This window comes from Poromitra crassiceps (genome assembly GCF_964638095.1).
Source record: "Poromitra crassiceps genome assembly, chromosome: 1".
Taxonomy (NCBI): domain Eukaryota; kingdom Metazoa; phylum Chordata; class Actinopteri; order Beryciformes; family Melamphaidae; genus Poromitra; species Poromitra crassiceps.
Genome location: NC_139623.1, coordinates 74,277,945 through 74,350,033, shown reverse-complemented (window position 1 = coordinate 74,350,033; position 72,089 = coordinate 74,277,945). Strand labels below are relative to the sequence as shown.

Genomic DNA, 72,089 nt, shown 5'->3' with positions numbered 1-72,089 from the left:
TCTCTAAACAAAGTTTAAAATATGGCACACGTGGGGGCCCAATTCATTACCTGCGGCTGCTGGGGGAAGGGGGCTGTGCCTTCGAACCTCCTCGAACCCACAGCCAAACTCCTGCGTTGAGAGGCTCGCGTGTCGGCCAGGCTGAACAGCTCGTCCATGCTCCGGAAGTCCAGCACCAGGTCCTTCTGCAGCCGCTGAGCCGTCCAGACGTTGCGCTTCCCCAGGACGCACTGGCTGGGGATGGCGTCCCAGTTCACCTTTTTCATGGAGCGCCGCTGGACCACGTTGCGAGGAAAGGAAAAAGGAGGCGGCGGCGGCGGGGGAGGCAGGGGAGCAGGAGGGGGTGGAGGCGGTGGAGGAGCGGGGAGGTTAGGAGGTGCAGTGATGGGAAGAGGGCCAGGAGAAGAAGCTGGGTGCTCTGAAACCTCAGCCTGGGCATTTGGAGGAGGAGGAGGAGAGGCGTCCCGAGATGGAGGTGGAGGTGGTGTTAAAACCAACGTTCCCTCCATTTGGGATCTCCGTAATCCAAAGTCTATAGGAGGAATTAGCCTGCTGCTATCCACTCAGATCTGAAGAGACATCAGAAACAAAAGGTTATTAAAGTCCCTGGAAACCAAAATCCACAAAAACGTTCTAACTATGTTATTTAGGGTCTTATGTTAGTAATTGTGTGCCTCCGAAATTATTATACATTACTTTCAACCCAAAGCCTTAAAATCGACACTTTTCTACAAGATTCTACAAGGTACTTCCTCATTGAAGAGAGCAGTGCGCGAGGTGCTAAAATGCAGGAGCTTATGACGTCATAAGCTCTATATAACCTTTGTCCACGCGCGCAACTCGCCCTTCTCCTTTTGTCCAACACAAAGTGGGAGGGAGACAGACACTGAGCGAGCGCTGTGGGGGCAAAGAACGGACAGATCTCTTCCTCTCAGCAACACGCGAACACACACACACACACACACACACTCTCTCTTTCCCTCTCTCTCCGAGAGAGAGAGAGACATTTCCCTGCTGCAGATGGGACACGCCCACACAGTCCGCGGGAGAAAATACACTCTAAAAAATAATTGATTCTCATGACTTTTGCCACGACTGTCAAACCTAAATTTATATACTTTGCGACGTTCATCATTGTTCAAATTTGGCTGGTGGCTTATTAACATAGGGTCCTGTGATGTGATGAACTCAAAATGCTAAATAATAATAAAATATTTCTGGTTTCCAGGGACTTTAAGTTATATCTAGGGCTGCCCTCTATTAGTCGATTCATTAATTAGTTGTTGAGAAGAGTCTTAGTCGACCAAGTTTCATTAGTCGGTTAGTCGCAGTAAGAAGAAAAAACACTCAAACTCCATTGGGGAGCGGAGTTTTGTGGTTAAAAAGATAAGACCAGGATTGCCAACTTTGGATACCTGGCTGGAGTGAGATTTTGACGCCATCAATCTACAAAGCAAGGAATGTGTGTGTGCGTGCATGCGTGTCCCTTCTCCTCGTGTGTGTGAGCATATCTTTCCGTTCATCCGATCTACTTCACACTTGGCAGGTGTATTGATTGGCAGGTGTATTGCTGGGGAATCAATACTAATCAACTAATCGCTATTAGTCGACTAAGAAAATCTTTGGTCGAGGGCAGCCCTACTTAAATCATCTGTCAATAAAACAGTTATCATCCAAACCAATGTTCCTGCTCTTAATACATTTATATGTTTTATTTTACATCAAGCAAAAAGGTTGCAACCTCTATCAGAAAACTGTATTTTGCATGCACAATGTTCACAATGTCCTTCAAATGTGAGAATGGCAATTACACGTTATGGGCAGGCCTGTATGTAAAGTGGTCTTAAACTATAATAGTGTTGCTTGAAACACACCTATTAATAAGGTTAAAAAAAAGTACCCTACAAATGGCGTATAGAAAATAAAAATAAATATACCTAAAAAAATATATACATATACACATCTCGGAGAGACGGCATCCGGTACGGGATGGGTTTAGCACCCCAGCCTGGCTCTCCTTAGTCTCCAAGTATTTGGCAATACCACTGCCTCTGCGGCCCACTACACGGTGCTCTGGGGCCCACCAGTGGGCCACGGCCCAGTGGTTGAGAATAGCTGATCTAGCCTACTTGCCAGCCTCCCCTCCCTTCCGTGAGAGGATCTGGCAGCACTGAGGGGTGTACCACGAAGCAAGATTAGTGGCTTGGCGAGGTAACTTCATGTTTAACCCTAGGTTTGCCGTACCACGAAGCTAGTTAACTTCTTACTGAGATAGATCACCATAGCAACGTATGCTCTACCAGCTAACCTGCTTTGTAGCAGGTTAAGTTCAGAGGATAAGATCAAAACCCATGAAAGACCCACCTGCTTACCAATCAGCTCTCTGGAAACAGCGAATTGCCATTTATATGGTCCCCATATGAAAAACACATTGCATTCAAAGAACAAAAAAATGAAAGGGCTCCTGTTGAATTAATCGAGGACTGAAGCCTTGCACTTGATGCAGGCTACTTTTAAATTAAGCCCTTTACCACTTTGGAATATGTTTTTATAATTTGTGTGCTCTCAAGTAGGCTAGATACGTTGTTTGACCCCGCCGATTGATTGCAGGTGAATGGTGAGTAGAGAAACATCACTAAACCTGCATAAAAAGGTTACATAAACATCTCCAAAGCGCACGGTGCCGTGTGCGCAACGGAGCTGAGGCTGACGTTGGGTTGGACATGGTCATACATGCCAGAATAGCCTACTACTATCTAAGCAATTTAATATGGGATCGCCTGCACACAGATGATTCATATCTAGGCTACTCCTGCATTTTGCAGCTGCAACTGTGTTGCTTTTGGCCTGTATGATGTGATTGAACTTATTTTTTCCAGCATAGTCCTTGTATGAAATATGGAGATATGCGACTCTGCTGCCAATAGCCTATATGTGACCACAAAATAGGCTATTTTTTATAAATGAAAACTATGCCCGCACGTACTGCGTCGATTCAGTTCAGCAGCCTTTTTTAATTTTATTATCATTATTTTTTTATTGATATTTTTTGATTTGATATTTTTTATTCCTATAGGCCTATTAGCCTATAGGAATTATTCCATCAGTGCGACCAAACACATCATGAGATCATTATAATTCATTGAGCCTAAATGGTCTAAAAACGTGGATTTTGGAAATAGACATGCAGGTTATATTGAGTTTATTGAGAGGGTGAATTGAGCTGCTGTAGATAGCCTACGTGGAGGCAGTTACATTGGTGCCGTGACCCGGATGCCCAGTGGGTGTGGAGTGAGTTTAACTCATTCCTGGCCATATACGTCTTATCAGGAGTTTGCCTCCCAGCCAAATACGTGTTTGACGTGTTTGTTTTTATTCGTGCTTAGAGTAGTTCAAAGACTTCCCCAGCCTGTGACATGGTATCAGGTCCCTGGCCTCAAAGACAAGCCGACAACACGTGATCAAACAACTACCGCAGCTGTTGTTTTGAAATGGAGGAGGAGGAAAGAACAGAAAACGGAGAAACGCTTCCTTGTTGCAGAGTAGGAGAAACGCCATTGAAACGCCCCTCGGCGCGCTGCACGAGCTGGTCGCCTTGCTGCAGGGCAGCGAACCTGGATGAGTTGTTCGCGGTAGTCAAACCCGTGACCAACATGATCGATCCGGTTCCAGCGCCTGGTCCCAAACCCAAGCCGGACCCCGTTCCTGTGTCCCAGCCCGAACGAGACGAGACGGAGTCACAACTTTGTGATGAGGAGGAAAACGAGGACAACACAGCAACAGACATGATTTCCCAGGAGGAGCCATTTTCCAGACCGCATTGGCCCGTGCAAAGACCCGCCGGGATTACATTGAAAGTGACTATAGGCTCTTTCAAACACAGATCACGCAAAATTGTAGTTCGGGAAGCCCGTAAAGCTTGGCAGCCTCGCCACAGAAATTGCTTTCACACAGAGCCAAGCAGCACGGCCACTTTACCGTGCTGTGGTATACTTTGACTCTCAGCCATCACAAAGCTCCCAGTCGTCTGAAGAGGAGATGGTCACACCGTCGCCAATTGTCCATGTCGAGGGCGAGGAAGACTGGACTCCAATGCGACAGGACCCTGATGATCTCGCGGTAAGGAGTAATTTTGTTGTTGATATATATGCATTGCCAACGATGCAGAGGCAGAGGAGGCTAGACGCTGATCTCAGACCAGTTTGGTGTTCTCCTCCTATGCTAATTTGCGGGGAGATCAATAGTGTTCCCTGGGAAGGAGGTGCGATCCAGCAGCAGCTGTGGACAGAACTCTCTCTCTCTGTGTGTGTGTGTGTGTGTGTGAGACTACACTGTCTCTCTGCATTCTATGATCGTATAGTTTACTGAGACACTAGTACACTACACTGTCTCTGTACTAAATGTGATTATATAGTTTACTGAGGATATGTTGCTTTTATTTCAGATGAGGAGCCGATTGTTGCACAACCCAGTGAGCCCACATCTCAGAATGAGGTCAGGACAGCCGAATCCCTACCCATCTTTCGCCGAAGATTGAAAACTCCTTTTCTTTTTTCTACTTTTTATTTTAGTTTTCAGTGAGTCCACCTTTGGAAAAAAAACTCACCTTTTCAAGCTCCACTTGAGTCCCTCCTGAACTAACCCTTTTGATGTAGCAAACCCCCCCCCCCCAAAAAAAAAAAAAAAAACACCATTGATGTTACTCTACTGCTGCAAGGGTGTATCTGTGTAGATGATGTTCCACAGTTGATTCCACTAATGTTGACAGAATGTGACATTGTAAGTCGCTTTGGATAAAAGTGTCTGCTAAATGACGAAATGTAATGTAAAGAGACACACATGGGCCCCGCGCACACACATTCACACTCACACTGAGTAAACTGTATTGTTGAATGTAAAAAAAGCACTTCATGTATATATATATTTTTTTTTGTCATTTGTGTCATAACGAATAATATTTACATGTCTGATGTCAATACAGTTCAAAATAAAATAATTGCGAGCGAGTTCTGCCTGAGATTGTGTCCTTTACAAAAATGCCTTTTTCTCCAATTTCTCTTCTCAGAGAGACCTTTTTGGTGAAAACAGGGTGTATATAAATGGCTATAAGTAGAGTACAGAACATGCTAAAAGCTCACTTTTTTTTCTGGTGAACCCAGAGACGTACATCTTCATTTTGAGGTATTGCAAATCACTTTGGTGCTAATAGATAATTTACTGTGGGTCTTGAAAGATGACCAACAATTATGAAAATCTTTGGCCTGAGCTAAATATTGGCAGTCCTAAACTGGCCATGAATGAGTTAAGGGGGTGAGTGTAACCGAGGTGAATCAGCGCGGATTCCTCATGAGTCCAGTATGGTAGCGAGTGGATTGGTTAAACTCACTCCCCAGTATAAAGGCATGTTAATCAGCTCCACCAAGGGAGCGGTTAAGTGTCTTTGACTCCCAAGCCGAAGGTTGGCGGTTCGTACCCACCCCTGGACCACCTACACAACGCCGTTACAACTACATGATGTGATCAGTGATGGTCACTCGAGTAATTGTGATGTCATCAGTGAATAAGTGGGTACTGTGTGTTTGTCTGCGATTTTTGTCCCACATTGGATGATGTCATCAGTGATGGTCACTGATGATGTCACAATGCCTACGACATGCGAAGTTGCGCAATTGTGCGCTGCGCATGCCAATGTGTTACGTTCACACACCAAACCTTAGTGCTCGAATCAGATTTTTTGATCAGATCAGATTTTTTGTGTTGCTGTTCACACAGACTTTTTAAAAGTGGCCCATGTCAGACTCCAGTGTGAACAGACCTGAAGTGCAGAAGAACAACAATAACATCACACGCAGCACACTGCTGTTCTACGTAAACCCAGAAGAAGACAGCAGTAAACATGGTGGTAGCTGATGATGTTGTTTCATCTGTTGTTTACAGTTTAATTTACAAGTTATTATGCAGTGGAAGCCAGCGAATACAGGAGCAGATGATAGCGAGGAGGAGAAAGAGTGTCAATTTTAATGATGGCTTTCTGTGGAGCAATAGTTACTACTTCTGAACACACTACACTGAAAGAGAGTTCATCAACAAAATTAGGATGTCAAGGGCTACCTTCAAGTACATCCGTCAACGCCTCTCCACAAGACTCTCACGGCAAGACACTCACTACAGGCGACCCATCTCCGTGAGAAAGCGAGTAGGAGTCGGCTTGTATTGGCTAGCAACAGGGGAGGGTTACCGCGCACCTTGGCTAACCTGTTTGGCATTGCAAAGTCCTCTCTTTGTCCCTGTTTTCATACACCGACCAGTTACAATACGACCCCTCAAGTTTTGCTTGCACAGAAGTGTCACCCCAAATACTTATAAGGTCTAAAAACCTCACTGTCCCTCCACAGACCTCCCTCGCAGCTGCTCGCTTGTTGGTCCTCCCTCCTCCCTCCAGTGCAGAATAGTGACGAATGTCGCTCTGGAATGACGTAAAAGTCACATTGAAGCATTAAGTCAGATATGGGCCAGATGTCTGTTCACACCGAAGTCACATTCCAAAACATCAGATTCAAATCTGATGTTTTTCCACATTTGAAAGTAGCCCAGGTCGTCTTTAAAAAAGTCATTTTCAATGTGACTTGTAGCCTACTGTTCACACAGTCATGACAAAGACTGACCTGAGTCACTTAGGGGGGGGGGAGATGAGATTCGAGCACTAAGGTTTGCTGTGTGAACATAGCCTTGTCCTGTCTGTGCAATGTTATGAAAAATCTAAAATAAAGTATTGGATTTTTTTGTTAATGCAGCCAACAAATTATTTCTAAAGGCAAAAATCCCATGAGATAGGCCTACTTGGATTAAAGTTATAATCTCAAAGATTTTCATGTAAATAAATGTCTGTTAAGTCACTATCTATCTGATAGTGACTTAACACAATGGGGATTGAGCAGGACCATTGATGGAAGCCTTTCATTTTCAGTATTGCAGCATTATGAACTTGGGATCTGTGGTGACACAGGACTCACTCTGTAGGTTACTGTAGGTTGCGGACAACTCTTGTGTGAAGTAGGATAACATCTACTTATTTCCAGTCTCTGCTAGCATTGCGGGTGGTGGTTACTATGGCTGAACAAACTGAGTAATGTCACATAATGCAACACTGTTTGGATCTCACCTGCAATTACCACTCATCAAACAAAACTGAAACCTTAAAGAGTATCACTTTAACTCAAATGGGCTACATGCACAACTCCACTACTTCCTGAAATTAGTCGAGCTTCTTTATTTCCTGTCATCACTATTGGATGAACTGATGAATGTCAGGTGTGCTGCAGTCACAACAATGATCAGGCACACCTGATTCATCAGTTCATCCAATAGTGTAGGACAGGAAAAATAAAGAAGCTGGACTAATTTCAGGAAGTAAAGGAGTTGTGCATGTACGTAGTCTATTAACTCTGATTAAACCCAACTTATTTGTTGTAATTTTGCCAGAGCCATATTGTATGTCCAACATCCTGTTGAAGTGGGGCCAATGTTTTAAATGCTTTCTCTTATATCTCCAGATTAAAGTAGCCTAAATCGAATTAAGCATTATGCCATCAAAGGAAAAACAGACTAATCCATTTATAAATGCCAACATCCCATGCAAATACCAGCACGCACACACACCAGGAACAGCATGGTATCATCCAAATGGCACATTTACATGAGGGCTATCTGCCTCGGTGCACAGGCTTGATGCTGTAGGGCAGGTAAGAGCAGCCTGCAGGGAGCTGTAGCCTATTGCCTGCCTTCAAATCTAACTGAATAGCCTACAAATAGTGATATTATTATGAGGATTTGAGCAAAGCAGCAACTCTAGAGTTAATTACAAAAAAGCAACTGGCCTAACGTTATGTTATCCATTTTACACAGAGAAAAGCTCTCTTAAGGTTCCAATTCAGCATCTTTAAAATATATGAACTTCTCCCTTTCCTGAAACATAACCTGCCACACAAATAACACAAAACTCCGTTCAATTCTGCCGATGTAATACGTTCTTGTGTATCAGCAAAGCGTAAAACCGCAAACAACATGACTAACATAACATGACTTGTTCCCACTACTCTGCCGCCGTCCAATGCGAATTTTCGTGGGAGATCTGAATTATTTCATGATACTGAAACAAGTGGTTCTTATTGCACCTGCACGCCGAATTAAAGGGTGGACCTTGGCAATAAGGGATATATTCAATCATCTTCCAGTAGGTAAATTCGCTTACCGATAAGCAAGGTAGTAGCCTACTAGTATTAACATTGACAGATTTCTCAATAGGCTTCGGCAAACAAACAAGAACAGCGCAGACCGGGGGACTAAAGATGCTTTAAATGAAGGGAACCACTCAACATGCACAGTCATCAAAGTTGACAGCTTAGCTTGAATTTACACCGACCAAAGTTCTGCGAGACATTCATTTCACTCACCTTGAGCTTTAGTTCACTTGTCAAATTATCAAATTAACTCAATTAACCGGTCAAGCCTCGTGTTCAGTGCTGGTTCAGTGTCGCTGTCAGAGAGCGAGAGAGCAGTCACCTGTGCAGGCCACGCCCCCTCCAATCATACAAGTACATTTCCAGGTACGGGAACGCCCTCTGACGCCCCCCCCCCCCCCCATAATAATAATAAATGTTAATCTATTATATATCATATACACATACATGTAGGCTATGTATTGTGTGTGTTATATATATGTCTGTATATATGTGTATATATATATATACACACATATATATTGTAGCGAATCAGCAGTACACACATAGTGGTGAGCAATGGTAGTGTCTCCACTACAGATAGGAACTGTGTGGGGGAGTGTTATGTGGGGGAGCACTATGCTGTGGGACCACTTCCGGACGGAGACTGAGCATGTGCAGTCAGTCTCCGCGCACTGCCTAGGGGGAAGCTGCTATCTATGAGCATGACAACAGCGGAGAGTTGTGAATATGAATAACTGTGAATAAAGAACCTGTACCAGCAAGAAGCCTCTGCCTCATGAAATATCAGGAACGCTACATTGGCGTCAGAAGTTTAAAACGGTGAATTACCTCCAGAATCGGCAAAAAATGGTTAACAAGTTCCTGAAGAGAGAGAAGCAAAGACTCAAGCGGGAGGCGGGAAGAGAAAGAGCCGGGGCGGACTACCAAGCACCCGAGGAGAAAGAAGACGAGGCCGCTACCACAGAGATCCAGGCGGGGATAGCAGCAGCAAGCCTGGGGTTTGTGATGATAAAATCCGAACTAAACGGCGATATCCCCGTAGCCACGGAAGCTACCCCGCGGCTCAAAGAGGCTAGCAGGCGGGCTAACGAGGCGGCGGAGAGAGCGGAAGAGCCGAGGCCGGTGAGAGTGAAGATCGAGCGGGTTGACAACACCGCTGTAGCAATGGAGGCTGTGCCACGGCCCGGTGAAGCTAGCCGGAGAACCGGAGACAAAGACGAGACACGGGTCGAGGAGACGAAGGACGGCGGGCGGCGAGGAAGAAAGGAAATCACCCCGCCAAAATTCAACGGTAAAGGCGAATGGGAGCCATATTGCACAATGTTCAACGTAGCAGCGGAAATGAATGGCTGGTCGAGGGGAGAGAGAGCCAGTCATCTGGTAATGTCACTCGAGGGTGAAGCTATAACATGTGTAGCAGCAATGGCAGACACCAAAGACTTAGACGTGGTAATGGCGGCCCTGAGGAGGCGTTTCGGACGATGCAAAGAAGAAGGCATTATGGTCGCAGAACTGTGTAACAGGCGTAGACGACCAGGGGAGTCGCTGCGGGCGCTAGCCACAGACATTGAGATCCTCAGCCGGCGTGTATACAGCCGGCTGCCGCCAGAAACACTGGACGAGCTAGCCCGAAACTACTTCGTCCAGGCTATCGCGCCGCGAGGGCTACGAGAGCAAGTAATGCTGCAACGGCCAAAGACATTAGAAATAGCGCTAGAGCTGGCGTTTGAAAGAGAGACAGTAGAGGGCTGGACCATGAACAGCGAAGAGGGGAGAGCTGTCCCCGTAGTGAGAATGGCAGCGGAAAGCCCGATACAAGAAGAGCCAGCGTGGAAGACGGCTTTGGCAGAACAAGGCAACATGGTGAAAGAACTGTCCGAGTCAGTACAACAACTCAAAGAACAACTGCTCCGCAGAGCGACCCTGCAGCCCAACCCCGCTCGACAGCCCACCCAGCGGAACAACAGCTGGGCTAGAGGGAGCATGATCTGCTGGGGATGTGGGCGTCCCGGTCATCGGGAAGCAGACTGCCGCCGGAGAACGTGGAACCAGGGAAACGGTACGGGGCCCGTCCAGATGGGGCGAGACGGGTCTACGATGCCACAGTCCCCGTAGCCACAGCGTCGCAAGAGGGAGCCCACCGACAGCAACAGAGAGGTGGGGCTCCGCCGTGCCCCGAAGTAGACGACATCGCCGGAGCTGTCAACATGCAGAGCGGGCCGCGCGCGATGAACCGATGCCATGTTCCAGCCTACCTACAAGGGAGATACTGCGCCGCCCTGGTGGACACGGGGTGTACGGCGACGCTGGTGAACGTCAACATGATGCCCGAGGGGATGCGCCTGGAGCAGCCAGCAGCACAGCTGCTAAGAACAGTGTCCGGTGAGTTAATGCCAATGAGGGGGAGGGGACACGTAATGATAACAGTGGGGAGACAGACAGTGGACTTTCCGGTGTGGGTGGTAGAAATGGCGGGGCCTTGCATCCTGGGGGAAGACTACTTAACGATGAACAAATGCACAGTAGACCTAGGAAGAAGCACATTGACATTTGCAGAAGGAACGGTAGTCCAAATGAGCCAACCGCCCACCGTTCCAAGGGAACGGCCTAACGTTAACAACATCACCGTGTACCGCGTCACCGTAGAGCATGAACCCCACCTAGCAGACCCAGCCCCCCCCCAAAACCACGCCCCTAGCCCACCTCCAAACACTTGCCCTCAGCCAATGCAACAGGCAGAGGGAGAGACAGAGAGGTTAGAAATGCTCAGGACAATACACCAACGTCAGAGCGAGGGGTTAGAACCACAACAGAGCGACGAACTGTGGAGAGTACTAGAAGAGTACAAAGACATTTTCGCGATGACGGACGATGAACTAGGCTGCACTCACCTGGTAGAACACCAAATAGACACTGAAGGGGCGCAGCCCATCAGATCATATCCCCGTCGAATTCCAGCAGCAAGAAGAGATATAGCGAACGAAGCTGTAGAAAACATGCTGAGGGCAGGGATCATCGAGCCGTCAGAGAGCCCATGGGCATCGGGAGTAGTGTTGGTAAAAAAGAAAAATAGCGCAAAGATGCGATTTTGCGTAGACTATAGAGGGCTGAACAAAGTGACAAAAAAAGACGCGTACCCGATGCCCGTCATCGAGGAGCTACTAGACATAGTGGGGGAGTCAGCCTGGTTCTCCTCCCTAGACCTCCGCAGTGGGTACTGGCAGGTGCCCCTCTGCGACGATGCCAAGCCAAAGACCGCCTTCCGCACCGAGAGAGGACTGTGGCAGTTTCGAGTACTCAGTTTCGGGCTGTGTAACGCACCCGCAACGTTCGAGCGGTTAATGGAGAAACTGCTGGGGGACATTCCCCAAACAGAATGCGTCGTATACTTAGATGACATCTTGACGCACGGGGGCTCGTTTCAGGCAGCGGTGGGAGCATTACGAAAAGTCCTACAGAAAATAGCAGCGGCGGGTCTAAAGCTACACCCAGATAAGTGCCACTTCCTGAAGAAGAGGGTAGAGTTCTTGGGACATGGCATCGGCGAGGGGGGCATCCGCACTCTAGAGGAAAAAACACGGGCAGTCTCAGAATGGCCCACCCCCAGAGACAAAAGTGAACTCGAGAGCTTCGTAGGGTTAGCATTCTACTACAGGAAGTTTGTAAAAGGATTTTCTGACATCGCAGAGCCACTGTTCCGGCTTAAAGAAAAGAACACAGACTTCGACTGGACAGCAAAATGCCACCTAGCGTTCGAAACCCTCAAGAAAGCGCTGACCAAGACCCCCGTGCTTAGAGCACCAGACCCCGCACTGCCGTTCCTATTAGACACTGATGCCAGCAATGGAGGTATGGGGGCCGTGCTGTCCCAGGCAGGGCCGGAGGGGGAGCAGGTGGTGGGGTATTTCAGTAAGACGTTTGATAAGACAGAAAGAAATTACTGCGTCACACGCCGGGAGCTCCTAGCAGTCGTAGAAGCACTGAGACACTTTAGATACTACCTCCTGGGACAGCCTCAGTTCACCATACGGACCGACCACTCAGCGCTGCAGTGGTTGTGGTCCTTCCGGGAGCCGGAGGGACAGGTGTGCCGCTGGTTAGAGAGAATGGCGGACTATAACTTCACCATAGAGCACAGAGCAGGGAGACACCACGTAAATGCAGATGCCCTGTCACGACGACCCTGCGCGGAAAGGGGGTGTGTGTACTGTGAGAAGAGAGAGGGGAGAGAGAGGGAGCTCCAAGAAGACGCTAGAGTCTGCCCTAACCACACGGGAGATGGGCCAGTGTGCAAGACACTGCGGATGGCAGAAGCAGCAGATTGGAAGGGCCACCAGGAAAACGACAGGGAGCTGTCACCAGTGCTGCAGTGGGTAGAAGCGGGCCAGAAGCCGCAATGGGAGGAGGTGGCGGGGGCCACCGACACAACCAAAGGGCTGTGGGCAGGGTTTGACACCCTGAGATTGAACAGTGGAGTGCTGATGAAGTGCTGGAAAGAGCCAGCAACGGGAGAAAACAAGTGGCGAAAAGTAGTGCCAACGACACTGAGAGATGAGGTGTGCAGGAGTTGCCATGGGACAGTAGGGGCGGGCCACTTTGGGGTGAGCAAAACCCTCCGTCGCATCAGACAAGGCTTTTATTGGGGGAGGATGAGGAGAGACGTACAGGACTTCTGTCGGCGCTGCGACCTCTGCGCGGCGTACAAAGGGCCATTAGACCAGTCTCGCGCCCCGCTCCAACAGCTAGCAGCAGGAGCCCCCATGGAGAGGGTAGGGGTAGACGTGATGGGGCCGTTTCCACGCTCAGAGAGTGGAAATCGATACGTCCTAGTAGCTATGGACTACTTTACAAAATGGCCAGAGGCATACGCGCTGCCCGACCAGGAGGCGGGGACGGTGGTCGACGCACTAGTCACAGGCATGTTCAGTAGGTTCGGAGCACCAGAGACCCTACACAGTGACCAAGGAAGAAACTTCGAGTCACGAGTGTTCGCCACCATGTGCGAGAAACTGAACATTAGAAAGACACGGACCACAGCATTGCACCCCCAGAGCGATGGCCTAGTAGAAAGATTCAATAGGACACTGAAAAAGCAGTTGGCCATCCTCACGGAGGAGCACCAGAGGGACTGGGACACGCACCTGCCTCTCATCCTCATGGCCTACAGATCCGCAACACACGAGTCCACCTCCTGCACACCCGCCCTGCTCATGTTAGGTCGAGAACTGCGGACACCAGCAGAAATGGCGTTCGGCAAGCCACCGGATGCACCGGACGCTCCCCCGGGGAGAGAGTATGCCAGGAGGCTACAAGATCGATTAGAGTCCGCTCACAACTTCGCTCGGACCCAGCTAGAGAAAGCGGGCATGAGACAAAAAAGGAACTATGATGTGAGGGCAAAGGGAAACCATTTCCAGGGGGGGGAGTTGGTATGGGTGTACACACCCCGGAGAAAAAAAGGGCGTAGCCCTAAACTGGACTGTCACTGGACAGGCCCATGCAGGGTGATGGAGAGAATGGGGGAGGTGGTGTACCGGGTGCAGATGCCACTTGGTGGCAAGAAGGTACTCCACAGGGACAGGTTGGCCCCATACCGGGGGGGGTGCACCCTTCCCCCAGATCTCGGCCGCCCAGCGGTTTCACTTAGACAGAGTGAAAGAAGGAATCGGTTTCCACAGAGAGGGGCGTCCGGCCATGACCGGGCGGGCCCCACTCAGAGACTTGAAGCACCAGAGACACTGCAGGTGGGGTCAGGCCCACCGGCAGGTTCACAGAGACTAACACGGCCACGGAGAGAGCCAAGGGCTCCAGGACATTTGAGCAACTTCGAGTTGTACTAAAAAAAAAAAAAAAAAAAAAAAAGGAGGAGATGGTGGTTGGAAGTGTTATAATGAAAAGTGGATGATGTGTATGGCATGAGATATTGTGGGGAGGAGACGTGGGAAAAGCCTGAGATGGAAACATAAGATGTGGTTAAAAAACAAAGAACTGTTAAAAAGAAAAAAAGATGCTGGGAGTGTTGGTACAGGGGAGGTGTGATGTGGTGTCAACGTGGGCGTTGACCTTATTGTTGGGCGGGGAGTATGTAGCGAATCAGCAGTACACACATAGTGGTGAGCAATGGTAGTGTCTCCACTACAGATAGGAACTGTGTGGGGGAGTGTTATGTGGGGGAGCACTATGCTGTGGGACCACTTCCGGACGGAGACTGAGCATGTGCAGTCAGTCTCCGCGCACTGCCTAGGGGGAAGCTGCTATCTATGAGCATGACAACAGCGGAGAGTTGTGAATATGAATAACTGTGAATAAAGAACCTGTACCAGCAAGAAGCCTCTGCCTCATGAAATATCAGGAACGCTACAATATATATACACATACATACACACATATATATATATATACACATACATACACATATATATAATTTAGCCTACTGTGTACCATAACTTTACTGTACAAAGGTTAGCCATTTTTAAAAGTTGGTAAGCTAGGTTTAGCTACAGTATCCCAGAAAAGTGGGTAAAGTGAGTTTACCCCCCACAATAAATGCCTGCTCTCTAACACGTGACATGACTAGGTACTACTATACATTATTACTATTAATTTTTGTAGCTAAAACAGGCTACAGTGGAAAAGAGGCTGCCATACGTTTGTAGATACACATACAGTATACAAAAGTAACTTACAGACACATGTAGGGATTTCCCTTCAGGGTTGGTGAAAAATCAGAAGTACTTTGTCTACAAGAGAAACAGTACTTCCTGATTGGTGTGTGAAATTGTTTGAACTATGATAGCTTACACTACAGTACTTAGCATCAATTGAGCCCTATTCATGGAGGGGGTAATTCAGAGTGTATACTGTATAGGAAATGTCAACTGAAGTCCTTTTATGAGGGTCACAGTTACCTTGCGAATGAAACTTGAGTCTTTTATAATTATGACAGAAATCTTATTAGTGATAACGGCTGATTAAACTGACTTCATCCACGATTGACAATTTCAAATGACTTTAGTTTGATGTAGGTGAACCTATGCTGTCTTGTCTACTGTAGGCCTACGTGACGGGGAAGCACATGAAGCTAGGGTGTGCAGGAGAGGAAGAAGAAAAAAGAAAGTCAAGTCACAGCATTTGAAAAGGTGTTCTTTTTAATTGTGTTCCCTTGGGGGTTGGGCGGGTGGGAGGGAGGTTTCACGTCCGAGTGAGGAATGGAGGCAAAATATCACATCAATCTATGACACACAACTTTCATCATCTTAAATACCATTATGTACAATCATCCATACAATACAACAGCTCAGCCTACAAAATATTGATTGTACACAAATAAAATCTCATTTTATAAATCTGCGTTCTCCGTCAGGAACAATCTAAAAAGAGTGACGTTAAATTCTTGTCATGCTTTTCCACCCCCCGCCCCCACTAGTCTAATCAATGTCGTAGGTTTCACAAATGAATTATTACAGAAGTAATTATTATAGCCATTCATTTGGGCTAGTTTGTTGTAGTGTTGGTTATTACAAAACAAATTCTTATAGCCGTTCATGTGGGGGGGTAGTTTGTCGTGGTGTTGCGGGGGTTTGGATTTCAGAGAGGGGCAGGTTTTGGAAGAGCAAGGTCACATTTAGTTCATATTGCTGTGTGGAGGTCAAAACGGACCTGGAGCTGGGTGAGGGAATTGCAATCGTAGCTTCTGAACAACAGGCCAAATCAAATATACCAGAATAAAATAGGCCTATTTGACAAAAGATTCAGAAATTGCATACAACAGAAGTGGAACAAATCTTAGAATCCATTTTTAACATTTGCTTTCCTTCAAAAAAAAAACTTCAACAACTCCACCTCCCAAAACAACTGTTTTTGAGAGTGTGCCATTACAGTGAAGCCCAAAGTTGTGGATTCTGATCCAGCCAGACTCAAGTGTAAATCAATCATTGAAAACATGGCATTATACCAGTCCATGCAAGCTGGCCAAAACAGAAGGCCGAGAAGAGTACTGCATCTCTGCCTTCACAATATACAGACACCCATACTTTGGATCACTGCCCGCCATGCAAATACACAGGAGACAAGCCACTGGAGGACAAACCCACTAAGTGATGGTGATCTCATGGTGATGGAGATCTCATGGAGCACTCCCCTCATATTACTGGAGACTCTCATGAGTTAAATGCAGTGTGGCAGAGGTCTAGGATAACATTGCTTCCACTGGAAATCAGCATACTCTTCATTTGACTTCACAGAGCTTTGTCGCCGGACAAAAAAAACGAAACCTCTGCTTCGGAAAGTGTACAGAAACAACTCAAGAATCCGCCTCAAGTCGGAAAGCAGTGTATTCATTGTTGAAATAATACCCGTTAAATAATATCCTTCAGTCCGTTTACGTTTTTTTTAAATAATATAATCGACCACAGATTTGGTTTATCCAAAGCATTAGTTTTCCTAGGACATGGATTCATATCAAATGTCTTTAACCCATGTTATTGTAGGCTATTATAGCCACAAATCCAGTCACACACACACACACACACACACACACACACACACACACACACACACACACACACACACACAGTTATCTTGTGGTAATACCTCATCTTCATTGTCAACCATAGGTGATTGTATACTGTGGTTATACTAGGACAATATTTCTGTTAATAGTAGTTAAACAAGTGATCAATCATTAGTGTCATCCCAATCCCCAACTGCTCTTAGTTACAAGTTTATGTTAAGAAGATATTGGGATTAGTGATACTAGATAGCTAATCTTCAGTGTGAAGAAGGTGACCATATAGGCATATACATTATATATAGAACGGACTGAAATGACGAGAGCCTAGATGTCAATTAAAGGGACTTGGAGTTGTGAATTTAGAGCAGACACAGATTGAAAACGGAGACATGAATCTCACTGTGAAAAAACAAAGTTTCCTTCTGAAACAGAACAAATCAAATGCATTCCTTCTGAATAGGTAGATAGTAGTCCTTCGAAAATAATTTGGAGAGACAAATTTGGAGTGAATCCATCAATTTTGTTGCAGCATGACAGACCGAGTCAATCATTTTTCTCAGGTGAGCTCTCTTCCTCGAAGCCTCGTCAGTCGTCTCAGTCAGGGGCGGACTGGGATCATAATTCAGGCCGGGCATTAGATACCAAGCAGGCCAGGCCGATACGGGCCGACGTGCGTGCCGGCGTCCGAAGGGCGGCGTCAGAAAATTTGGGGCGTTTGAAGCTCAATTTGGGCCGTTTGAAGCCCAATTTGGGCCGTTTGAAGCCAGATTTGGGTCGTTTAAAGCCAGATTTGGGCTGTTTGAAGCCCGATTTGGGCCGTTTGAAGCCCAATTTGGGCCAAGTCCAATTTTACAATGAGATGCACCCACTTTAAACCTGAATAAAGTAATAAAACCACTAGTAAACCAGTAGGCGGCGCCTGGCCTGCTGTTCAGTGAGTGGCCTGGCCTGGCCCGCCCAAAAAAAAAAAAAAAAAAAATTTGGCAGGCCAGGCCAGGCCAGGCCACCGGGCATTTGCCCGACGTGCCCGATTATGCAGTCCGCCACTGGTCTCAGTCTACAGACTGGACCACTGATGGGGGGGCGGGCATCATAGTCGTCTCAGTCTACAGACTGGACCACTGATGGGGGGGTGGGCATCATAGTCGTCTCAGTCTACAGACTGGACCACTGATGGGGGGGCAGGCATCATAGTCGTCTCAGTATACAGACTGGACCACTGATGGAGGGGGCGGGCATCATCAGTTAATTACATCGTTTTCAAGTCTCTTTGGGTGAATAAAATAGAAAAAAGAAAAGAAGACCCAAAGCAGTATACAGTAGCTTTGTGAAGCTGTGGCAGTGTGTTGTAAATGGTCATTGCATATACCAGTCATATGTCAAAGACTTACAGTAGGAGTTTTCAGGTTAGGGACTGTGTGATATTTAGGTGGAGTGGGGTCAAATATGATATATTCTTTTAATCAACTGCCCTCCCTGACATTTATATTATTTTCTCTCTGCCCTTCCCCTGCATTTGTAAAAACTAAAAAAACAACAACTATCTGACCAAGTTCAGCCTATTTTAATGTCATACACAAATAAAACACCAATATGAACAGGTTCACCCTTACCTGCCTGGTGAGATAATGGTGAGAGCCCTTGGAATGAAATTGTATTCCTCCTATTCGCAGCGAGGGCGATTATCAATGTTTCATGTGCAGCTAGAAATATACTGTATGCATGGCAGATAATGGAACAGGGCTTTGGTACATCTCTTCTGTTGTTCCATTTAATTACGAGTCAATGAGACGTGGTGGCTCTAGAGTAGGCCATCTACATGGACAGGTATCACCGATATCGGTGTCATTTTTGTCAATTTATTAATACAAATCAGTATGATAGTGAAATATAGCTGATGATATTGATCGATGGTTGAAGTTTTTGTTTGTAAACTTGCCACTGTGGTTACATACCCTTTGCAACGGGCCACAACCATGTGCAAATAACAAGATAGGAGCGATGTAAGTAATCTGTGTGGATTGTCCTCCACATGTTAATGCGATAGCCACTAGCCAGCACATCTTCAGCCAACGCCTCATCGGCTGCAACCAGTTTGACAAGGTAGGGAGCAACCATTTGCGTGGGGGTGGGTGGATATAAAACATACACAGCCAAACACAATGCAAAACCAAAAATAAAATAAAAAAACGTCCTATCTCAAAATAAAATACCTTGTCTACCGCCCCCCCCCCCCCCCCCCCCCCGTACTCAAAATAAAATCAAAATGGTCGCCCCCTTTTTTTCAACCCCCCCCAACCTAAATATCGGACAATCCCTTACAATTTCAAATTTGTGGCATTTCTTATAACAGACTAAGTACTACAGTACTTACATGCCAAAACACCAGCACACATGGCCCATTCTCTTTCCTCTGCTCTACAGCAGAAGATACAGCTGACAATTGATTTGATTAACTTAGCAAATATAAAGGTGACATGATTCAAATTAAACACAAACTAGGCTAAACACAAAGTTTTGTGTTCCAGACTACAAACAATCATATCTACTTCAGGGTGAAACAGTATTTAATTTGAAATGTACATTGTTTAGAAATGTCTGAACATTCCGTTTCCAGTGTACTGCAGTTCATGTCTAGAGTTGGAAATCATAGCGCTTAAAAAAAAACGAATCTTTCTTCCTCCAGGCCATGAGTTCATTCAATACATTAGCACGTATAAGGAGGCACACTTAGGAGAATGATTAGGTTTGGAAGAGTTTTGATGTGGTGGTTGGTCATGTTTGAAACACTCTTATAGTCGTAAATGTTTTTACCGTTTTGCCCGTCCTCGTCTTTCTCTCTGTTGAGATGCTGGGGGGAGGGGGGGGGGGGGGGGTAGAACTTAATCTCAGAGCACTGGGGAGCACTTGAGGAGTACAGTGATTGCTGTTAAAGTGACTAATACAAACTCACAGAGCAAAGTTGTGTTGAGGAAAGAAAGTCAAACAATTTAGTATGAGAGAGAGAGAGAGATGAGCAGTTACTCGAGGAACAAAGGACAAGGAGAGGATCTGAGTGAAGCCCCCTAGAAGACCCCCCCCCTGGCCATTTGGTGTCCTGCTGCCTTTAGCCCACTCATCAATATATCCTGCCACCCATCCCGTCCAAACCATACACTTATGTCATATCTTCATCCACCGGGTTATATGCTCATGTCATATCTTCATCCACCTGGTTATCTGTATGCTTTTCCCCTCTGTAGTGGTCCTCTGTGAGGTGGGGGTTTTCAACAGGTAACATTGGTGGAGGTGGGACGACGAAGAGACTGGGGTCCGGCAGGCTTGCTCCCTCACTGCTCCTCTAACCAGGAGGGCTTGTCGGCCCCCGGGGGCCTCAGCTTTATGTTGAACTGCTTCAGCGTTTGCTCCAGCTGCTGCTGGTTGCCGGCAAAGTAGGCTGAGATGGCGTTGTGGAAGAGGAGGAGCTGCTTATGCATCACCTTCACCTGCGGGGAGGAGATGGGGAGCTTAGGAAGTCACTTTGTGTTTAGTAAACGGATACGCCACTTTTTCGGGAGTTTCGTTTCATTTGCCATATCCCCCCCCACGTAACCAAGGTAACACCATCCATATCCCCCCCCACGTAACCAAGGTAACACCATGCCGTTACGGTCACTGTCCGCGCAGTATACAGTGAGCTGCAGTCGTGAAGTTAGTAAGTATCACCATAGAATGGAGGCCAATGGTACACCTGTTCAAAATAACCAAAAACACACATCTAATAGTGCCAAAATACATGTTGTGCTTCGGGTACTCACCACGATGAAATATTTATCCAAATACGGAAATATTTATCCAAATGCAGAGAAATGATCTTTGTTTAAGGTAAACAGATAGCCAGAATTACTTTCTAAACATGGGCACCAGGCATGCGCGACATACAGCGCATGCGCTGTGTACAGCGGAAGCGCTCTTTACAGGCAAACAAGGAAGTAACTCGGTGTGGGGATTTACTCCGAAAATGACGTTTCACGTAACTATGGATTAATATTTCATCTCGCGAAAAACTGGCGTATCCCATTAATTAAGACTGAGGCAGAAAGTGAGGGCTTTCTATGAGTGTCATTTAACCCAGCATGTTTGAAGTGGGTTCTTTTTTCCTCTGAAACCACCTGAACATGCGGGTCTCAGTCCGATTCTGAATGAACTGTGATGCGGGTCATTAGTAGCCTGGTAAACCAGCCGGTCACGTGAACTCACATTTCATTTTGTTCTACCAGATCGTCTGGCCTCAACTCTGGGAGGGCTTTCTGCAGAAACTGCAAAGTGGACGAGCCAATCAGCAACCCGCCTCGTAGTTGACATCGTAACCGGAACGTCGCTAGTAAAACAGTAATGGCCACCTCCTTGCCTGTCCGCCTCGAGGAGTAATGTCAACGTTTGACTAGTTTAAACAGCCATAAAATTTAAAGTTATTGCAGAAACAGACTCAATAACAACAATTAAACAAGTACAGGAGTATGCAACAACAGTTTCTGGGCGGGAAATATGTTTTTGCTGTTCTCCCGAGTGGATTTGGGTTTGACTGGATCCAACACTGATTGGCTAAAGGAGTTGTCTGTCAAGGCAAGTACACGCGCCCAACTTCCGCCCACTGAAAAGACTGGGTGTAAGCTTCAGGCCAGATGGGAACGAAGAACAAAATGAAATGTGAGTTCACGTGACTGGATGGTTTATCAGGCTAGGTCATTAGGAGTGAGAACATAAGAAGCAGTCTCAAAACTCACTTTATGGGAAGAAGGAGATGGATGTTGATAATGTTGAAGACAGTGGTTACTCATGCTTGAAGAGCCTAGCTTAACAAATGAACCAAGGGCAAACGGCAATCTTGACTGGTCATATTCAGCTGTTTCTTACCAGGTATGAACAGCAGAGAAGCTAAATTACAGCAAAGAGTGCAGACAAGCCCGCCATACTTAGGATAAAGCTGCGTGGACTGGAATCAGATTTGTTTTGACTCCATCAAAATCTCTACCTTCACAGGATTACAGGCTAAACCAAACCTCTGCCAAATAAACAAGCTACTTTGAGTCCACGTGGCTTTTGTTTTACAAGCCCTGGTTTGCTTGCAAATTGAGCAGTGTGAACCTATATGAGCCAAACAGGGGCGGACTGGGATCATAATTCAGGCCGGGCATTAGATACCAAGCAGGCCAGGCTGATACGGGCCGACGCGCGTGCCGGCGTTGGGGCGTTTGAAGCTCAATTTGGGCCGTTTGAAGCCCAATTTGGGCCGTTTGAAGCCAGATTTGGGTCGTTTAAAGCCAGATTTGGGCTGTTTGAAGCCCGATTTGGGCCGTTTGAAGCCCAATTTGGGCCGTTTGAAGCCCAATTTGGGCCAAGTCCAATTTTACAATGAGATGCACCCACTTTAAACCTGAATAAAGTAATAAAACCACTAGTAAACCAGTAGGCGGCGCCTGGCCTGCTGTTCAGTGAGTGGCCTGGCCTGCAAAAAAAAAAAAAAAAATTGGCAGGCCAAGCCAGGCCACCGGGCATTTGCCCGACGTGCCCGATTATGCAGTCCGCCACTGGAGCCAAATACAAATAGTTGTAAACTTTTCAACTATGGACTGTGGGTGTGATGACAGCCTTAAGACATCAACTGGATCTGGAGAGTAGAAATGTAATATAAAGACTAGAATGACCGCACCGCGGATGTATGCCTCCGCCAACAAGTGAGCAGTCGACATCCATGTCTGTCCAGACTTTGAAATTCTGTCAAGGTGTTCCTGAGATATGGCGTTACCGAGCTTGAAAATGGCATTTGTGAGGTCACAGTGACCTTGACCTTTTGATCACCAAAATGTAATCAGTTCATCCTTGAATCAAAGTTGAGGTTTGAGGCGAATTAGATGAAATTCTGTCAAGGCGTTCCTGAGATATCACGTTAACGAGCATGAAACTAGCGGTCGTGATGTCACAGTGACCTTGAACTTTGACCACCAAAATCAAATCAGTTCATCCTTGAGTCCAAGTGGACGTTTGAGGCAAATTCAAAGAAATTCCATCAAGGCCGTCCTGAGATATCGCATTAAAGAGCTTGGAAATGGGGTTTTGTGAGGTCACAGTGACCTTGAAGTTTGACCTTTAACCACACAAATTCCGTCAAAGGGTTCTGGAAATATGGCGTTAACGAGCAAGAAACGAGCAGTCGTGAAGTCACAGTGACCTTGAACTTTGACCACCAAAATCTAATCAGTTCATCCTTGAGCCCAAGTGGACATTTGAGGCAAATTCGAAGGAATTCCATCAAGGCGTTCCTGAGATATCGCGTTAACGAGCTTGAAAATGGCATTTGAGAGGTCACAGTGACCTTGACCTTTGATCACCAAAATCGAATCAGTTCATCATTGCATCCAAGTCGCCGTTTGAGCCAAATTGGAAGAAATCCGGTCAAGGCGTTCCTGAGATATCGTGTTAACTTGGGAATGGCGTTCGTGAGGTCACAGTGACCTTGAATTTTGACCACCAAAATCTAATCAGTTCATCCTTGAGTCCAAGTCGACGTTTGAGGCAAATTTGATTAAATTCCGTCAAGGCGTTCCTCAGATATCACGTTAATGAACATCGGACAGACGTACGTACGGACAATCCAAATCCATAATGCCTCCAGCCTGGCTATCGCCGGCGGAAGCATAAAAACACAGCACGATGAAAGTGCAGGTCTACTCACCTTATTCTCCTCCAGGAACTTGAGCTTAATGATGACGTCCGAGCGGAGGCGTTCGTACTTCTCCTTATGGACCTGGTACTGTTCCTGGGCGGCATCTATACGAGCCATGGCAACTGCGTCCCTCGGACCTAGACTCAACTCCTCCAGGTCTGACCGGTAGGCATCAAACTCCAGTCTGTTGAGAACAGGAGGGATGGAAACAAGAGAATTGAAAAAGAGAAAAGGAAAAGAAATTCAAAGACCCAGAGAGAACCATTAATTATGCAGCATTGAAAGATTAAAGTCCCTGGAAACCAGAAATAATTTTTTATTATTTAGCATTTTGAGTTCATCACATCACATGAACCTATGTTAATAAGCCACCAGCCAAATTTGAACGATGATGAACGTCGCAAAGTATATAAATTTAGGTTTGACAGTCATGACAAAAGTGATGAGAATCAATTAGATTTTAGACAGTCTTTTCTCCCGCGGACTGTGTGGGCGTGTCCCGTGTGTGGGTGCAGGACTGCAGCTCCTCCGAGAGAGAGAGAGGGAGGGAAACAAACGGAGAGAGAGAAAGAAAGAGATGGTGTGTGTGTGTGTTCGCTCGTTGCTCGGCGATGAGAGGAAGATTGACTCTGCCGCTGCGAGTGAACAGCCCTACTGTGTGTGTGTCTGTGTGTGTGATTCGATTAAATCTTATGACGTGATAAGATCATGCATTTTAGCACCGCGCGCACCGCTCTCTTCAATGAGGAAGTGGAAAAACAGACCTTGTAGAAAAGTGGCGATTTTCGGGGTTAGGGTTGAAACTAATGTCTGCTACTTTCTGAGGCACACAATTACTCACATAAGACCCTAAATTTAATAGTTAGGTTTTTGTGGATTTTGGTTTCCAGGGACTTTAAATGTTAACACCAATTGTCCATTGTCACATTGGATTCAAATATTTTGTTCCTGTTTTACAGTAGTGAACTCTGAAGACTGAATATAAAATTCCCATTAACTAGCCAAGAGCAACAAACACAATCGTATCTATAGCCTAGGCCAGTGGTTCACAACCTGTGATTTTCTGAGGTGGAAGGCTACTTGGTGTAAAAAGGTTGAGAAGCACTGGCCTAGACCAAAGTAATGCCTATATTGTCTTTACATCTGCTTTATGGAAGAGGATTGTTTGTGACAGTATTTAATTTGATGGTGTTTTGTGCACGGTGACGGCAGTATTTCTGTTTGGTCTGCTTTGTTAAACCTCCTGTAAACTGGTATCCATCCAATGTGTTGGATGAAAAGAGGGAATGACCAATCCATGTGCACACCTTGCGTTCTCATACATCTTGATGGTCAGCAGGGTGTCCTCCATGGTCTTGTTGACCAGTGTGTTGATGCTGGACACAAAGAAGTTAATGGCACCGAGTAGAGTCTCGCCGTTCTTACACAGCAACTTCTGAGTCTCTGCATTGTAGCCAAACTCATCCTGTAAATGCAAGCGAGGCGTTCATGCACATTGTAATGAGAGGGCTTTGGGTTACAGTCAATGCAAGAGAGCTGGCAATTCAAATTCTTCTATTATACAATTACCTTTCAATACCCTGATATCGGGCTTCGGTAACGATACGCTCAGCTCACAATTCAATACGATTCACTGTACTGAGTTCACGATAGCGAGCTCGCGATACGATTTTATCACGTTTTTATTTTTATTTACAAAATGAGACTGCGGACAAATCATGACTGAAAAAGATTCCCTTAGACAAAAAACAAACACAAAATACTGTATTTTTTCTATATTTTCTTTAACAAATTAAAAAAATCCTTTTTATTTCTGAGGTAGGGTATAACAAACACAAACTTCGCAATGAATGCATACGTATTTAATTTTCTTTGTAAAAGAAAAACTGGGGAGAAAAGCATTATCACCGATTTGAATCATCACACATTTGTATCGATTTTTTTCTTGCGATGTATTGTTCCATCCGTAGGCTTCAGATCAATGATGAAGGGTTAAGACAAGGTTAAAGCTAAAGAAAGAGATTTTGGAGGCCTTACACGCAGCTCTGGAGACTTCTGACTGAGGTCGGCGAAGGTGTCACCCAGCGCGTGCTGCGTCTGCACCATGCTGTAGAAGTGGTTGGTCAGCGCTCGGGCCAATCGCAGCACATTCTCGTACTTCCTCTTTGTGTCCCTCAGCACCTCGATCTGGGCCTCCAGCTCCAGGTCCACCGTCCGAGAGCCGCGACCGAAACGCTCAGAGATCATCTGCTTCGTACACTGGCGGCAGAGAGGAGAGGTCAGAAGTCACAGGAGGAAAAATCCGATACGCTACAAGGGGTTGTTGTGCTCTCGACTTTTATACCATCTGGCAGCCAGTCCTGGACCAGGTAGAGAAAATGGACGCTTCAAGCATTTCAAATGTATAGATTTACCCCTCCCCCCCTCTCATATTTATTTTCATTCATCCGTTTTTGTTGTTGTTGTTGTTGTTTTGTTTTTTTTCTCTTTCTTTTCTTTTTCTTTTATGTGTCTTTGTGTACTGATATACTGCGATGTATGACATGATGTATGTGGTGTAATAGGTTAGGGGTTCTCGTGGGATGGGTTTTTGTTTAAAAGTGTCAAGTGTATTTAAATCTGTATTGTGTATTTTGTATGATATACAGAAAACGAATAAAAAAACTTTGAACAAAAAAAAAGAAGTCACAGGAGGAAGGCACGCGGAGAAAATCACTTTCACGGGTGCAAGTCCCGTCTGCGACTTGATCATAGACCATATGAGCACACGTATTTCTGAGGAGTGAGGGCAGAATATTTTCTTCAGCTTTGAGTAGGAAGGCAGACGGAGAGATGCAAGAGAGGAGGTTTTGTGTGGGAAGCATGTGATTCCAGGGGCAGAGACATAGAGCACCGTAACAGCGCTGGTGAGCAGAGTCGCCAAATAAGACTTTAAACTGATCTAAATCACTCTTTTGCAGCTTATCCAAGGTACACAAGATGACCTCAGGTACCTTGTAGGTGTTGAGACCCCATTTCTTCATGAATTCCAGTTTTTCCACAGCCACGCCTCGGTTGGCTTCGTCTGCTGTCATTGATGAGCTGCTGCTGCTGTGGTGCATGTTGGAACCTGACAGGGAGCACGTGGATGGAGCAACACATGAGCGTGCTGATAAACACAAGACACAACAGAAATAAGACCAGAACTACTGTACTTCAAATGTATTCAAATTGTGTCAGATTTCCTAAAGACAAAACTAATGATGGTTTCTGAAACATCTCTTCTACTGCATCTTCTTCTAACCCATCTCCATCACCACTAGCCTTGAAATCACTGTGATAGCATGCAGACATATGAGTTAATGAGTGAGTAAATGACAGAAAAATGCACAGAACTGAGAAGAAATGGTAAGTACCCAGAAAATCATCCCTAATGTCACAGATAGCATGGTCCTTTTTAAGGAGGTCTAATGCTAATTAGCCTCAAGAGATGTTTAGGATCGGTCCCAAATACTAGTCCTATGAATTCTGGACTAATCTAGAAACCACTGATCTTGGGATGATTTTGAATCAGTGTTTCAACTTCTTTCCCTCCCAGTGTTGCCAGATGGCAAATGTTGAATTATCGTACCAGAGGGTCAAAATTATCGTTTTTGGAGTGAAATTATCGTACGCCCCCTCCCCAGCGCGGCGCGCCTATGTCGGGGGGGCTGCGGCTGATCACAGGCTACTTTTTGGACTTGGCATGATTTTTCAACACTGTGATCTCAGCCTGCGTTGCAACAACAACAAAACACCCTGCACGTATTGGCTGCAAATATGTTATTTGAAGAGATGATTGTATAAACAGATAGAGTGATAGACGTAGGATTCGTCTAAGTGTCACAAAATGCTGAAATTATCGTACATTTGGGGGATTTTGGGATTATTGATCGTACATCGTACAGAGGTCGAAATTATCGTACAAATACGATAATTATCGTACGTCTGGCAATGCTGTTCCCTCCCTTCGTATTCATTTGATTGGCTTGCTATTTGGCGGGTGGCAGTGCTTGGTGGAACACTACCTCACCTGGCCTTCATATGCAGGTCTGTGGCAGTGGGCGGGCGGGCGGGGGATAGGGTGTGAGTGAGGGGGCGGGCGGGGGATAGGGTGTGAGTGAGGGCGGCGGGCGTTCGGGGTTTGAGAGTGTGTCAGTGAGAGGGCGGGCATTCGGGGGATAGGGTGTGAGTGAGGGGGCGGGCAGTCGGGGGATAGGGTGTGAGTGAGGGGGCGGGCGGTCGGTCGGGGGATAGGGTGTGAGTGAGGGGGCGGGCAGTCGGGGGATAGGGTGTGAGTGAGGGCGGCGGGCGTTCAGGGTTTGAGAGTGTGTCAGTGAGGGGGCGGGCATTCGGGGGATAGGGTGTGAGTGAGGGGGCGGGCAGTCGGGGGATAGGGTGTGAGTGAGGGGGCGGGCGGTCGGTCGGGGGATAGGGTGTGAGTGAGGGGGCAGGCAGTCGGGGGATAGGGTGTGAGTGAGGGGGCGGTCGGGGGATAGGGTGTGAGTGAGGGGGCGGGCGGGCGGGGGATAGGGTGTGAGTGAGGGGGCGGGCGGGGAATAGGGTGTGAGTGAGGGGGCGGGCGGGGGATAGGGTGTGAGTGAGGGGGCGGGCGGGCGGGGGATAGGGTGTGAGTGAGGGGGCGATCGGGGGATAGGGTGTGAGTGAGGGGGCGGGCGGGGGATAGGGTGTGAGTGAGGGGGCGGGCGGGGAATAGGGTGTGAGTGAGGGGGCGGGCGGGGGATAGGGTGTGAGTGAGGGGGTGGGCGGGGGATAGGGTGTGAGTGAGGGGGCGGGCGGGCGGGGGATAGGGTGTGAGTGAGGGGGCGGGCGGGGAATAGGGTGTGAGTGAGGGGGCGGGCGGGGGATAGGGTGTGAGTGAGGGGGCGGGCAGGGAATAGGGTGTGAGTGAGGGGGCGGTCGGGGGATAGGGTGTGAGTGAGGGGGCGGGCGGGGGATAGGGTGTGAGTGAGGGGGCGGGCGGGCGGGGGATAGGGTGTGAGTGAGGGTTTAGGGTAGGTATTAGTTAGGGCAGGGTGGCATTCACATTGGGGTTTGGTCAAATAGTGGCATACATTTGTTAGGATCAGGATTTTAAATGATGGTTGGTTATTTAGAGTACAAATTGTCGGTCATTGAGGCAAAACAGCCATGTATTAACGAAGAAACTAGAGGTGCATTTGCCAAATTGTATGCCAAAAATGTAATGATAATATAGGAGGGGAGCGTAGGAGGGAGATGAAAAGGGAGAGGAGGATGCTTTAGGAATGGGTAGGAGGGAGTGATGAAAGGGAGGTGGAGGACAAAGATAGACGTGTAAAAAGATCAAAGGACAATGTTTAGCGCATGACAATCAGTGAACAATCCGGACAAATGGCTAAAGAATCTGGTGAATTGCTGCACTCCATACGAAATGCTGCCTTTTGTTGAATCAATCGACTGAGTAAAATAAGAACGAAAAATATGAACAGATGACAGAATAGAAATGTCCTCTGAAGAATCTAAAAGTCTGCAGAGATTCTCCTAGTAAGCTCTCTATTTACTCAAGAAACGACATCTTCATTCGAATAAAGACATTGTGACAAACGAGAAGACAACGTTGTCTGTTTGTACCAGTTCACAGATTATTTTAGCGAGTCATTCTGGGGGGAAACAAGAACGGCCGAGAACCAATTAAAAGGAGCATCTCCAAATCCCAAGAGAAGCCAACCTGTGAGCAGATGAATAATATGGAAAACAAAGGCAAAGATAGATGGGGAAAAGGCCAAAGTACTTCCAATAAAAAGACCCAGAAGGCAACAATAAGTGTACTGCCCTTCTCTTCCCTCAAAAACACAACATTTGATGAGGGAAAAAAGGGACAGAGAAGCTCTCCCAGCAAGCTAAATCTCTAAAGACAGAAGAGCATCTTTCCAAAATAAGATATCCACATCCGTTATTTCTAAGATTTAATTAATTCATTAATAAAAACTAATTATGGTCTTTTTTTAAAGGATATCAAGTAGTAACATTTAGGGTTAGGGTTAGGGTGGCTTGATTAACCAATTATTTACAAACTGGATCACATAGATTTCAACATTCAATTAAAAGCTTTCGGTAATGATCTTCCTTCATCCCTCCTCCCCACCACCCCAAAATGGAGAGATCACATTTTGGAAATCAACTCTCCATATTGAGCTGTAACAATCAAGACAAAGATCTAAGGAGCCACCTATTCCGGTAACTGGGATCCTTTTGTTAAACCCAGAGTTGTAACACACGGCAGGACCTGACAGAGAAAGAGATATCAAGATTCAAATGGATTAGTATCAACAGTTAGTGTTCAAATTGGCAGCTGCTCTTCATTTGCAAGTCAAGTTCCCGATAATTTTCAAATGTCCCCATGCATAAAAAAAGACAAGCCAATATAAACCTGTTATTAGTTGAAGTTAGGGCTGGGACAATATACCACATTATCGTCTACCACAGTGGTTCCCAACCTTTTCCAACTCAGGGCCCACTTTTATGTCTCAAAAATGTTCGCGGCCCACCTCCGACCCCATAAATACAAAGGCCATATAATGCGTTCTCAGAGCACTTTTTTATTGAAAATTGAACATAAAGGACTGAACTGAATACAGGAGAAACATGTTGGAAGCTCCACAGTCACTAACACAGCACCTGTAACATGTTGCAACACCTTCAGTATTACAGTTTTCAAGGAGCTGTCCACACACACACACATACACACACACACGCACACACACACACACACAGACACACAGACACACACACACACACACACACACACACACACACACACACACACACACACACCAATCATTCAAGGAGCTGTCCATCAGCACCACACAGATGTCAGAAATGACAAGCAAGGGGCTGTCTGTAACAGGCTAATTAACAAATGATTAATAAATAACGGTATCCTTCAACAATGGAAAAATGCATTCTCATAGCAATTTGACATCCAATATCAGATCCAAACAAAATCCAAATATCAGAAGAAAGCCCATTAAATCGATAGGGTTACAAATAAACACAAACCCATAAAGATGATGTAAAGATGAAACTTCAATTCAAGCAAAAGCAATAACATCAAAGAAACAAAAATCATACTTCTTCAAGTATGATTTTTCAAAATCTTAAAAAAAAAAAAATGATTTCCCCCCCCCCCCCCCCCCCAAAAATCATACTTTTTTGGAAATGATTTGGCGGCCCACTTGCAATACCTTCGCGGCCCACCAGGGGGCCGCGGACCACAGGTTGGGAATCACTGGTCTACCATGATAATAAACACTCAAGATAATTGTATTGTGGTGAACTTCCATTAATAGTATAATTGTGAATATTGTCGCAAAGAGAATATCGTCCCGAGTGACTTGAAAAAGCATGTAGCTCAGTAACAAGTCACAGTCCTATTGATTTCCTGTTTTATTTTTTAACTAGAAACAGAGCGCACTTTTTCTAGCGCTCCTCCTACCGTGCCTCGTCCTCCTTCCCCTCCTCCTCATCACTAATTTCTACCGTACCTCGTTGGTTTGCCCTCCAAGGCTCGCAGACACACGCACTTGCCCGCTCCAATTATAGTGTGGTGAGATGAAGGTTTGTGCGCTGTATCCTCCAGCTAAAAAGGTTAAATCAGATGGGTGGAAATATTCTATGTGTAGCACCCACCTGGGTGATGCACAGCAGCCAGTTTGCGCCAGAACGCTCAACCACACATCAGCCTATCACGGTGGAGAGTTGAGGACTGAATGTGACCATTAAGTAACGAGGGATGATTAGGTGGCCATGATTGAAGGAAGGCCTGTTGGGGAATTTCTTAGCCAGGGCACCGGGGTTACACCCCTCAGGGCACCGGGGTTACACCCCCCAGGACACCGGGGTCACACCCCTCAGGGCACCGGGGTTACACTCCACAGGGCACCGGCGTTACACCCCCCAGGGCACCGGGGTTACACCCCTCAGAGCACCGGGGTTACACTCCTCAGAGCACCGGGGTTACACTCCACAGGGCACCGGGGTTACACCCCCCAGGGCACCGGGGTTACACCCCCCAGGGCACCGGGGTTACACCCCCCAGGGCACCGGGTGGGTTACACCCCCCAGGGCACCGGGGTTACACTCCACAGGGCACCGGGGTTACACCCCTCAGGGCACCGGGGTTACACCCCCCAGGGCACCGGGGTTACACCCCTACTCTTACGAAGAGTGCCGATGGGATCTTTAATGACCACAGAGAGTCAGGACCTCGGTTTAACGTCTCATCCGAAGGACGGTGCTCACTCACAGGACAGAGTACCTGTCTCTGCTTTGGGGCATTGGGGAGATTATTCATCAGATCAGATTATTCATCAGACCATTCGGACCAGAGGGGAAGAGCACCTCCTACTGGTCCTCCAACACCACCTCCAGCACCAGTCTCCCATCCAAGGAGTATCCTAGGCCAGACCTGCTTAGCTTCCCAAGGAAAGCCAGTAATGTAATGCAGGAGCCACTGGTGCTCAGCTGACAAGATTAGTCTCTGTTTGTATCGCGGTTTGGGACTGTGTATTTCCTGAGGCCCATACAGTGTTGGGCAAGTTACTTTCAAAATGTAATATACTACATATTACTAGTTACTTTCATTTGAAAGTAATATGTTACTTTACAATATTAATGTCTGTGTTGAGTAACTCATTACTTATACACTACTTTTGCATTACTTTCACCAAAACAGCAGCAGCAGAAGGACATCGCCACCCCGGAACCATCCCGAAAAAATAATTTCAACCGCCTTGAAGTCAGTGTAAACAATCCTAAATTCGAAATGTTATTCTTTTCCTTTGTTATTGTCATCTATAGTGGTTATTTGCATAAAACAAAAACAGTTTGATTAGGAAATGATTATATATTTTTTAAATATGTGCTTTGATTTAATAAAATGTAACTCAATTTGTAACTTGAGTTATTGACAAAGTAACTGGTATAATATTACTGATATCCTATAAGTAATAAGTGATATTACTGAGTTACTGCTAAAAGTAATATATTACATGTAATATGTTACTTTTGTAATGAGTTACCCCCAACACTGGGCCCATACCACGAATGTAGGATAATAAACAATAAAGATAAAGATTCTAGCTAAGTCATACCATGAATCTAGTTCTCAACTCGTTAAAGGGCATGGTGCAGGTTGGAGACCACATTGCATTAATATGTGGAAGGGGTATATAGCAATGGGATTTGGGGAATAAAAAACTTTTTTCAATCACACATAGCTGCGTTTAGACTAGTTTTTGTAACCAGCAGGGGGCACTGGTCCATTTCATGGAACTACCTTTTGTGATGTCACAGGGATGCAAAATAGTCACCTTTAGGTGACAGTCACATTTTAAATGTGAGGATTTCTGAGTGGTTTTATGTCTGCCCTGGTATCTGTCACCTTTTTTCACTCTCCATGACTTTGCATCCCTGTGTCAGCCCCAGCAGAACATTCTCCTCTTGTGATGTCACTCCTGTTGTTATGTCACACGCCCATTTATAAAATGCCACCTTTTCCTCCATGTTTATACCCTGGGGGCCTGTGGGGGGGATGGATCTTTGTCTTTTTGGAGTGTTTTCACTGTAATCATGAGCGCAAAATGTCAATTCAGATTTTTTTAACCTGCACCATGCTCTTTAAGTGGATCCAGGTTTTTCTAATCAAGTTGAGAGCGCGTGCACCTGAAAATGCTCGTGAACAGGAGCTCGTCCCCACGAAAGAGGCGTGGTTTGTAACAACTAGCCAATCACAATGCAATATGGACAGCTCCGATTTTACAGCGTCAGACACGCCTATTTCCTCAAAGTGGCAAATTAACGGAGCTTTACTGCATGTCACAATCAAAGTCTGGGTTGGATATGAGTCTGTTACTGAAGGACTGTCTAAAGTTACCGCTTTTATTCACATCAGTCATTTGATTTCTGCTGCTGTTTCTGTCTAGTGCCTATACAGCAGATTAATATAGGTCTACTCAATAAAACCCACATGTGTTTTTTGCGAGTAGGAGCGTAAACTCAGTCTAAATTTCCAAAATCTGTATTTAGATCATAGATTTAACGTTAGAAATATAGGCTCTGAATCAACACGGTGCGGGCGTAGTTTTAATTGAATGAAAAAATTGCCTATACAAATAGCAGCTCCGTTGCACACAGCGCACCTTAGTGTGCTTTGGAGACGTTTATGGTAACCTTTTTACGCAGGTGATTTAGTGATATTTCTCCATGTCAAACGTGCTCGGGAGCAAATAAAAATGAATAGGCTACTTCATGCTGGAGGAACAAACCATAATCTCAAGGAAATATGAAGAATTCAAAGACGAAGCGTAATAAAAACCAAAGGCAACACTGCTGTACATAATAATCACAGAAAGGAGGGCTAGCAAAAAATTGCAGATTGTCTCAATGCGTAAGTTATTCAGCTTGCTTGATTTCACCACTGATGTTCAGCATCTCCGTTGCGCACACGGTGCGCTTTAGAGACGTATATGATTAAATGGGTCTTGGCGGTCGCAAAAAACTCTTCTCTCCTTTTCCAGGAAGCTCATTGGTTCGTGAGCGGTGCCTTTTAAGGTTTAATCTGATCCTTGCAACTTAACCTGCTTATCGACCAGGTTAAGTGTGAAGCATAAATTGCTATGGAATTAGATCTCGGTAAGAAGTTAACTAGCGTCGTAGCACGGCAAACCCAGGGTTAAACCTGAAGTTACCTCGCTAAGCCACTAATCTTGCTTCATGGTATAGGCCTCTGGTCTGTGTTAACAATGCGAGATGTCGGCTGTGTGGCTCGCTTTGCATGTCTCAATGGCAGACGAGTGTCTGGGGTTGCATAGTGTGGATAGCAGACGCTATATCAGAGCAATGCGAGTTAATAGGGTGGCATGGGAAGCTGTTTTATAGATTGTTTGTGTTTACATTTTGATGTTACAGTTACAGCTCCAGCGTGACATTAAGTGGGGAAAATCGTACATGTTAAATGCCTTTAACAAAATGTAAGGTAAACATGATTCCAGTATGTTTTAGTGCCATATTAAGAGTTTTAAGGATATTTTAATGTTTATCGCGATATCGTTAATCGCAATTATTTTGGACAGGATAATTGTGACATGAAAACTCCATGCATACTGTAGCTTACTGTCATCTCCATCCTTCTCCCTCCTGTTTTTTTCTCCATTAATCATTCAATACTGTATTAGAATATTTTGTGTACGTTTTCTTCTAATTTATTCAACAGCAAAATATAAATATTGTGATCTAAAATATACAAAATATGAGACAATTAATGGACAATACCAGTGTAGAAAAGGGTCCATAATGGCCCACCGTCAGGCCTGTTCTTGGGGCAGTCGACGCCCACGAGCCGGCGCGCCAACGACGTAATGATGATGACATCATCAATGATGAAGTCAGAGTTCACCTGTGAGGTCATCGGTGATGTCAGACATAACACCGATGATGTCATAGCTCCCTGAACGTTGTGACATCACAAACACGGGGATATAAACAAGGTGTTCTGTGACGCTATACTTCTTCCAGTATTCCATATACATCCGGTATACTTACTTCCTACTCTACCTTCATAATGTCAACCATTAGCACAACCAAATCCGAACCCGAGCTGAATCCTGGCTATCTTACAACCAGCCAGGCCCTGGTGACCGACTGCCTTACACCCAGCCAGGTCACCAGTGGTATTTCAACCACGTCCCAGGACCGACATCTCGGTCCCTACCTCCATCCCTGTGATTCTGATCGATCACAGCCCGTGAGCCCTCATCCACGATCCAGCACACTTCACGAGGCAAGCCCAAAAGCTTTGCCCCCAGCAAGCCCACAAGCTTCGCTACAACCAGTGTTTGACACATGGGTCCTATGCAATTCTTGCCATTATCGTCACACTATTGCTTGACATTTTTTAACACATTGACTGCCAGCCGTTTTTTTCTTGCTGTAGATAGCTTCTGCCAGGGGGGTTTTTGAGGATTCTAGGCTCATTTTACAAGAGCCGAGGTTTCTCTTCTGTTACGACTTCGTGAACACCAATCATCTAAAAAGAACTAATAGAATGTGTGCTTTCTCTGTCTAAAAGAGTTAGTTTGTAGAGTTAGTAGTTATGTAAGCATTAGCAGTTGAATACAGCATGGTTTCAGCATCAGAAAAAATATTTAGAGATAAACGGCTTTTTGTGAAATTCGATAGCACAGTCACTTTAACCATTCATTTTTGGCATCAGTAAGACCTAAACAATAGTTTTGAACAGTAATTTCCTCCATAACAGCAGTAAACTTCCCTCTGCTCAACTCCTCCCTCCTGTGGGCGTTCTTTTTGGCTGCAGCGCCATGTCACAAGCACTTTCCTACCTTTGCAAATGCACTTTCTCATACTCTCGACCTCTCAAATAAATTTCTGAATAGAAATTAAATTACTCTAAATTATAGCGAAAAAGAAACAAAAAAGAATGGGTTGAAAATCCCATTCTAAAAGCCTTTTAGAATGGGATTTGTTTCCAATTTGGTGTCGGACTAGGGGGCAGTCCCCGCTTGTCACCAGTTTGCTTTGCTGCTGCTGTGCGGGTGTGAGCCTGTCTGTGCGGCCGCTCTTTGAGGAAGTCTGGTTAGACTCGCTCGCTTCTTGGAGTTTTGGTTGAGGGCTTTGATGAAGCTTTTGCGATTCTGGTCATATTTATGCTGCGTGTTTCAAAGTGTGTCCCACCCGCAATCCACTATGCAAATCTGCAATCCCGCACCGCCAGCAATCAGCGCGAAATGAAAGCGCCTTCGCCAATCCACCTTCATGAGAATGGCTTCAGTCACACTGCTTTTTGCTTGCCTTCCTCTAGTCAGGAAAGCACTGTCACCACTTAGTGGGTCGGTGGAATGGGTTGTACACGTTGTACACGTCCAATACCTATATAAGAGATGTAAAAGGGTTCGATGCACATCCCACCGTCAAAAAAAAAAAATCGATTTTTTTGACGAGTCAACTCGTCGCTGGCAGTGAACAGCTGGATTGTGTTTGACGACTACACTCGTCGCTGGCAATCAAGGTGTTAACATTGACATTTCTGGGATTTTGTCCTTCAGTACAGTTATAGTATATTTGAAACGCTTTGTTGGGGTGCACCATTTCCCAAGAAAAGTGGCATTTCAAAAAGTTCAAAAGCTATGTTTTTTACTGGCAGTTTTGGACTAACTCAATTCAGTACTGCACTTGGTTGCAACACCATCCTACCACTAGCCTGATATTCAGACTGAATTGTCAACTCGTAAACTTGTTTCCATCTTCTAGGGGGGATGTTGACAGCTTTCTTGCTATGTCCAAGTCACGTTTTTCATCAATGGTCAAATTCGTTTTGACCACCCGTTGTTCGTAGATATAAATCGTTTTACAACTACCAAATTTAGTAGCCAAAGCAGAGATAGCTTGTGTCGGTTTATGTTGTGCATGACTAGTGCATGACTGACAACAGCATTAGCCAATCAGTGCCCTCGGGTTGTATTTTCAACCGGAGAAAATTAATTTGCATATGACGATGCCAGACCAAGAACAGCCAACTCCACAACTGTGGAGTGGGCGGAACTTCGAAGGTCTGGAGCCAGGCTATCCTACCACAGCACTTTGGTGTTAGCAGATGGAGTTTTTAAGTCAACATAGTAGAGCCCAACCGATACTGGATTTTGGAGGCCGATGCCGATACCGATATTAGGAAGTAAAAAAATTCCGATATCCATATATCGGCCGATATATCTTATAATACACATTAGATTACACAATTATTTTACAATGATCCCTCAAATATCAAACACTTGACAAAGATATGACTTGACATGACTTGAGATATGTAATGTAGGGAGGATATCTTACAGCTTATCAATAAACTTTATGGTCCAAAATGACATCAATGCAATGAAACCGTAAACCGAACTCGGAATCTAATAATTATAAATAACAAAAAAAATACAAAAACACAAACAGAACAAATATAAAATATAATTTGAGTTAAGAAAAAAGATCAAATATACACGACATGCTGTCTATAACTTAAAAAATACAAAATATCGGCAAACATATCGGCCGATACCGATATATCGGTTATCGGCCGATAATATCGGTGGACCGATATATCGGTCGGCTCTACAACATAGTTTCTCTTACTCCAGTCATGCATTCCTCCACCCCTGACCCCCCCACAGCTAGAAAGGAGGATGGAGGCCAACAATCAGCCAGCAATCTCAAATGGATGGAAACAAAAGACATGAGGCTCCACAAATCAAACAACGCTTCATTGCCGTTTAAAGAAAGTGATTAAGTGACCTCTGGGTGGGACACACAGTCAAAAGAAGGAGTCCAAACGGGAGAGTGACAGGTGTGGCCGAGAAATCAGGGAAGAGACTTGACACATGAGAGAGTGAGAGAGAAAGAGTGAGAGGACACTTGACACATGAGAGAGTGAGAGAGAAAGAGTGAGAGGAGACTCTTACCTTTCATAGAGCTGGTAGAGATGATGCCTTCTGTGGTTCCGCCGTAGCCTCCGGATACAATGCTAGTCTCATTGAGATTGGGACCCGATACCATCACCTGCTGTAGGTCCTGGAGAATTTCAATTAAGAAAAAGAAAAGAAACAAGAAATGGGGGAAAAGGGAAGGGTAGAGAATGGGGGGGGGGGGGGGGTATGTAGACAGAAGATTACCACTGAGAGGGTTAGGTCCAGTGAACAGCACCTGCTGGTTTTCCCAAAAGAGACATACTGTAGGTGTAGGTTAAAGGCTTAGTCACTAGAGGGGGACAAACACTACTAGGTTAGGAAGGTTAGTCACTACACACGTCGAAATGTATCTCCAGGCTGTTGAATCCCAGGCCCTTATCTGGAGCTGGAAAACTATAGTGTGTGAAAGATTGAAAAGCCACCGCTAACCTGCCCGGGCAATGATTAACCAAACTGATGACGAACAGCCAGGCTCTTTCCACAGCACAGCTCCCATAGACCTGTTACCTGAGGCAGCCTGATTCACAGGTTCACCCAAGCAAGGATTTCACTCATTCATGCATCAGGAAACTGCACGGGCAAACTTATTTTCTCCCTCTGATATTTCCCTCAAATGATTTAGTGTAGATATGGATCATCATTGGAAAGCTGTATTATGGGGCCCGGGCATGATGTGTGTTTAATTGAACTAAGCATAAAAAGTTGTGCAGTGCACCTCAGTAATCAGCTGTTTTTCTTTGGTTTCACTTTCTTATCAGTTTAGCTTAGTTATGAAAAAGCATTATGTGAGGGATCGCTGGAAAACAAATCTGGTCCTGCATAGACTTCTTACTTTGGCATTAGCATGTAATATGAAGCACTTGTTCCTAACACACACACACACACACACACACACACACACACACACACACACACACACACACACACACACACACACACACACACACACACACAGTAGAAAAGGATTTCTCCAAATGGAACTCTATTTCCCACAATCCTCCCCCCCCCCCCCCCCCCCCCCACATGACCAACACTCTGGCACACTAACTACCTCCAAGCAGTGGAGGGTGAGATTGATTGCTGCAGTGTTTGTCCCACCTTGCAGAATACAGCTCAGAATACAGCTTGCTTGCACCAAAAGCAGTTGTCCTACTCATGTTAACCCATTGATACCTGATGGAGCATTTGTGTGTGTATCCCTTTAAGACCGAAAACCGCGTAATGAGGGATATACACGCAAATGCTGCATCAGGTACCAATGGGTTAACCTGTGTGTGAATGCCAAATGTAAGTTAAGATTTATCCTTAATACAGTTAATGGTGGATTACTGGTGGTGGTGGTGTGTGTGTGTGTGTGTGTGTGTGTGTGTGTGTGTGTGTGTGTGTGTGTGTGTGTGTGTGTGTGTGTGTGTGTGTGTGTGTGTGTGTGTGTGTGTGTATACTGTATATATATATATGTATGTGTGTGTATATATATATATATATATATATATATATATATATATATATATATATATTATGTATATATATATATATATATATATATATATATATATATATATATGTGTGTGTGTGTGTATATATATATATATATATATATATATATATATATATATGGTATATATATATTACAATCGCTGTACCCGCTGTACCCGCTGTATCGCACGTGTGTGTGTGTATATATATATATATATATATATATATATATATATGGTATATATATATTACAATATGAAATTATGTTATTTCTAGAATCCTCAGGTACCTGGAGTGATATGTGATATGTATGAATTATTATTTGTATGAGAAAGGCCTAATTGTTTATTGATTAATGACATTGTTTCCCTTGTTATCTATTGTATATAACCTTTAATTGATTGAATTGATGACACTTTTCTCTTGTGTCTGTTGCAGAACCACAGAAAAACAAAATGCAACAGTCACAATAAATATATTCAAAACCTGACCAGATTGACTGGAACTCCCTCCTTCATATGATCTGACTGTAGTAACAGTGGTGTTAATTCCCTGAACCCGCTGACAAAAACCTCTCTCTCTCTCTCTCTCTCTCTCTCTCTCTCTCTCTCTCTCTCTCTCTCTCTCTCTCTCTCTCTCTCTCTCTCTCTCTCTCTCTCTCTCTCTCTCTCTCTCTCTCTCTCTCTCTCTCTCTCTCTCTCTCTCTCTCTCTCTCACTCTCACTCTCACTCACACACACACACACACACACACACTTACTTCAAAGTTTTGTTTCTTGGTAATACTATGACACAATTTAACTACACTTAAAGGAATGCTAAGCTAACTAGCAGGAGAGGCACACTGCACATTCCAATGCACTGAGAAGAGAAAGGGGGGGGGGGTCGCCAATTAAAGTTTTTTTGTACTCCCGAGCAAAACAAGGAAGCCATTGAGCATTTGTGAGAAGAAAATGTGGATTTAGCTGTCAAGGAAGTAAGTTGGAGTGTTCATCTTCCATATATATGATCTTTGTGTGCAACTACGTGACATAGGAGAACGCCAGCGCGTCTGATGCCATCTGTCTGACGTTACACCAGCGTTATTTTCATTAATTTAAACATGCCTAAAAGCTCATGTCATAGTATTTCACTTCGGGCCACTGTGTGGGATCGTTTATCCAGCGTTGTTTGGTTAGCTCCTAGCGTTAGCACACACCAGCTCTGTGGTCAACAACATCCCACTTCCTATTGTACGGCAAATCTCGAGGGGACAAACACAGAGCCTCGCATAGACGCTGAACACAGTCTGTTACAGTGATATCATTGCGCCCTCTGGAGGATCATTGAAAAATGATTTGAAAACACCATTTAATGCGTTGCTTTTTTTATGTTTTGTTTTGATCGAGTAATTTTTCTTTGCTCGAGTAAATCCTTAACAAGCAATTAATTGAGTTTCGATTAATTGTGTGCATCCCTAATCGATATCAGTTCCATCAAATAAATATCAATATATAATTGATTTTGAACCCAGCCCTAGTCCCCGTCACAGGGGAGGAGAGGGTGGAGCACATTTTTCACCTTTTTATAACTGAATCAAGGCATAAAAAAGGGGTCTAGAATCAACGGAGGTTACGGTTGAAATGTCAACTGGGTTGGACTGAATGAGAGATGCAAGATAATTCACAGACATGACAGAATTAGTGATTAGTATGCCACCATGTTTTGTCATCCAACACCCACTAAAAGTAAGGAATTATACTCACACAACCGCACCCAGGTGAACACACACACACACACACACACACACACACACACACATACTCACAATCTAGGCTGTATTAGCTCAGATTTGGATGTTTAGGAACTAGGTGTTAGCTGTTGGCTATTTTGTTAGCACTAGTACTAGTCTCCCAAACAAGTTATGCTCCATAATCAGCAGCATCACATGAAGTTTGAAGAGAAAAAAATGCTGCGCCATGAAGTGTGTTTGAGAGACTTCTTCCACCTATTAGCTACAGTTAGTAAGTATAGCTACAGTATACAGTAAGTATAGCTACAGTTAGTAGGTATAGCTACAGTATACAGTAAGTATAGGTACAGTTAGTAAGTATAGCTACAGTATACAGTAAGTATAGCTACGGTTAGTAAGCTACAGTATACAGTAAGTATAGGTACAGTTACTAAGTATAGCTACAGTTAGTAAACTACAGTATACAGTAAGTATAGCTACAGTTAGTAAGCTACAGTATACAGTAAGTATAGCTACAGTTAGTAAGTATAGCAACAGTTAGTAAGCTACAGTATACAGTAAGTATAGCTACAGTTAGTAAGCTACAGTATACAGTAAGTATAGCTACAGTTAGTAAGCTACAGTATACAGTAAGTATAGCTACAGTTAGTAAGTATAGCTACAGTATACAGTAAGTATAGCTACAGTTAGTAAGTATAGCTACAGTATACAGTAAGTATAGCTACAGTTAGTAAGTATAGCTACAGTATACAGTAAGTATAGCTACAGTTAGTAAGTATAGCTACAGTATACAGTAAGTATAGCTACAGTTAGTAAGTATAGCTACAGTATACAGTAAGTATAGCTACAGTATACAGTAAGTATAGCTACAGTTAGTAAGTATAGCTACAGTATACAGTAAGTATAGCTACAGTATACAGTAAGTATAGCTACAGTTAGTAAGTATAGCTACAGTTAGTAAGTATAGCTACAGTTAGTAAGTATAGCTACAGTATACAGTAAGTATAGCTACAGTTAGTAAGTATAGCTACAGTTAGTAAACTACAGTATACAGTAAGTATAGCTACAGTTAGTAAGCTACAGTATACAGTAAGTATAGCTACAGTTAGTAAGTATAGCAACAGTTAGTAAGCTACAGTATACAGTAAGTATAGCTACAGTTAGTAAGCTACAGCATACAGTAAGTATAGCTACAGTTAGTAAGCTACAGTATACAGTAAGTATAGCTACAGTTAGTAAGTATAGCTACAGTATACAGTAAGTATAGCTACAGTTAGTAAGTATAGCTACAGTATACAGTAAGTATAGCTACAGTTAGTAAGTATAGCTACAGTATACAGTAAGTATAGCTACAGTTAGTAAGTATAGCTACAGTATACAGTAAGTATAGCTACAGTTAGTAAGTATAGCTACAGTATACAGTAAGTATAGCTACATTATACAGTAAGTATAGCTACAGTTAGTAAGTATAGCTACAGTATACAGTAAGTATAGCTACAGTATACAGTAAGTATAGCTACAGTTAGTAAGTATAGCTACAGTTAGTAAGTATAGCTACAGTTAGTAAGTATAGCTACAGTATACAGTAAGTATAGCTACAGTTAGTAAGTATAGCTACAGTATACAGTAAGTATAGCTACAGTTAGTAAGTATAGCTACAGTACAGTAAGTATAGCTACAGTATACAGTAAGTATAGCTACAGTTAGTAAGTATAGCTACAGTATACAGTAAGTATAGCTACAGTATACAGTAAGTATAGCTACAGTTAGTAAGTATAGCTACAGTTAGTAAGTATAGCTACAGTTAGTAAGTATAGCTACAGTTAGTAAGTATAGCTAGTTAGTAAGTATAGCTACAGTTAGTAAGTATAGCTACAGTTAGTAAGTTTAGCTACAGTATACAGTAAGTATAGCTACAGTTAGTAAGTATAGCTACAGTTAGTAAGTATAGCTACAGTTAGTAAGTATAGCTACAGTTAGTAAGTATAGCTACAGTATACAGTAAGTATAGCTACAGTTAGTAAGTATAGCTACAGTTAGTAAGTATAGCTACAGTATACAGTAAGTATAGCTACAGTTAGTAAGTATAGCTACAGTATACAGTAAGTATAGCTACAGTTAGTAAGTATAGCTACAGTATACAGTAAGTATAGCTACAGTTAGTAAGTATAGCTACAGTATACAGTAAGTATAGCTACAGTTAGTAAGTATAGCTACAGTTAGTAAGTATAGCTACAGTATACAGTAAGTATAGCTACAGTTAGTAAGTATAGCTACAGTATACAGTAAGTATAGCTACAGTTAGTAAGTATAGCTACAGTATACAGTAAGTATAGCTACAGTTAGTAAGTATAGCTACAGTATACAGTAAGTATAGCTACAGTTAGTAAGTATAGCTACAGTATACAGTAGGGGTGTCACAATATATCGTCCCACGAAATTTCGCGATAGTAAAACGTCACGATATGTATCGTTGAGATGAAATCTCATATCGCATTTTTTTTTTTTTTTTCAAAAATAGACAAAGAAACGTCTTTGTTGAAGTTCAATGTGTGGAAAGTAGTTCAGTTGAACAAGTCTCTGAAGAGACACATGAGAAGTTATACAGGAGAGAAACCATTCAATTGAGTTTCTGGCAAAACTGTTTACTTGACAGGAAAAACTGAAGATGCATAAAAAATAGACTAAGAAAAGTCTTGTTGTTTGAGTTTGAAGAAAAACTGAAGATGCATAATGAGAATTTATACTGCTGAGAAACCTTTTAGTTCAAAGTAAATCTAAGTGACGGTGTAACTCATTGTATTTCAAGATAGGCCTTATCTCCAATCTCATGTTTTTTCTAGTTGTTATTGTAATAACAATTTCCCACAACAGCATGTTTTGTATTTGTGCATTTCAAATAAAATACTACTTTTCCAGTCATATATTGTCATTATTCAAGTTTAAAAAAATATTGTTAAAATCGTATTGTATCGTATCGTTATCGTGAACCCAGTATCGTGATACGTATCGTATCGTGAACTGAGTGTATCGTGACACCCCTACAGTAAGTATAGCTACAGTTAGTAAGTATAGCTACAGTTAGTAAGTATAGCTACAGTTAGTAAGTATAGCTACAGTATACAGTAAGTATAGCTACAGTTAGTAAGTATAGCTACAGTATACAGTAAGTATAGCTACAGTTAGTAAGTATAGCTACAGTATACAGTAAGTATAGCTACAGTTAGTAAGGGCCAAATTAACAGGGGGCGCACACAAGTCGGCTTGCACAGCGGTTTGCCATCCAAATTAAATTGATACATTTTGTATCGATTCAAGGCACTTTAATGTCATATGAAGTGAAAACCACTGAGCAAATACCAACATAAAACACACGCACGCCAACGCACACGCGGCCTGCTCACCCTGGTGCCTCTGGAGCTCCCTACCTTCTCACTTAAGCTCCACTGGAGCTGTGCAGCCTGTACAGAGGAATGGAGGAATGACAAACAAAACAGAAAACAAATAGAAAAAGACAAGGAGAAAGAAAGAAAAAAATTCATAACTGAAATCCACCAGACAAGACAGAACGATGCAAAAGAAATCCCAGAAAATCAGCCTTGGATGTCCACAGAGAGCAGCGATATGGAATGGGGAGCAGTGATGCCGGATATCATAACAGTTCAGGATTTTAAAAATGTACTTCTCAGTCCACTGGATAAGGCCGTGTGTCCATATAGCTTCTTTTCCTAAGCTCCAGCATCTTTATTCAGTTGTTTCCAATGAGGGGAGAGAGTATGTGGGCACATACGGCCGTCTAGAGAAAGTGCGCTGCGCCCAGTGTCTATTTTTTAGAGCGCTTCGGCTTTTTTGTGCGCCGGCTCCCAGCGCTTCCAGCTGAAAATATCAGAACTTTTCAGAAAGACGCTGGTGTCGGGTGCACCGTTTCATGCAACTAATGAAGTTACTTTCAGACTGCTTCCTTGCATATTGTGTGCTAGGGTCAGCGCTTCCCAGCGTACTTCCAGCGTTTAAATGTCAGCAATAGACGCCATATGGACACACGTCCTAACTAGTGGCTTTGTATTGTATGTTGTAACTCATTATCATAATGTTCCACTGCAAACCTTGCTATGATATCACTCCATCACTGTCCGAAAAACAACAACATACTGATTCCAATACAGTAACTGCAATTTTTTTTTTATATTTTACAAGAAATTTACAGACATTAAAGATGACATTAGCATTAAGAGCAAATCAAGAGGGAAATGCATTGTATCACACTCTCTCATGAAATGCTGTTATTTCTAGAATCCTCAGGTACCTGTAGTGATATGGGATATGTATGAATTATTATTTGTATGAGAAAGGCCTAATTGTTTATTGATTAATGATATTGTTTCCCTTGTTATCTATTGTATATACCGGTAACCTTTAATTGATTGAATTGATGGCACTTTTCTCTTGTGTCTGTTGCAGAACCACAGGAAAACAAAATGCAACAGTCACAATAAATATATTCAAAACCTGACCAGATTGACTGGAACTCCCTCCTTCATATGATCTGATCGTAGTACCATAGATCCATAGTGGTGTTAATTTCCTGAACCCGCTGACAAAAACCTTGCACGCACGCGCACGCATTTAGGATTTGCATGATTATGTTGATAGGAAGCGCGCGCACACACACACACACACACACACACACACACACACACACACACAGAACTGGCAAGTTCTCAGCATTCAGCTTCCTGTATCAGACAGTAGTGTATTTTAACCAAGCCTAAATGTCCCTTCAGACTAGGGATGGGCATTTTGAATACATTTCCATAATCGAAATTCGGGAAACTTCACGATCAATAATAATAATAACAACAACAACATTTCCTGGATTTCCTGACAGACCGCCACCAGGTGGTGAGGGTGGGCAACCTCACCTCCTCCCCACTGACCATCAGCATAGGAGCGCCCCAGGGGTGCGTCTCCAGCCCCTTCTGGTACGACCTCTACACCCACGACTGCGTGGCGACTCAAACTTCGAACACCATCGTGAAGTTTGCAGACGACACAGCAGTCGTGGGGCTGATCTCGGGGGGCGACGAGACAGCCTACAGAGAGGAGGTGGGGGCCCTGGAACAATGGTGCCAGGACAACCACCTCTCTCTGAACGTCTCCAAGACCAAGGAGATCATTGTAGACTACAGGAGGGGGGGGGGGGGGGCACACACCCCCCAATCACCATCAATGGCACAGTGGTGGAAGGGGTGGACAGCTTCAAGTACCTGGGAGTCAACATCCACCAGGACCTGACTTGGGCCGGCCACACCGCCACTATTGTCAAAAAGGCCCAACAGCGAATACACGGACTCAGGCGCCTGAAGAAATTTGGGCTAAGGCCAGAAATCCTTAGCGACTTCTACAGAGGCACCATTGAAAGCCTGCTGACTGGCTGCTTCACCACGGGGAACTGTACCACCATGGACCGCAGGGCGCTACGGAGAGTGAGACGTGCGGCCCAGCACGTAACAGGATGTGAGTTGCCAGAACTGCATGAACTGTATAAACAGCGGTGCCTCAGGAGGTCCCTGAAGATCATCAAAGACACAAACCATCCCCACAACAGCCTGTTCTCCCTGTTACCCTCAGGGAGAAGATACAGGGTTCCAAAAGCACGCACAAATCGCTTGAGGAACAGTTTCTTCCCGCAGGCCATGAGACTCCTTAACATACACAAATAGTGTAGTAGCCGTACTGTACCGTACTGTAGCTGCTACCATTACGTATGTCTAATGTTTAATTGTATGTTTAATAAGGAATATGCTATTTGCACCTGTATGTCAAATACGCCGAATTTAAAACGCCAAGTTTAATTTAGTTTAATTGTATGTTTAATAAGGAATATGCTATTTGCACCTGTATGTCAAATACGCCGAATTTTAAATGTTTAAGCACGTCTAAAGTATGCACATGACATGTGCACCTATGTGCAGTGAATGTGCCACTGTCTCTGACTTGTCTTATCACTATACTGCCTTATTGCTTGTTGTGTCTCTTGTTGTTTTTGCACTCATATGCCCTGTTCTATGTTGTAAACAGAGTCCACAGCACAAGAATTTCACACGTGATACTTGTACCATGGAGTGACAATAAAAATCTTGAATCTTGAATCTTGAACAACAACAACAACAACAACAACAACAAAAAATAATATACCGGTATATCTATATATCTACTGTATATATATATATATATATATATATATATACGTATATACATATATACACAGTATAGCTTATTTCCTATTAGCTATTGTATTAGAAAAACACTGCAACACGAACTAAGATAGGGGCAATTTAGAATGCTTATGTTGTCAAGTTAAAACCGTCTATAGCAAGTCTTTAACTGAACATTTTGTGTGGAGGATGGAGATGAGTGGAAACGCTGCTGGAGTGCTCGTCTGACTCTGAGGACGACCTGATGTGAGACAAAGTGGATGCTGTTCCATAAGCTTGTGTATGAATAGGCAGTGGGTCTGATTCAAGGACGAAGCACAGCCAGCTTCCCATTCATTTCAGAGTTGCTATGACAACTGGTTAATATCCAGGCTAAAGCACTAAACAGTGCAGCTAAACAATCATCCACGATGATGATGAATACATTAACGCTGAGGTAACCGCACCAAATGGCTGATAAAATGTTGGAAAACATGCCTTACTGCGTGGCTTGATGAGAAGATAAGATTTTACTACTCGAGTGGAGCGCATAGTTTGGTTAGCAAATAACATGACTAACTGCCAGTGGCTCCTCCAGGATCTGAAGTAACCTGAGCACTGTTTGACCAACCAGGCGTGTCTCTTGGGGAATGGGAAAAAGTACAACCTGTTTCACCAAACTTACTCTGAAAACGACAACTTTGCTGTTATTTCATTCGGATTAACTGCCACTGAGTCACTCCTGAAAAGCATCAAGCCTAAAGGATAAATCTCCCTAAAGACAACACAGCCCTGCACAGTAGCGCATTATCTTACCTTCAACTCAGGTCCACAAGCGCTTATTCATTCAGCCAACTGTCCCCATCGAGACGAGAGCAACCAGTACATCTGAGTGTACCCTCTCCACTCGCACATCTCGAGTTAACCGAATACACAAGAGATGTTTCTCTAACCCCCGACCTAAAAGCCACAACAGCTGTTCCTGGAGCCAGCGGTTCCCAGGGAGACGGGCGGACTCCAACAGCTAATGTCCGAGTAGGCCATCTTCCCTCAGACGTAGCTAGGCAAGTTAGGACCTTGTCTGAGGAGCCATTACCCCCAAAGGCTGACCCTGGCTTCACTGTGGTTGTACTTTGTGCAACAACAGCCTAAATAGTAATGATTCACAGCAGTTTTACAATCAAGGGTCAAATGTATGTTTATGTTTTTCTAGTTGAGGATCTCCGATGGATTTATGGAATCTGGGTGTAAAAATAGTATACTCCATGTTCATTCAGATATAACCATGACATAAAATAAATAAATAGTAAAATGGTTTGCACTTGAGAAATTGGTAAAATGAAGAAATGAATGCACAATTGTATACAACTATAAAGTGAGGGTGCAGGACTACATGTAGGAAGCTGTGTTTGTGGAGGGTGTGTACAAATTTGAATACCAGTGTGTGTGTGTGTGTGTGTGTGTGTGTGTGTGTGTGTGTGTGTGTGTGTGTGTGTGTGTGTGTGTGTGCGCACACACGTGCGTGCGTGCACACCTGGAGTTGTTCGTTTGGACATTTGGAATGTTGGCGGGTCTAGTGTTAAGTGCTGAATTTAGCTTGTTTTTGTATTACTGATCCCTCAAACATTTGGCTTTTTAGACTGAGAAGGACAGAATTTCAGCTTTTTGCAGCATACAAGATTTTCAGCCTGACTACCTTTTTGCTCTTATCCATAAGCTCTGGTCTCCTTTCTGGAATTGCGGGGGAGGGGGGGGGTTGGGTGTTTGGTTTAACCAATCACACTTGTCTTGTGCGGTGCTTAGCGGTGTGTGAATGCGTGAATGTAGGCACATTGTAAAGCGCTTTGGATAAAAGAGCAAAGCGCTATATAAATGTAGTCCATATATATATATATATATATATATATGGACTACATTTATATAGCGCTGTCAAACTAGATGAATGACTTCAAAACCGTCATCTAGTTTGAGAGTTGACCAGTGATGTCACTGGTCCACACTTTAACACTCAATAACTGTCAAATTAAATGACAGACTTCAAAACAGTTTACAGTTTTCTGATATACTACTGATGTTCTAATAATACAAAGCTGGTTGAAAATGGGCGGAGTGTTCCTTTAAGCTATCGTCTGCCTCCACCATCCAGTTTTGCGCTGGAATCTAAGCGCAGACACAGGTGTAGGAGTGGCCCATGCGTGTCCGTGCGCCTCTTAGCCTATCATCTGCCTCCGCACAAGTGTCATTTTGCGCTCTGGCGAAGATACCATCTGCATGTTCCGAGTGTAAACACAGGTTTGGGCGTTGCTCGTGCCAAAATAAGCGTTCCAGCGCAATGTGTTAGAAAAAAGGGCCTTTGGTGCCACCTAATAGTAGGTCTTAGCGCAAAAAAAAACACTACACCTGAGTACTATGGGGCGCACACAGTATTCTCCGCGCAGTGCAGGAAATCCTCGCTTGGATACACTGAATATATATTTGAATATAGAATATTCTTTGACAGCCCTATTGTGTACGTGTGTGGAACATCTTCTTTTCTTTTAAGAAGGTGAGTGAAGGATATTCAGGGTGCTCTCTCCGAGTCGTGACACACAATAAAGCTGATAAAAGCCAACAGTTAAGTTAGCTGAGACCCACCTGTTCCAGGCTGTCATCCTCTGGTAGAGTCCCTGTGTCTCCATTACTGTTGATAGGAATCTCCATAGTGGCGGCTTTACTCATGATGCTGTCTGTCATAATGCAGCACTATGTCTGGAAGAAACAGAATGAAGAAAGAGAAAGAAAGAGAGCAAGAGAGTGAGATGGAGAAGGTGGGATGCACCGATCCACTTTTTTCACTTCCGATCCGATTCTGATACCTGAATTTGGATATCTGCCGATACCGATATTATGCCGATACCAATATTTTTCTTGAATATACAGTATAGGCAAAGATTTGGCCAATTAAATATTTTTTTTAAATATACCTTGCAAAAAGCAGACAAAATTAAGAAAATATACAAGGCAAAGAAGGATACTATTATACATGGGCAAATTACGGCCCGTGCCCCCTGTGCGGCCCGCGCTGGAATTGCAAAAAAAAAAAAAAAAAAAAATCTGATCCGATTCGTGAATTAGTGCCAATCGGCACCCGATACCAATATTGGATTGGATCGGATCGGCCCCATCCCTAGGCATAAACAGTGAGGCCTAAATGCAGTTATGAAGAGGGGAGAGCGGGAGACCAAAACAGCCAAATCATTAGGCAGAAGGGAGTATAATTGCCACACACAAGAGAATAGGTGGGATTTCAAAGAGCAAGGCTAGCACTCAGCATAAGCACAACAGCTATGAAAGCCCTGCACACACAGGAGCCACCATGACAATGGGCAGTCTTGTTCAAGTGGCCACTCTATTTCACAGCTCGATTACCAAATCTGGCTGACTACACGCGCTCTTGTACCAGCAGAGATACATCGTCACAATAGCAAAGAAAAAATCACTGTACAAGCCGTAATAAAGCTCTTTATTTATTTTATTTTGAGCTCCGATAAGAATAATGAATTCTCTCCTACGAATCGTTAATGAGGGGTTTGTGTGTTTGCATTTAATTTTTTATTTCAGTGTGTTCAGTAACTGCAAATCTGCAAATGCAGTTGGTTTTGGAATTCGAACGGATTTTTTGAATTAAATAGCTTTGACTCAATTTGTCCACTATAATGAACTACATATATTATTACACTACCTGGGTGGTACACAGCAAGTTGTATTTTCAGCTCTATTTTTTATTTTTCAGTAGATTATGTAGAGTATTTCAATATATCGCATCGCAATATGTATCATATCGCAATGTGTCGTGATACAATCATGTCGTGACCTACTGTATGTTAGGGCTGTGCGATTTTGCCTAAAACTAAAATTGACGATTTTTTCTCTCAAAACTCGATTTTCGATTTCGATTTCGATTTATTATACTATTATACTTCTCTAAACATTTGTTGCCCTGCAGAGCTCTTTTCCCCCCTTTTTTCCATAATTGACAATTTACGCTTTTACTCTGAAGGTAGAACAACTCAACTTCCTGTTTTAGCTTGCCGCTGCTATGCTTAACTTCCTGGCTGTTGCTTGCTAACTTGACACTGGTGGATTTGCGTGTTCCTCCGTGAGATAATTATATTAGTGTCTAAGCGACCACCCGTGCTCGGAGTTATATCTGTACTAGAATAACACAAAGTCACAACAGGAATGCGTGGAACTGCGATAGCAGTTAGGGGGAAATTCAGACACACAGGGACAGGTGAGTCAGCTGAGGCTGCTAACTTACAGCCATGAATACAGCCAATCTATCAGTACTCGGTGGCCTCACGTGTTGTTTTGTTATTATGTGAACTGTAAAGGCAACGTTTCATCGTCCGGTGATAACGTCTGTGTTCGTGTGCGCGCGTGAGTGTGTTGTGGCAATCGTTATCTTGTAGGCTACAGCCCGCAGTGCAACAAGCTGCTTTTTGGTCGGAGGTGTTGAAATAAGTCCATTGCGCTGCTGTTTTTAGTAGCCAGTATCACAGCCTCTAGAGAGACTTTACAGCGGGGAGAATGGACAAGTAGCAGCATGCGTACATGAGAGAGAGCCGCCCCGCGTAACGTACTTACCCTAGTTAAAGTGAAAATTAAATAAAAAAAAAAAAAAAAAAAAAAACCGATTTTACGATTTTCATTTTTTTAACATCGTCCTAACTAATTAATTCGATTACGATTCAAAATCGATTAATCGCACAGCCCTACTGTATGTACCGCGATACGTATCGTGTGTCATGGGGTCCTTGCCAATACCCAGCCCTTGCAGGGCCAACAGATGAGAGAGAGAGAGGCTTATCAGGGCTTTTACATTGTGGAGCAGGGTGTGGGTTAAATAGGTAAATGTTACACCTGGATAAACTCCAGCATGTAGGTTTACACAAAGGAAGACAACCCCATAACAGGACCTGCTGCTTCAATAGAGACTGTTGTTGGGTGTTTTGTGGGACTCTCTATTCCTTCTTGAGACCGTTTGCAGTTAGATCTCCATAAGAGCTTTGGGTCTGTCGAACGTGCTTAACACCAGCCAGCCACCAGCCAAAACACTGGCATATTTTGGTTGTGTGGCTGTATGTCTTCTTCCAGAATACATTTGCAGGAAAACCAGTCTTGACTAGGCTGGGTTAAAAAAATCGATTCTCCGATTTTAAATCGATTTTTATTTTAATCCTTTGATATCGATTATGTCCATAGATCGATTTTTTTTTTTTTTTTTTTTTTTTTATAAACATAGGCTATAATATTATAGGCTGTGTGTGGTAGTTGAAACATAGTTTCAAGTTGACATTTATTTATGTTTGTAGTTAAAACCAAAACATAAATACTGTAGGCTACATAAATGGAAATGTTTGATCATTAATATCTACTTTTAGAAATGATATACCGGTAGGCTGAAATCAAATCACTGTCCGTAATTGTGAAAGTGTCTTTATTGACAGATGAAAAGGCTGTTATTTAAAATATGTAAATATATGTGTAACTAAAACACATATATTAAAATTAATAACCGGTCCGCAACTTTTTTTCCCCATGTATCTACCGGCCCTTGGCGCAAAAAAGGTTGGGAACCTCTGTGTTACATAACTGGACAGTCATGGAATTCAGGTTACAGCTCAAAAACATGTTTTAGTATCACTAACCAAATCGATATTGAAATTAATCTAATCGGAATCGAATCGGGATTAATCGATTCAGAACCTTGTGAATCGGAATCAAATCGATTCTTGAAATTTGAACCAATACCCAGCCCTAGTCTTCTTGACTCTAAAAAGCTATTTTGCTGGTTAAATATTAATAATGCAAGTGGCAGTTAAATTTGGGAATCTACACTGGCTAGTGGCTATTAAAGAAAGTGAGTTTACTGATGATTATGTGCTGTTGATTTTGTTGTCGCTCTAAGCACTCAATTTATTTAAAAAGAAAAAGAGGAGTTGTGTAAAGACCCTCTGCTCTGTGTTCACTCCACTGCTGAGGGGGAAGTCTAGCCCGAAGCTAAAATCAACCTTTTGGCTCTATGAGTCAATTCATAGTTTAGGAAGGCACCGCCAAGAGAAGACAAATCCTCCCTTTGTCCGACTGGACTCACTCAGCTTACAGTTGTATGGCAGCAGCAGCAGCATCGTGCCTTGCATCATGTTGTTGGGACAGAGATCCGTGTTCCACATTAGTCTGTTCATGGAGTGTATGAACATGACTGACTGAGGGGCAAAGTGGAAAACTAGTTTGCATTCACTTTAAATCAGTCAACTCTAACTGTACCATTATTTCCAACTTTAAAGTACAACCACTATTATTATACTGTAAGTTACAGTGCAACTTCACCTCTGTGACGTCGCTAAACGACAAAATAACACTGCTGAGGAGTCGAGGACTGATACTGTGGCCCTGTCCCATAGAGACAGTCGGCATGTCTGGGAACGCCCACAAAATGTTAAACGGCAGGCGCGCGAGTGGGGTAAAACCGCCGATATATCTCATGGGCTGACTCACCAAAAGACGGTGCTGCGGCTCTAAACTACAGGTTTGGGGGGTTCTAGAGCAGAACACAAGACGTCTGCTCAGATGTGCGTTTACTGCGGTGGTTAAATCCCCGATCGTGTCTGCCTGGGCTCGGCTATCAGCTAAATTCTAACTTTGCTGAATGGATAGAACGGGGTTTTTTACCCCACCCTGACCCCGCCCCCAGCCAGGCTGAGCCAGCTAAACCAGCGTCTATGACGAGACGTGGCCTCAACCTATTCTCGAGTGAATGAGCAATATACTGTAGGTGGCCTCTCTAGGTAGGAAGCTGTAATTAGGCTGTCTGAAACCAGTTTGATACATAAGTTCACTGAATTTGCAATCTTTCTAGGTACCTGGTTTTGGCCAATTTTCGAGGAACCATACCATGGTACTAGGGTTGTCACGAATCATACCAAAATTTTGACTTCGATACCCGTACCAAGTTTAGTATCACGATACTCGATACTGATACGATGCTCGACACAGATACGATACTCGATACCTATTGGATAAGAAACAGAATGTCCACAAGGTTGATCACATTCACAAATTCAACAGTCACTGTGGGATTGAAGGACACCTTTTGAAATGTGTTAGAAGACCACCATATTAACTGAATGTTTCTGTATTAGAAGAATAACTAACTGAATGTTTCTGTGTTAGACGAATAACGCCATATTAACACATTGAGTGCCAGCGACGCCATATGGCGTCATTAGAAATTTACCGTAGAGTGCCAGCGACGCCAAATGGCGTCAATAACTCGAAATTGTTTTTTTGACGGGGGGGGTGTCGATCTCAGCTTCTTACATCGCCTCTTACAATATGAGAGCTATTGAATGTGTCTAACCTATTTTACAGAACCCTTAGGTGGCGACAGCGCACTCCAGATGAGAGAAAGTATAGTTAAACACACAGAAGAAGTCATTGTGGAAAAGGAAATCGCATCGCATCCGTCCGTATGCAGCTGCTTCATTGAAGCATAACGTAGCTGTGCCCCTGCAGCAGCCAATCTGCTGTCACAATTGAGCACCTCGTGTCCGCTGCAACAGCCGATTCGCATGATCAGCCGTGGATTTGTTATTATTCTCAACTGGAAGCATGGGAGCTGGTACACGCGGCTGTAAAAAAGCTGGATCTAGCGGACTTTTTCAGTGCTGAGCACACGCAGAGCAAACAGCAGAGCCGAGCAGAGCAGAGAGACACTCCTCCCACAACGGGGGGGGGGGGGGGGGGGGGGGGGGGGGGAGGAGGGGGGGAGGTGGGGCACGCAGGACACTACAGCATACAACAGACCCAGGCAGCTGCAGCATTACATCAGAAAATATTAGCAATGAGTCAATGATGTGCTTGAAATGCTTCCTTTCACAAAAGGGTCATTATCTCAGCTCGTAGAAAAAAAGGGCTGTTTTTGGTCTAATCAAGCTATCTTCTCCGGCTCATAACTAAAGAACGGAAAATGGGATCAATAAACTTTTTTTTGCAGGTGATAGAAGAGAGTCTCATCGTTATTTGTGCGTGTTCAGTGTTTACATAGTAATTATTAAAGAAATTATATGACTGTTTTAAAATGCATTGCGGCCTATGTGGCACAGTACAGCACCTTTTGCCCAAGGGCCGTGGCACTCAAAGTGTTAACTGAATGTCTCTCTGTGTTAGAACAACGCCATAATGTAGGCCAGTGGTTCCCAAATGGTGTGCCAAGGCACACTGGTGTGCCTTAGGACAAGTCCAGGTGTGCCTTGGGATTTTACATTATTGCAATTGCAAATATAGCCTTATTAGCCTAAAACTATACAAAAAGTGGGTGTGTTGCTGCTTTGCTGTAGTAATTTTGCAAAGTTTCAAATTAATTGCTAGAGTAATATATTTTGTCAAATTTTATTTGACATTAGTAAATAAAAAAACATTTAGAGTGATAAGAGTAATAGAGGCTATTTTGCACCGATAGACTTAAAGGGATAGTTCGGTTTGTTTGAAGTGGGGTCCTATCAGCTAGTAAGATACACTAACTTAATTAGGTACAGTGGTCTTGAAGCGGGGCGCAGCGTCTAACGAGATCCGGCACCCAGAGCAGCAGCCAAACCAGCCTTTTCTCTCTCAGTACTGGGGATCAACAACTAAAACTATAACTGTAATTTAGCCACCTAAAACAACGCCCACCTAAACAAATCGATATCCGTGTACATGCACGCTCTATTTTGACAATTTTCAGCGCTTTACTTTTCCGCAAAACAGCAGTTTCATTCGGCACTGCTTTTTCTCCCAACCGTACAACTACCGTATTCCTCCGCTAAAAGCCAGCTCAGAGCCGCAGCACTGGATTACTACGCAGTTATTTGGGGGTAGGCTATTTTATTTCTCCCGGTTTGAAGACACAACAAATAGAATACACGAACGAAAATATGAGTGATTTTGATAGCGAGGATGATATGCCATTCACCTTGGTGACAAGAGGATACAATTATGAACCAGAGAGAATACAGAAGAGGAACTTTTGCAGAGAGTGAACAGGCAGAGAGATGCGCCTGCTGCCTAAATGCCTGGGTGCCCTCACTGCCCTGGCTGCAGACCTTATTCACCATTCCCAGGATAAATTGTGGAAAACGACCCAGACCAGAGAGGCCAGGTGACTTGTTGTCTCTAAAGTAAGTCAGTGTTTTATCTCTCTTCTAAGCCTTCCTGTTTTGTAAACGGAGGAATACGGTAGTTGTACGGTTGGGAGAAAAAGCAGTGCCGAATGAAACTGCTGTTTTGCGGAAAAGTAAAGCGCTGAAAATTGTCAAAATAGAGCGTGCATGTACACAGATATCGATTTGTTTAGGTGGGCGTTGTTTTAGGTGTTTTAGGTGGCTAAATTACGTTTTAGTTGTTGACCCCCCGTACTTACAGAGAAAAGGCTGGTTTGGCTGCTGCGCTGAGTGCGCGGTCTCGTTCCACAATGCGCACTCACTCCTGAACACTGTACCTAATTAAGTTAGTGTATCTCACTAGCTGATAGGACCCCACTTCAAACAAACCGAACTATCCCTTTAAGCCCATGGCACACCAATCGAACATTCTCCAACAAACACGAACGAACACGAACACAGGTAGATGTTCGTTTGGCATGCCATAGCTGTCTGTCCTTGTCTGTTCGTGTTCGGCGATGTTCGGTGATGTTCGCCCGGATTCAACATGTTCAATCCGTGCTTGTTCGGTGTTCGCGGTTGTCTGGTCAGTTCACCATGTTTTCAGTCGCGTATCCATGGAAACGGAGCTCGCGCACACGTGCGCACACTCAGTACTAGCTAGCAGTAAACTTCTGGCTGTTGTGTTGTTGCTGTCGATGGCTTCGTTTTGGACCCTGGAAAGAGAGGAACTCTTGGTAGAGCTGTGGGAATCAAAACGAGAGTTGTACGAGTTGTCATCTCAACGATTTTCCAACCGAAACAGCCAGGCGAAACACGGAAGTTATTTGGTCAGCTTCTTCTTCTTTGGTGTTTTACGGCAGTTGGCATAGTTATTGTTGCATTACCGCCACCATTTGGCTGAAATTAGAACAACTGTTGTGCTGAATATGTTTGGTCGGTGTGCCATGCTTTCAAACAATCTCCAACATCTGCCAACATTCACAGACAATTGACTGTTCGTGTTTGTTGGCAGTTGTTGGAGAATGTTTGATTGGTGTGCCCTGGGCTTTAGGCTACATACAGTGGGTGTGGCTTGAGATTTTGTCGTGACATTTGGTGTGCCAAAGTTTGGAAACCACTGATGTAGGCTATCTTGATGTATCTCTTAATATATTGTATTAAGACTCTTAATACAATATTTCTCTTTACACTCTTTACAAAGTATATAGCCATGTACATTGCACTCTTCACAACATCCTGTGATATCAGTCAATGTTTGAGACAGGTCCTTTGCGCGTTATTTCGAAACCCACATAGGTTAAGCCAAAACCACGCCCTGTGCCCGCCTACGCAGCAGTCAAGCGCCGGGATTGGCCAGGAGCAAGTCTTTTGTCTTCTTTTGACAGCTCGAATCTCCCACACCACAAACACTGCACGGCACGCAGCCCAGCGATTTCATGAACCAACTGAATTGCTCTTGATAGCGGACATTGAAATTAATTATGGTCACATACCTTCCTTAGTGTATTAACGATTAATGAAAACGTAACACAAGCTTTTAACACATTTCCCACACCACAAACACTGTGCCCAGCCCAGCGATTTTAACCAAATTGCTCTTGATAGCGGAGCCTCGCTCTGTCCAGTGCAGGCTGAACAGAGAGCACTGAGGTGTCAAGATTTCATCTCTGAGCCCTCTGATAGGCTATTGCTCGATGTGTAACCAATCAGATAGTGCTGTGGGCGGGACATTGCTCCAGATCACACAGAGGGAACTACTGTAGGAGACAGAGGCTTCTTCCAGCTGCAGCAGCCCCAAATTAGCACATTTTTAAATTAAATTATTATATATATCGGCATTCGGCAAACAGCCAATGAAAATGCCGATACAGATAATCGGCAAAATGCTGAATACCGACGCCAATAATTGAAGATGCCGATAATCGGTCGACCCCTACTACACAACCAGGAGGATAGCAGCATGGCAGGCCTTCAAGTGTAAGTGGAGTTCGTTTTAACCGTGCTTTATTAAATGATAAGCTGTCATTACGATTTGTTGGTGAATAATGTAACGTTTTCTTTAGCTGGGTTTTACACTTTTAATTTGAAGGCGCAAAAGGGAAATGGTGTGATAGTAGATCGAATTGACACTGGTCTGTCAATTCTATCATTTCACATTTCACCATTTCCCTTTTGCGCCTTCAGATTAAAAGTGTAACAGCTAGCGAAACGTTTGCCTGTGAAGCCTCGACCTGACTGGATTATAAAAGTAAGTATAACGTTAGAGAAAACAGTCATCAGCCATGCCGTTTTATACTAATTTATTGCCAAATGCTTTGGGATTCATTCAACTTGATCAGGCTTGGTCAGAAAAGGTCTGTCCATTCAATGCAAACAGCTCACCAGTGCGACCTGTCGCGTGCGATGCTACCTTAAAGCATGAGGACGTCTGAAACAAGTTATTTTTCAATCACCTATATTAAATGAGATACCTAATTAATCAAGTATCTAGTTAGGTAGCTAGGTAGGTGATATTAAGTTTGCATACAGACACAATATATGTTTTCCAAATCAACCCACCAAACTTCCAGGATGAAGTTGGTTCTTTATTTGCAGCCTGGTATTTGTGAATATTGAATGTTAGGAGGAGACGACTTAATGGAGTTTGTATTATTGTAGACTCGTTCAGTGAATTATTACTGATTTTTAGCACAAAATAACTTACATCCCTATTATTCTGCCTTTAAACTATGGATACATTTATCATAATAGATCAAAAGTAGACTAAGCATTACATTATGCCCCCTTACACCTGCTTCTTAATTATTTTATAATTCATTCATATCATGCCATGGTGAAAAGCAGGGAACTTAGCAGGATTTATGTAAGTCACAAAAGTGCTGTGCTATGGACTGCAAGCTTATGGCATTTTTCATTTTAGGGCACCGATGTTACAGCTGATGTTTGAAGGGAGGCTACTTTGTACTGCTGTTTACATTGGCTCTTATCTAGCCTAAGGGCTTTTTCCATCTTAATGTACACTGGAGCAGGCCCGCCCGAGTCTATTTCCTCAGGAATGACCGTTAGGGATGGGCATTTCTAGCAAGAACACTAGTCGAAAGTGGTTGGGCCAAAGTTGACTTTTAGTCGAAATTCGCCCACCCCAAAAAAATGGTGGATGAAGTTCCATGGACAGGGAGAGGGGGTGACTTTGGCACTCTTATAGACCTTATTCGATTGACGTCACTCACGTACGGGCACGCCCACCGCCGCCATATTGTTGACATAGCGCTGCAGCTTTAAGTGACAACCTATGTGGAGCAGCGTTTATAGGAAGCTAGCAGCCGTTAGTGTTACCTGTATCTGTATCGTTCCAATTGTGTTCGGATGGTGACATGCGTTAGGCATGGCTGTAGTAATGACAGCAATAAAGTCCCCGTGGTTTGTTTCTATCTCTACCGTCCACAGACGTGAAGGGAGCGAGACGGAGTATACGTCGGCACACAGGAGATGTGTGGATAGTTAGGAGCGAGGTGCTCGTCGCAGGCGAATGACGTGCAGCGCACAGGCCTTCTTGAGGCATCCTCTCTGCCCATGGTACGCCATGATGGTACGGCATGGTAGGATTGCCTTTTGACCAGGGAGGGTCTGGTGAGACGAGGGAGGAGCGTGGCCGGGAGAAACCCACAGGGCCTGAGCCTCCATGCACTGAAGGGTCTTTCAATGCTGCGGTGTAGCACTAGCTCTATTGCAGCGGATTGGGCGTGATCAGCCCTTCCGCGGGCAACGTTGCAGACAGAGTAGGAAGGCTGATCCGTAGCGGCTGCTTCCGGGACGCGGGTCAGGGTCTTAATCGGCCTCGGCTGGGTCTACTGGGCGAGGGTGTATGATGTTGGGAGACCCGAAACAGCTTACGACCCCAGCTAACATCACTGATGACGCGTCCCAGCGCATGCCGAAGTATGTATTTGAACGGAGAGACAGATGAAACTTTCTGACAGCTCCTCACAGCAAAGTCTGTTCACCTCGCTTTTTCTTTTGTTTATTATTACAGGCATTAACGGCAGCATACAAACAACAACTCTGGGGTTTTTATTGCTGTCATCACTATCGCTATTTTCTAATGGAACAGAAATGACAATAAGGCCGTTACTATAGTTGTCAGCTGCAGGACGGTATGTCAACAATATGGCGCTGTCCGGGGTTAGCGAATAAGGTCTATTGTCAATAGGCAGCCAGACCTACGTTAGCCGTTAGCAACATTAGCATTAGCGTAGCGCCGAACTGGCTCAGGGAACATTAGACAGAATATCAGCTTTTCTTCACGCAGTAACAAGCCTTGAAACCTTTTCCTCTTCTTCTGTTTTGTTTAACGGCGGTTGACATCCAAAATGTTGTATTACTGCCAACTACTGGATCAAAACTGAACTGATCTGAATGGAACAACACAAAAAACTAAAATAACCCCCCCCCCCCCCATTTCCCATTCTACTACAGTTCTCTACTTCTCAGCTGATTGAGAAAGCCCAAAAGCTTCTCTCAACAGCTTCTGCAAATCCTCTCCACAAACCCCCACAAGCAACTAGGACTGTGTTAAAAAAAATCGATATATCGATATTGAATCGATATTCATGTGAAGGAACAAGTATTGACCTTTTAAAATGCATTTTACCCCGTTATTTTATTTTGTATTTTTTTTTTACCCGTGCGTGGTTTAGTTCTTACCACAACGTGAGCGCAGCCAGATCTCGCGAGGTCTCGTTGTGTTTTTCAGACCATGCTTCAGACTGAAAAAACAAACATGGGGGAGGCTGCTCTACTCAAGGTGCCGCGCCACATCTCAAAGCAGCAACAAGCCTCGCTGGAGAAAGCATTTACGTGCAAGCTTCCATCCACTTCTCCACGTGCACAGAAAACAACATAGGCTCTGGCACGTTTTATTTGCAAAGATCTGCGGCCGTACAGCGTTGTAGAAAATGTTGGCTTCCGAAGCCTCGTTAAGTCACTTGAACCGCGCTACGTGCTACCACCGTCACGCAAACAACTGAGTGAAGTGGCAATCCATCCCAAAGCTGTATGAAGAGGTGAAAAAGAACGTCTCAACTTCACTGAAGTCAGCAGAGAGAGTCGCTATAACTTGCGACAGCTGGACATCCAGAGCTACGGATTCGTACCTGACAATTACTTCTCTGCCCTTCTTGTCCGATCGGGCCCGTGATGACACCTTCTCCAGGCTGACCACTGTCTTGACTGAAGCTGCTGCTCGTCTGGAGCAAGTGGAGGCATCTAATGTAAGTTATAGAAATAACTGAAGAAAAAAAAGAAAAACATATTCTGACATAGCAGGTGTGTGTGTGTGTGGGGGGGGGGGGGGGCGCTTTGGTAATAAGAATGCAATAACCTAGCTCCTTTCGCAACTGTTTGTCCACAAATGATTTCATCATCTGCCGTCTAACAGTTCCTTATCCGTGCATAGACTTCCCTTGCTGGTGACATTATTTTTTACAGAGCTTTCGACCAGAGTGGCGCTGTTGAGCGCTGTGATGGCTGGGAGCTCTAACCCAGAAAAAATAATATCACCACCAGCACAGAATTCGGATAAAAAGAGGTATTTATGAGCAGCGTCAAGCTTTCCAACCCCTCCGTCGAGAAGCAATGAACGCTTCTGCTCTAGTAGGTGGCTTTGAAATGTTTCTGTGACACTTGTAAATAGGTGCGTATCAGCTTGAGAGCGAGAGTCGCAGGCAAGTCTATATTCGTACGGATAAGGGACTCTTGTAGGGTAGACGATCACGTGACGATGACATCATACCCGGAAGAGTCCGAAAGGGGCTAGCAATAACTGTACATCAAATAGTTGTTAGGTCACTATAATGTACAATTAAGGCTAGGCTAAATGATGCCTGATGAAGCCTCCTGTGAAACGTTGCTGTTTGTGGTGGGGGAAATGAAATAAAGCACTGGGAGTCTGGAGTATCATATCGTGTGCGAAACCTCTTTTTTTCAGTGGGCTAAAATGATGATCCATAATAATAATAAATAAAAAGTGTGTGTGTGTGTGTGTGTGTGTGTGTGTGTGTGTGTGTGTGTGTGTGTGTGTGTGTGTGTGTGTGTGTGTGTGTGTGTGTGTGTGTGTGTGTAATGACATCATTATCATCATCATCATCATCATCAAACATGAGAAACAGGCCGATTATATGTTCTCATCACAACTTGCCATGCCACCATCCCGTTAGGACCCTAACAGGTGCAGCAGCACAGGTGTATTCAGTCTCCAGAGCAGTTTGTGTTAGCTAGCTAGCGGGGGGCTCCTGTTCAATCTGTCCAAAACAGTGGGGTTTTTCCTCTGCCTTCTATATTTAACACACTGCACTTACTTGATGCAAATGTGCGGTGGGTTTGAGTCGTTTTCTCGGGTTGAAAATGAAGGTGGATGAAAGGTTAACGTTACAAACTGCCTGCTAAAAAGGCCTGCCTGCTTCTTCACACATGCAACCGACTGTGAGACACTTGGTTAAAAAATTGGTACGTTAACGTTAAACAAACAACCAGTTATTTCACAGTGGAAAGCGGGGCCATGCATTGTGAAACTGTACAGTAAAAACGCCATTGACAGCAGACATTACATCAGTGTACAAATGGTTTGTCTTACCCGGTGTGCTTGCTTGGTGGTCCCGTCGTAAAAACAGAGCTACAGTACTTGTCAAGCTAGCAGCACTAGCAGGCTAATAACACAGACTAGCGTCAGTGCATCCACATCCCAGTTCACTGATGCGTCAGTCCAACACAATCCACCACTGAGTAGTAATAACGCAGTGATCTTGTTCAATAATATTGTAATGGCAGTCTGATGCTTCCCTGTGTTTATCTCAGGAACCCCCCTCGTAATCCGCTATCTGCTTTTTGAAGCGAGGAGCGCTTTACGGAACTGACGACATTGTGTGGCATTTTGCGGACAAAGAACGTCTATGTATACGAAGATGAATCACTCGCTATCCAAGATCTTTGGTTTGTTCTGAGAGAGTAGGTTACTGAGAGAGAGAGAGAGAGGGGTGAGTTAGACCGCCCAAACCTTGGCCAACCGCAAGCAAACAAGCACAGTACTGCTGTAGCCCCCTCGACTCTCTTAAAATAAGGCAACAGATTAGACTACTCAGCCACAGAGAAGAAAAGCAGGCCCTGCTTTTGGTCTTCTCTGCATAAGTGGGTGTACCTTCAATAATTCTCCCCCTACAATTTTGCCTCATACAGAGATGTATACGACGGAGTTTTAGGGCCATGCATGATGAAAAAAAAAATTTACAGGAGTTTTTCTTTTTTAGTTAAAAAAACAAAAAAAACAAAAAAACAAGTCGAAATTTAAGCACCAGACAGAAGAAAAAAAAATCTGAGGAGCTTTTTTTTTTTTTTTTTTTCAATAAAGTCGAAATGTTGAGATTAAAGTCGAAATTTCGACTTTATTCACGAAATTTCGACTTTTTTCTCAAAATGAAAAAAAAATTGTTTTTTGGAAAAAAAAAAAAAAAACTGTAATGTCCCTAAAACTCCGTCGTAGAGTTGGCATATGCAGTGCAGTGGTTCGCAAAGTGGGGTCCGGGGAGCGACCTTGAGAAGTTTCCAGGGGGTCCCAGCCAAAAGGGGGGTAGGATGCTTTATTTTCACTATAATTCCAAGTAACACGATGACAGAATGTGACTATTTTGGTCATGGGTTTCATACACTTTCTGTAATAAAACATCTAAGCAAATCTAAGTTTTCTTGGGAGCCTATGTTTTCAAAGTCCAGTCTGTGCTGTTTTAAGAGTGTTTACCATATGAAACCCCCAGGGCGCCGTGAGGGGGTTCGGGTCCCCCAGCAAAAAAGAGGACCCCCCCCTCAAACATTGCAACAGGAAGTAAGCTGGGGTAATTTAGAATGTTTTCGAGTTGAAACCATCTAGGCTATATTTCATTCCACCTGTAAGTAGGATTATGTGACAACCTTCCCACTCTCCTGGCCCTGTCTTGCAGGAGCCTGGTGGCTGCAGTTCGGCTGATGATCAGTGCACCATGGGCCCAGGACTTTCCTTGTAGACCATTCAGTCTCCCTCCCTCCTCACCTGTGTGCACCTTTTTGTTCTGTTCTTTTGGTTTGTAGTAGTTTATGTTGTTTATATATATATTTTTTTAATTATTGTTATAACTTTTACTTTCGTGTGTGACTCCATCTTTTTGTTGGGAGTACTAGTAGGCTAACAACTAAGGACTAAACAACAGACAACATACACGTTGCCTATAAATAAACACCCAAGCAAAATCTGATCAGATTGGGGACCCCAGCTGTGACAAAATCTGATCAAATTCTCTCATTTGTGTCAGTTTAGGGCTCCTTGATGTGGAAAAAGTTTGAGGACCATAATGCTGTCAGTACACTGCAAACTATTTTGAAGCCATTTGACTGAGTGGTGTAGCTACATTTACATTGTTGGTCTCTCACTGCCACCTGCTGGATGGAAGAAAGGTAACAGCTACACTTCTTCTGTGGTGTTTTATGGCAGTTGGCATCCTTTATGTTGCATTACCTGGATTTATCCATCCACCGTTTCCCTACGGTCTCTTCTTCCTTCCTCTTTCGACTGCGTGAAGCTTCTTCTTCTGATACGGCTGCAAGTCATGTACCTTATTGGGAAGAAAGAAGCAGGTTAACCCGTTCATGTATCAATTTTCTTGCCACCCATTCTTTTCTGAAATGACGAAGCACCTCATTTCAGCTGTTTTAAGCAAACAGATTTTTCTGCTGCGCATTGAGAAGCTTATGTGCTGAATAACTTTTAATTAACTACTAGTGGACCATCTAGTGACCACCGGGTAATCCTACACACCTATGCAGAGATCACCCATACACATGACACTCTTAGCTCCATAGGTCAATGGTGGAGAATGTAACTTGGTTTATAGAAGAAACTTGTTGATTGTGATACCAATATTCCTCTTTATTCCGTCCTTCATTTGACATAATAATAAATAGTCTTGTCCATCAAACTCCGGCTGCCCTCTGCAGCGAAACAATCTACAGCATCAAATTCCACTGCCCTCTGAAGCCAAACAGTCTAACAGCATCAGACTCCACTGCCCTCTGCAGCCAAACAGTCTAACAGCATCAGACTCCACTGCCCTCTGCAGCCAAACAGTCTAACAGCATCAGACTCCACTGCCCTCTGCAGCCAAACAGTCTAACAGCATCAAACTCCACTGCCCTCTGCAGCCAAACAGTCTGTCTAACAGCATCAAACTCCACTGCCCTCTGCAGCCAAACAGTCTAACAGCATCAGACTCCACTGCCCTCTGCAGCCAAACAGTCTAACAGCATCAAACTCCACTGCCCTCTGCAGCCAAACAGTCTAACAGCATCAAACTCCACTGCCCTCTGCAGCCAAACAGTCTGTCTAACAGCATCAAACTCCACTGCCCTCTGCAGCCAAACAGTCTAACAGCATCAAACTCCACTGCCCTCTGCCGCCAAACAGTTTAACAGCATCAAACTCCACTGCCCTCTGCAGCCAAACAGTCTAACAGCATCAAACTCCACTGCCCTCTGCAGCCAAACAGTTTAACAGCATCAAACTCCACTGCCCTCTGCAGCCAAACAGTCTAACAGCATCAAACTCCACTGCCCTCTGCAGCCAAACAGTCTAACAGCATCAAACTCCACTGCCCTCTGCAGCCAAACAGTCTAACAGCATCAAACTCCACTGCCCTCTGCAGCCAAACAGTCTAACAGCATCAAACTCCACTGCCCTCTGCAGCCAAACAGTCTAACAGCATCAGACTCCACTGCCCTCTGCAGCCAAACAGTCTAACAGCATCAGACTCCACTGCCCTCTGCAGCCAAACAGTCTAACAGCATCAGACTCCACTGCCCTCTGCAGCCAAACAGTCTAACAGCATCAGACTCCACTGCCCTCTGCAGCCAAACAGTCTAACAGCATCAAACTCCACTGCCCTCTGCAGCCAAACAGTCTAACACAGCATCAAACTCCACTGCCCTCTGCAGCCAAACAGTCTAACAGCATCAAACTCCACTGCCCTCTGCAGCCAGTCTAACAGCATCAAACTACACTGCCCTCTGCAGCCAAACAGTCTAACAGCATCAGACTCCACTGCCCTCTGCAGCCAAACAGTCTAACAGCATCAAACTCCACTGCCCTCTGCAGCCAAACAGTCTAACAGCATCAAACTCCACTGCCCTCAAACAGTCTAACAGCATCACATTCCACTGCCCTCTGCAGCCAAACAGTCTAACAGCATCAGACTCCACTGCCCTCTGCAGCCAGTCTAACAGCATCAAACTCCACTGCCCTCTGCAGCCAAACAGTCTAACAGCATCAGACCCCACTGCCCTCTGCAGCCAGTCTAACAGCATCAAACTCCACTGCCCTCTGCAGCCAGTCTAACAGCGTGGAAGAGTGAGAGGGAGGGAGGGAGGGAGAGAAGGAAAAGTGGGAACATTTTTATGAATGAGTGGATGGGAAGGTGGGGTGGGTGCATGAAGTATACGTCCAAAATAAACTCTTGTGGTGTTTTTTGGATGGATGTGACATGAGAGGATTTTTCTGATGGAGCGGTGCTCTGATGGAGCGGTGCTCGAGTGCGGCATGACTTTTGCAGCTGCCGGCGTGTGTGTCTGTGCCAGTTTGTCTACCTGAATGTGCCATTATTAAGGACCGCAATGGAAATCAGCTGTTAGCTTTATTGCGTTTTTTTTATCCTTTTGATAATGGTGGGCCTGTGTATGTATATATGTATATACTGTTTGTTCATTATCAATAAAGAACTCAATCAATCAAAAAAAAACCAATGTGGTGTTTTGCACCGTTTCTTGCAGGTTTCTATACACTATGATAACTTAAAAACAAAACAGTTTTATGACTTACAGACATGTGAACAACATAAAAACATAGCCTACAACATTATTAGCTCCAGCTGCCGCTACTGCAGATGTGTGTAATGTGTATGCACCCATCACTTTCTTCAAATTAGGGATGCACCGATCCACTTTTTTCACTTCCTATCCGATTCCGATACCTGAATTTGGATATCTGCCGATACCGATATTATGCCGATTTTTATTTTATTTTATTTAACCTTTATTTATCCAGGTTAGCCTCATTGAGATTAAGAATCTCTTTTTCAAGAGGGACCTGGTCAAGAAAAGCAGCATACAATTACACAAGTTGCAGACACCACAACAAACATCTCATAACATTACAACACTACATGGTACACACACACATTCAGTGATTCATAAAAGCAAATTAAACTATGAAGAAAAAAAACAGTTGCAACTTTCACCGATACCGATATTTTTCTTGAATATACAGTATAGGCAAAGATTTGGCCAATTAAATATATTTTTTTAAATATACCTTGCAAAAAGCAGACAAAATTAAGAAAATATACAAGGCAAAGAAGGATACTATTATAAATGGGCAAATTACGGCCAGCGCCCCCTGTGCGGCCCGCGCTGGAATTGCAAAAAAAACAAAAAAAACAAAAAACAATTCCGATCCGATCCGTGAATCAGTGCCATATCGGCACCCGATACCGATATTGGATCGGATCGGCCCCATCCCTACTTCAAATGATGATCATTCAGCATAGTGAATCTTGATTTATCTACACTTCTTCAAGCTATGAGTTCAATGCTTCCATGTACTTTTCATGGGGAACAGAGTAGAAAGTATTTGGGAGAGAAGCAATCTCTCTCTATCTTTCATTTTAAATACCACATTATGTAGAATAATGGAGAGGCATTGTTCTGATTGAGAGACACCCGATGACATAAGCAATCAATGCACCAGATACATGTTAGATACCTATATAACACAATATACTAAATTCTGTTTTTCCCCTACCTCTACAGTCACTAATCTATGACAGGATGGTGGAGCCAGGGCATGAAAACAGCCCTGTCTTCCTTTTCTTATCACACCAAAATTAGCCCACTAGAGGCTGTAAAGGCGACTGAGCTAGGTTTTTGGCTTAAAAAGATTCTCTTCACAGTCTTAACTTAGTTCAAATCAAGGAACTTTAGCAGCTATTCTTAAGTTTCTGTGCTCAATCTTATGTAGAAGCATTTATGTTCAAATGGAGGGATTAGATATATATTCCTTTATTATTTTATTTTACCAGTGATGTCACTGGTCCACACTTTAACACTCAATAACTGTCAAATTAAATGACAGACTTCAAAACAGTTTACAGTTTTCTGATATACTCCTGATGTTCTAATGATACAAAGCTGGTTGAAAATGGGTGGAGTGTTCCTTTAAGTATCAAAAGTAATTTTCTGACATTAAATGTACTTAATTATTGAAAGTAAAAGTACAAGTAAATGCTGTTTAAAAAAAAGCAAACAAAAGACATGCCTGGGCTTGAATGGAAGTCTATTTCTTCTTCTTGACTTTTATAGCCGCTAGCAAACAACGTTATGTTGCATTACAGCCACCAACTGGAATGGCGTGTGGATCGTGATTAACGTAACTTGCAAACTAGGAGCACTGATTTGCCAAACCTGATTGCTTGCAGGCTACCCAATTTCTTCTGATTTTACTTTGTAACTAAGATGCTTGGAGGAAATGTAGTGGAGTAAAAGTGAAAGTTGACAGAAATATAAATACTCAAGTAAAGTACAGATACTCAGAAAAAATACTTAAGTACTGTACTTCAGTATTAATACTTTGTTCCATTACACCACTGCGCGCACACACACACCCACACACACACACACACACACACACACACACACACACACACACACACACACACACACACACACACACACACACACACACACACACACACACACACACACAGAACAACTGTGTGTGTGATCACTCACGGCTGGTCGTGGAAAGTGCAGAGTTAACAGTATGAGGCATGGAGGATGTATTTTTTCTGTTAAGTGTCATGGTTGTAGAAAGTGGCTGAGAAGGTTTGACCATTCATTGAATTAGTCAGAAACCGCAGGATCTGGGAGCTTGGCAGTAGAAAGGCTGGTTATCGGAATAAGGGATGTTATTCTCCCTATTTAACGATTAGTGTGCAGACTCACCTACTGACTCACACTCACACACTCACGCAAATGAAAACTAAGCATTCAACAAATGAAAGCATTTTCACATATTTACTAGCTTACAAGTGAGAGTTTTTGAAGTGTATAGTATCCTACAGTGCAGCACACTTGTGCTCTACGCCTTGTCTTTATCACTGGGTACTGTAAAGGCAACCTGTGTAAGCTACATTCTATGCCTGATATGCCCTCACGATGGCACCAAACCCCAATCTTGAATACCCCCTAAATGAGGTCCATTTGGGACTCATGCCCATAGTCATACACTAAAGAGTAGGCTTCATGTAAGCCACGGCAGACTAACTACATGTATTAAGCTGTCATCGTCAAATATAGGCACATCAAAATGCAATTCATTTAAACAGCTGAGGTAGTATTTTTAACATCAATTTGGACATCTTCCTAATCCCTGTGAGGAAAGATGATGTGGCTGCAGACAGTGATGATGACTGCAGCAGCTCTTCGTCATAAGGCAGCCATGATCTGGACTGGATGACTAACAGCACTTTTGCAGAGCTGCACATGTATTCATTCACTGAGTGAAACAAAGTGGGTTCTTAGCTTACTTTTAAACAACATCCATACAGGACACTAAGGCCATGTTCACATTACAGGCAAATCCGATTTGCTGCTAAAGTCATTAATCATCATTATCTTGATTGGTTTCCCAAATCTGATTTGGGAGTGTGTCCACACTGCCACAAATCTGATTTGAGCAAGTGTTCAAGTCGGATCTGTGTGTCCAGACCTCCAGTGGTTTGGGACAAGTGACACAAATCAGACTTGGCGTCCAGACTCATAAAACCAATCTGGATAGAATCATTAATAGGTCATTAAAGTTCACAAATCAGATTTGGCCTCCTAGTCTGAACATGGCCTTAGAGACTCATTGGACACGTATCACCACAGAGACCTGAGTGAATGACATTGACAGATTTTCTCCATTAGAAGAAGAGTTCATCAGCCTCGGTCTCCTTTACACCAGTGGAGATAATCAGTCACACTGTTAACCCATTGATACCTGATGCAGCATTTGTGTGTGTATTAGGGATGGGAATTTCGACTAATTTCCCCGCCGACTAGTCTCAAATTGTATTTGCGACTAGTCGACTAGTCTATAATTATATTATTTAATATACATATTAAATAAAAAGTTTGACGCTAGGTTATGCTGGAAGCGGAAAAATAATAGAGCTGGCGTCTCATGCTGAGATTGTTCAAGATTGGAGTTGCCCCGTTTATTGGTTTTTATATCAAAGAATATGATGGTGATGATGGTGAATATCACCTTATGTTCAGACCTTACAGTGGGCCAAATTCGTCCGGGTCGTTTTAACACTTCCGGCGGTCACGGCGCAAAATAAGAGAGTTGTTTTTGGAGCGGACAGTGAAGGGGGTAAAATAAAGAACGTAGCCTACTACTTTGAGCCGGTACACAGCAAGCAAGCGAGTATCCACTGTTCGCCAGGTCAGATAACGTTATCATCGACAATGACGAGCACTTTCTTGTAAAACATACCTGGACTCCAACAAAGAAAGCTTCAGATAGTTTTCTCTCCTCCGAGTTGCGCTCGAGCCACTAACGTCAATAAGACCCGCAGACGTTAAAGGAACACTCTGCCCATTTTCAACCAGCTTTGTATCATTAGAACATCAGTAGTATATCAGAAAACTGTAAACTGTTTTGAAGTCTGTCATTTAATTTGACAGTTATTGAGTGTTAAAGTGTGGACCAGTGACTCAAATCAACTCTCAATAACTGTCAAACTAGATGAATGACTTCATCTGTCATCTAGTTTGACAGTTATTGAGAGTTGATTTGAGTTAATGAGTTATTAATTTGAGTTAGTGTGGACCAGTGATGTCACTGGTCCACACTTTAACACTCAATAACTGTCAAATTAAATGACAGACTTCAAAACCGTTTACAGTTTTCTGATATACTACTGATGTTCTAATGATACAAAGCTGGTTGAAAATGGGCGGAGTGTTCCTTTAACGTAATTCCTTGGAATGCGAGACTTAACGAGCCAGTTACATGGCGTTGCATTCTTAGACATTGCCGTTTGCTTTTATTTGGTATGTTACATACAATTGGCTAAATTATTAGTTAATTCAGAGTTAGATGATATTGGAGCAGCCAGCCATTTTATTTAATTTTATTTTTAGCCGGAAGTTTTGATACGGCCACACAACCGGGTCAAATGGGCGTGGCTACATAAGGTGAATATAGAGCATAAAAATGACCAACAAGTCATCCTCTTCTGTGCAACAGTAGCAACAACATATGGCTGCTTTGGCCTATGTGTGATGTGAGTGCGGGCCTTTCAGTTCAGAAGGTCAATATTACAGGCCATTGGTTATTATGTAAGGGTTAATGCACGACGAGGTGTCCATTATCACTTTTTAAGGGACGACTTGGAGG

General features: G+C 44.0%; 2 protein-coding genes across 4 annotated transcripts in view; both read right to left on the bottom strand.

The window, feature by feature from the left end:
• fhdc3 (FH2 domain containing 3) overlaps window positions 1-1,442 on the bottom strand; it is a gene marked incomplete at both ends in the record, with an annotated part of 23,329 nt that extends 21,887 nt beyond the window's left edge. The window contains 2 exons of the mRNA XM_083656710.1: window positions 51-431; window positions 1,416-1,442. Coding sequence (XP_083512836.1) covers window positions 51-431; window positions 1,416-1,442 — 408 coding nt within the window. The remainder of the gene's footprint in view (window positions 1-50; window positions 432-1,415) is intronic.
• Window positions 1,443-19,610: 18,168 nt separating this feature from the next.
• Window positions 19,611-50,139, bottom strand: arfip2b (ADP-ribosylation factor interacting protein 2b; the record flags this gene model as incomplete). 3 transcript variants are annotated; one of them, XM_083649696.1, is made up of 9 exons in its annotated part: window positions 19,611-20,240; window positions 23,471-23,645; window positions 24,769-24,926; window positions 25,499-25,720; window positions 26,455-26,570; window positions 29,691-29,747; window positions 37,981-38,089; window positions 44,598-44,654; window positions 50,025-50,139. In XM_083649696.1, the coding sequence occupies 9 exons, from the start codon at window positions 50,121-50,123 to the stop codon at window positions 20,085-20,087; spliced, it is 1,149 nt and encodes a 382-aa protein (XP_083505822.1). In that variant the 3' UTR covers window positions 19,611-20,084. The 3 variants fall into 3 exon arrangements, with proteins under 3 accessions (XP_083505822.1, XP_083505823.1, XP_083505824.1); XM_083649697.1 differs by lacking the exon at window positions 29,691-29,747; XM_083649698.1 differs by lacking the exon at window positions 44,598-44,654 and having other exon boundaries at window positions 50,025-50,123.
• Window positions 50,140-72,089: the final 21,950 nt, after the last annotated feature.